The sequence below is a fragment of the Malaclemys terrapin genome, chromosome 2 (assembly GCF_027887155.1).
Source record: "Malaclemys terrapin pileata isolate rMalTer1 chromosome 2, rMalTer1.hap1, whole genome shotgun sequence".
Lineage (NCBI taxonomy): Eukaryota > Metazoa > Chordata > Testudines > Emydidae > Malaclemys > Malaclemys terrapin.
Window position 1 is genome coordinate 26,900,115 of NC_071506.1, and position 72,089 is coordinate 26,972,203.

Below are 72,089 nucleotides of genomic sequence, written 5' to 3' on the forward strand. Positions count from 1 at the left end.
TCAGACAAAATGCTACCCCTCGCCCGTTGCTTATCTAATTAAAAAAATTACTAAGAGTATTTATGGGAAAAGATTTATTTGTGTCAAATTTGTAGGACACAGTAACTGCTACAGAGAGTGACAAAGCGGGGGCGGGGGAATCTTTGTAGAAAAAAAGAAAGAAAGAAAATAGGCCTTCTTCCAGGACAACATTCTATCAGTTTTTTCAACAGAAAAATTGTACTGTCTCACAAAATGTGTGAGGTTTTACCCATGACAAAAACCTCCATTCTTTTGGGTACATGTGGGGAAATTTTTCCTTGAACCAAATTCTTAGTTTCTCTTAAATTTTTGTGAAGTTATCTGTTTTCCTAAGCAATAATTCATAAAGGGCAAAATAGTAATTTCATACCTTCTAAGAGCCCAGATACCATGGTGATGGGTGCAGTATATGCTTCTAGATAGGATGGAATATCGGAATTGAGTATGCTCTCAGAACAACAAGAGTCAGAAAAAGTAAACCAAGTTTTCTAGTTAAGTGTTTGCTGGTCAGATCTTTGTAAATTAGAGGGAGGAAAACATAAGGATGCTATCTGATATTCTGACAGCTGTCCAGTGGGTTATCAGGTTCTGATGGGGCAGTAATGAATGGTCCACAGCAAAGTTAAACTAACCTACCTTTGTACAGGCAGACAAGGAAGATCCTTTGCCCTCTTTCTCATTCTCCCAATCTTTTGCCCTCTCTGCAAAACAGCATTAAATACAAATAGGAAAGTAAAAAAAAAAAAAAAGATGTGAAGGTTGCCAAGAGAGTTACCATGGTTTTAAAAGGATTTGAACCAAACAAAGCCCAAAAGAAATCAAAGGAAGAGAAAACATTAAGCAGACTAGGGAATGATCAGTAATATGGTATGTCACTCTGGCTGAGTTCCAGTCTGTTGAAAACCACAGACCCCAGTGCTTCTCCCGTTCAAGTCCGTGGAAAAGTCCCACTGAGTTCAATAGCCCAGGATTGGGCCCTCTGATTGGAAGTGGATTACTATGATTGTTTTAGTTGGCCTGGGTTTTTGTTTTTATGTTTCCAGTGGCTAGATATAAAATGGCTTTCTAACAATAAATGCAGTATACTACTATAGCAGCAGCAACATTCCTCTTTATTGCAGGTGGCGTCAAATATTCACAATCCAAAGATAATTACCCTTTTCTACCTGCAATTACAGTATTTAATTTTGTGATGTAATGCAGCATGTTCAGGTTATGTCACATTCCACAATGTCATGCAGGGTGTCTATGGAAGGAGATATAAGCTAATCGGCCATGTGCATTAAAGTAGTGTCTGTGTCATTTGTAAATCCAGAGTACTGGGTACTTCTTTATTAAGAAATAAGCAGTTTAATCACAGAAAGATGTTATAGATAGAAAAGAGCTGGGCATTTAAACCAGGTCCATGATTGCGGCTTGTAAGTGCTACTGGAACATAAATAATAACAAAAATATAATAAATGGACTCAGGCAAGCAGGTCTCAACCATAGAAATTATTATTCATCATACAACAAGCACAAACATATAACAGAGAGTGTTCCAACCTCCAAATGCCTCTTCCTACCTGTTTTTTAATGTAGCCTTGTGATCTATGTGGCACCTGTGGAAAAACTAATTTGGATATAGCTATTCATTCCACAAAAAACTTGCAATTGTGGCCAGCCCTCAAGAAATGGTCAGCCAATGCAAGTTTGTTCTAATGATGCAATGTTTGCAACATAATATCTGATAGGTATAGCTGTTTAGACTCAGATTTCAATATGACATCAAATATTGACAACACTGGCAGTTAAAGGGTCAGTTGAATTTATTGGAATTAATCGCTTATTCTTAGTAAAGGTCACTGTTTTTTATGTGACTCACGTCTGGACTCTAACGGCCCAGTTCCTGATTCTGTTGTTGCAGCTTTGCACTGGCATCTCAGCTCAAAGCTGCCCTAAAGATTGTTTAACTAATGAGTGATGGATTCACTCTTTGCTGGAGAACCCTCTACTAGAACCACCATATTGACTCCTGCACGATCTTGAGCAACTACTGACACAGGAGCCATGAGTTAAGTCAAAGGAGCATGGCAATCCCAGGATGTTAGGCACTGTTGGCAGCTGGTGTAATTCAAAGCAGCCTTTAGGCTTCTCTAATTTGTGCCAGGAACTGGACTGGTGCAGAACCATCCTTGATTAGTGGTGGAGAGAGACAAAGGGCTCCTCTGCACCCCCAGTTAGGCTGCACCCCATGGTCTTTGGATGCATCTGAGATTACAGCCCTAAACACACTAGATGGTTTGTTGTCATTTTTTTTATTTTACTACTTGTCTTCCTATGGCCAAAATGTAATTTGTCTTTTTGAAAAAGTACACATTGCTTTGAATAAAATATTACCACTGTTTTATTTGCTTTAGCCATAAATGTGGTTTGACTCGAGAAAGTTACAATTATATTGATGGAAAAGATTAATGGAAATTTTAATAAAAAATTATCCTTATAAATATATAAAATTACTCTCTGTGAAGTACACTGTCGATGCTCCAGCCACTGGGCTAAGCGTTAGAATAATTTGAAGTTAGAATAATTTTGGCCACTGGACAGTTCCAGTGTTTTTCAACTAATGCAATAAAAATGTATTACAAGGCACAAGGAAAATCTTAATAAAATTGTCAGAATTGTGGTTCTGGAGTTCATGCAAAGTCTGCCCTCTAGTTTATCCATTTATATTACACCGGGCACTGTAGTTCATACCCAAAGTTACCTGAAAACAGCATTTTATGGAAACATACTGAAACACTGTATATTATACTTTGCTTCCTGTTGTTTTTGTTTAATGTGTATTAAGATGATCATGATAATTGGAGTGTTGAAAATTTAATATTATATTTGATGCTGAGAGAAAAGATGGTCATTAAGACATCTCATAAAAATATGATCACACAATGGTATTTAAACTCTATCTTTGCTATAAGGCAAACATTTTAGGCAAAAAAGCCACTGAAATTTACAGGTGTTAGATTAGTAGGAGAAAGGTTCCCCGATTGCATTAAGGGAAAAGTAGAAACATAGGAGCCACTGCTAAATGGTGCTGAGCACTTTCCATGGAAGCCAGGAACTTTGCTTTTGTTTTTTTACATCTGGTCAATTTGTGACATCCTGGTTAAAAGAAGAGAGAATATATCGGTGTAGCCATTGAAGATTAGTTTTCCACCTGGCACTGTTGAGAATTGAAGATTCTGTTTCATGTGAGCAAAGATTTTCAAATCATAAATCATTCCATTATCCTTTTAACAAGTCACAATTGAGAGCAGGCTTACTTGTCTGCACCTCTGATTTTGATAAGAATGTCTTATGCGAAGATTAAACAAATGTTCTATCAGACATCCCTGATGATATAATTGTAAGATGAGTTTTCAGTGGCTCGATTCCTGGAAACTTGAATGTACTGAACTTCTTTTTATTAAATATCTCTCATTGCAGTGCAGATGATCTCTGTACTGAAAACTTAAATGAAATTCAAGATGCGCATGCAAGACTGAACAGCCTGGAGTGAATTCAGTTGTGCAAGAAAGGGTTATGAGGAGGGAGGACGAGAATGAATTAACAGTGAATTTATATTATATCATTCTCAGTAGGAAGATAATATTTTTAATTGACTTCTATGAGACAAAGTAAGGATAACAGTCTTATTTATTGAAAATAAATGGTGTATAATATCTTTGTGTGCTTATAACATGTATTTATACATTATATGCAAGCACTTATGGTTACAATAATCTCTGTTTCTGCATCTTTGGCATAACAGAACCAGCCAGCTTTTTACAACATGCTGGGTGGTACTGTGATAATCATCAGGGTGTGCTTTCTCACTCCTGCAAACATTAAAGGCATGAGACCGTGCTGACTTTTCCACCCTGTGCAATCCACTGATTCCCCTGGGGTGTGAGTCTGCAAAGAATTTGACTATTGGGAATCAGTTCTGTCTGCATTTTAAACAAGCAAGTCCAAAAGGGTGTATGTATATCTTTGTATGTTCTAATAACAGCACAATTTATACATTCTTTTAGTAGATGTGATTGTGAGCAAGGTCTCTGATATTTGTGCTCCTCACAACTGGAAAATATTTAACCCATATTTTTGGCCATATATTTGTTTCATAGGTATTTCTTTTCTGTTCTATGCATGCATCTAATTTGCCCATCCAGAATGACTTTCCTAGAAGTTTCTTTAACAGACATACCATAAACTACCCTAGTACCAGTAATTAGCATGGCCCTAGCATAATTTTTCCAATGTCTACTTATTCATCCCTGTCTCTTTTTAGGTGATCCCCCATCTGCTTCGCCAGGGACGTTGGTCTTGACATGTTGTTTGTCTACTTCTTCCACAGGTATTGCCATGCATTCCTCCATGTAATACCTGTGACGTTGCATTCTATATGATTTTATGAAAATATGCTATTGAGTCGGAATATAATGTAACTGGAATATGCTTCTTGCAAAAGGTCTCTTGTAAGGTATGATTACAAAGTTTATAATCTACTGAGTGTGGTCATCCAATTTGTATAAATGTATCATTCTTGTATCTGAAGCTAGAAATATGAAATATAACTCTGAGATCCTATTGTAATTATGTAATTAAGTGTGGGCCATTAATGGTGGCTTGGAATCTTGATGGCTCCCATTAACAAAGACAATTAGTTGTAAATGGCTCTGTTTACTTGTAAGTCTTCCTGTATACCTGTGTGCTGGCAAGTGGGTAATGAAGTCTTACAGTGGCATGTGATCATGTCACCTGAACTGGAATCCGTCTTTAACCTGGTGCTTTTCCATTTAGAAGGAGGGGTGGGAACCCAGAGAGGGACAAAGGATTCCCGCCTTGTGCCAAAGATATATAAGGGGGTGGAACAGAACAAAGGAGGTGGGAGTCATGAGAAATCCCCTAGCTAACACCTGAGCTGGAACAAAGGACAGTAACTATAGGGGAGTGAGTGATTGCTGGACCCAGACTAGGAGGCAGTCTAGTCTGTAAAAGAGGCTTGGGACATCTCTGAGGGTGAGATTTACCTGCATTTAGTTTCTTACTGTATTAGGCTTAGACTTGAGTTTTTTGTTTTATTTTGCTTGGTAATTCACTTTGTTCTGTCTGTTATTACTTGGAACCACTCAAATCCTACTTTTTATATGTAATAAAATCACCTTTTACTTATTAATTACCCCAGAGTAAGGATTCATTCCTGGGGGAGCAAACAGCTGTGCATATCTCTCTATCAGTGTTATAGAGAGTGAACAATTTATGAGTTTACCCTGTATAAGCTTTATACAGAGTAAAATGGATTTATCTGGGGTTTGGATCCCATTGGGAACTGGGTATCTGGGTGTTGGAGACAGGAACACTTCTTAAGCTGTTTTTAGTTAAGCCTGCAGCTCTTGGGGGAAATAGTTCAGACCTGGTTCTGTGTTTGTAGCAGGCTAGCGTGTCTGGCACAACCAGGCAGGGTACTGAAGTCCCAAGCTGCCAGGGAAAATGGGCTCAGAGGTAGTCTCAGCACATCAGGTGGCAGTTCATAAGGGGGTTTCAGGGTCACAACACCTATGCACACAATGTCCTTCCTGAGATGGTCCATAGGGGTCTCTCCTCATTCAAACTCTTCCTAAAGACCCTCATCTGCCATGATACTTACAGCTGGCTGACAATGCCAATGCTGTAGGGCCTTGGGGAATAGTCTCTTTAAAAGTTGATTTATTATTACAATTATAGACTAAAGAAGTGAGGCCCAGATCCTCAAAGGTATTTAAGCAATTAACTCCCATTAAAATCAATGGGCGTTAAGTGCTTAAATATGTTTGAGGATCTGGGCCTGAGAGGCTAAGGAAGCTCAATTTATTTAGATTAAAAGGTGACTTGATCATGTCCTATAATTACTTACATGGAGAAGATATTTCTGATACTAGAGGGCTCTTTATTCTAGCACACAAAATTATTATAAGGTCCAATGGCTGGAAGTTGAAGCTAGGCAAATTCAGACAAGAAAAAAGGTACGATTTTGTTTATGGTAAGAGTAATTAACCATGGGAACAACTTACCGAAGCATGGTCCATTCTCTATCACTTGAAGTCTTTAAACAAAGATTGCATGCTTTTCTAAAGGAGATGCTCTAGTTCAAACAGAAGTTATGGGTTTGATGCAAGAATCACTTGGTGCAATTCTGTGGTCTGTGTTAATCAGGAGGTTAGACTAGAGAGTTGTAGTGGTCCCTTTTGGCTTTATAATCTATGAATCAGATACATTTCTATCATCAGAAGTAGCTAGTCACCACCTGCTCACTTTACTTTTTTCACTCTAAGCTTTTCACTTGCTCTTCATTTCTCTACAGGACATTGTGGGTGTTACCAGCAACAAATAATAATAATAATGATATATGATTCAGCTGACATAGTCACCTCCAAACAGCACAATATGAGCAGGTAATTCAATACAATTTATATTCTATATGCCCTGATTTCTCATATCCTTTTCTTCACTGATGCAATAACCACATTACAGATAGCCTAGCAAAGTTATAGAGTGATGTTTTGCAGTTAGCCTCAGTGCTGCAAAATATATATCATATTTTTTTTCAAGCTGTGGCTTGCCTCCATTGAAAAAATCAGAGTGTAAGATATTTTTAGTTCAATTGAGAGGCATGTAATACATCACACATGTTACAACTCCTCTACCATAAGTAGTTTACATTCAGTTATTTCTCTCATGGAAGCACATAATATGAATAATATTATATCTACCCAAGGTAAAAAGTCTACTATTGTGGATTATATGTTCATAGATTTTAAAACCTATGAAGGGGCAATTAGATCAGCTAATCTGGCCCCCTGTATAAAACAAACCATAGAATTTCATCCAGTTTTTCCTTTATTAAACCCAGTAACTTGTGTCTGAATAAAGAATATCTTTCACAAAGACATCCAGTTTTGATTTGAAGACTTCAAGTGATGGAGAATCCACCTCTTCCCTTGATAGTGATAGTGTATTCCAACAGCTAATCAGCATCACTGTTAAAAATGTGAATCTTATTTCTGAAATAGAACCCCTATTTTACAAACTAATTAGGGATTGAGGAGTTCATAAAATTGAACATCTCAAAATTACAGTAGGCACAGTGCCTCAATTGCAGGATGGTGCACTGCATCATTCTCTTCTTGTCCAAACCACTGCAAAGTGATTCCCAATGGATGGAAGGCATTGGAGTGAGAAGGGAGAGCCACTTGTTCTTCATTGACATCATTTTCATTATGCAATTTTTTTTGTCCATTGGAAAAAATTATTTGAAAAACTCATTCATAAAATTGGTGTTTGTAACATCAAGTGTCTACTGTAATTTGAAATGGTCTAGCTTTAACTTCCAGCCATTGATTCTTGTTATATCTTCCTCTGCTAGGTCAAAGAGCCCTTTAGTACCTGGTATTAATGTAAGCCATGCGTTGTTTTATGGGTCCAAAGTAACCCCAGAGTCAACCACAAAGTACCTAAAAGCTGGATTTTGCATTTGGATCTTGTATTAGTCGACTGATATGTAAAGCACATGTAGACAGCCATCTCCTTATTGGCTATGAATCTAAGGCGCTGCATATTCTTCATTTATTCCAGAAAGCATAAGGAATATAGTCTATTCAAGATAGGAGTGTGTTCCTGGTTAGACTGGGGGGAAATTTTGAACAAAAACATTTTATGGAGAAAAATGCAGATTCAGTGACACCAAAATATTTTGTGAATTTATGTTGATTTCACTGAATTGTTTTGATGAAAAATAACCCTTAAAATCCCAAATAATTAAATGTTTCATTCTGACATTTTCAAAATGAAACATCTTGATTTTCCAATTCAGAGTGACTTTTCATTTCAAAATTTCCTTCAGTTAAATGCTCAAATGGTCTCATTTTCTGCTGAACAAAGAACTTTTTCAACTCTGCAATTTGCTGAAAATTAAAAAAAAAAAATTAGGTTTCCCCCAATTTTTTTTTTTGCATTTTTCAGAATTGCCAGCAAACCAAAACATCCATTATTCACACAGCTGTTCTCCCGAGTCACTAGTTTCAAACTGGAGTGTGCAAACAACCAACGCTTGCAGCTTATGGTCAAGTTGTGCCCTGTTTTGTTGTTTTTAAGCACAGGTTAATTAAATATGTGTGTCTGACATAATGGGTTTAGCTAATCTCTCACCTAACACCACTGATGGCATGGTGGAATAAATGAATTTGCCCCATGGTGGCTCCAAAGGTGATTCTGGCCCATTGTGATTATGTTCAGTTTTTTTGTGTGAAAGACAGCAGTATGTTGTTGGAGCCACCGCTTTGTTTAGAGTTAGCTCCACAAGGCATAGATCACTGAGACTAAGTAGTTGCTGTACAGTTGCACAAGGACAGGAGGCTACAAGGAGCCTTCCCATTTATTTGTCCCCCCTACACAGCAACTTAGATTGATAGTTCTTGCACCTATCTGGATGCAAGGATTGTGTGAAGCTAGCATTGCTAACCATCTCCTGAAGGGACAGGAAGAATGCAGAGGATGGGTCCCTGCCTCCCCTTTTGTAGCAGCCAGTGCAGCTGACCAGTTGCAGAGAGGAGTTCATACTGCCACATTTCCACTTTGCAGTGGCTACATTTCCACAGTTTACTGGGATGTTGTAGGAGATATTATGGACTGGTGCCTTAAAAGTATGGTAGAGCCTTTAATTGTTATCAAGACCAAAGGAGCATCTAATCTAAATTGACCTTTAACATTGTACAATGGAACAATACGTTGAAAGTGAAAACAGTATCATTTTTATGGTGCTGTATGATATATTCTCATTCAGATCAACCTTTCTTTAATACAGCTAAGAGAAGATATATATTTGGTGTTCTCTTCTGGTGTCCCTTGATCATTTCTACAGCTACTTTGATGTTAAATCTACCACCCACACTTGTATATTTCCTCTTTCTTTCTTCCCCCATCCTGTCCCTTGCCAATCTCATTGTTTCCCTTTGCTTTTGATATTTCCATGAATAAATTCCATGACAGAGAAACTCACTGAACATGATGAAAATATTAATAATGGAATGCAGATGAATGAATATTGCATCAGTTTTGTACATTTGCATGGTGCCCTGAGGATACCTTTATTTGTACTAGATGGTGTCTCATGAATAGTTCTAGTTCTTGATTATACAGTAGGACTGTGATGTAGAGATGAGTGACTGTATCCAAGGATAACTGCAAATGAGACCATGTAAAACACATAAAAATGTGCCCTCAGGGTGCCATAACCTTTTAGAACTAAATTCTGGTGCCAGATAGTCATGGATAACTCCCAATGATGTCAAAGGAAGTTTCGTGCATATATCTCAAGACCGATGTAGCTGAGGCCCTTATTACAGAAGAGGAAAATATGAATCGATAAAGTTTCAGCAAAACCACAAACTGGAGCCATTCATCAGTGGAACAATCTAAGAACTGCATCAAGGCACCTTCCTGCACAACTGCCTAGTCAGCAATATCCAGTCACTCAGCCATCAGATGGGCTGATTGTTCTTGATTACTGTATAGTAAGTCTTTGTTGTACCCACAGATTTATTCCATAGATCAGAGGGGATAAGAATTGGGCTTGAAATATCCTACACTCCTTGAATTCCCAATGGCCAACTTAGACCTTCATCATTCTAAGGATATATACATCTAGGCCCAAACAGTTTACAGTGAGAGGTCCTCTTCAGCTGAGACTTCATAAGTCAAAATCCTGTCTGCTCTGCATGGGCAATAATGATCCTATGAGATTTCTTCTCCTGTGCCTTTCCCCCTGCTATTGCACAATGTACTCTCCATTGTTTGTCTGCTTGTTGCTCTTCACCCCAGAAGTGATGCATGTTAAAGATGCGTATGTATAGACAGGAGTTTGTGAAGCATTTGGGGATCATTCAAGAGGAACTATGCTATATATTGATAATGTAAATATACTGTGATAGACCCAGACCAGTTGGGAACAGCAGAATAGCAAAAGGGAGATATACTGGCCACTGGATAAGTAGTTTTCTGTTCCATGAGTGACCAGAGCAGGGGCTGCTCCAGGCTAATAGACCACCTGACTCCAATTAACCTGCTAAGAGTCAGGTGAGGCAGTTAAGCACCTGACTCTAATTAAGGCCCCTCTGATGCTATAAAAGGACTCACTCCAGTCAAGCCAGGGGGAGCTAGAGGACAGGAAGCGTGTGAGAGGAATTGGGAGCAAGAGATATGCAAGAAGCTGAGAGTGAGTAGGTGTACTGCTGGAGGACTGAGGAGTACAAGCGTTATCAGACATCAGGAGGAAGGTCCGGTGGTGAGGACAAAGAAGGTGTTGGGAGGAGGCCATGGGGAAGTAGCCCAGGGAGTTGTAGGTGTCGTGCAACTGTACCAGGAGGCACTCTAAACAGCTGCAGTCTACAGGGCCCTGGGCTGGAACCTGGAGTAGAGGGTGGGCCTGGGTTCCCCCCATACCCCCCAACTCCTGATCAAACACAGGAGGAATTGACCTGGACTATAGCTTCTACCAGAGGGGAAGGTCTCTGGACTGTTTCCTGACCCACAGGAATCTGTGAAGCGAGCAAATCCGCCAATAAGCGCAGGACCCACCAAGGTAGAGGAGGAACTTTGTCACAATCCATTATATAAACTAGTATGGGTTAAACATCGCTAACATCGCAGGGGGAACAGATAGTTCCTCTGCTTTGGGAATCTATCCAGACAGGCAGTATTATATCACCTGGACGTGGGAAGAAAGTGCTAGTAAACTGCAGGGCTGAGTGTACTCCTTCCCCAGCCTATCATGTGCTTGCTCCTGCACATGGCCGCACACTAGCTGAGCCCCCTCTTTCAGTCTGTTTGAGCATGAGAGAGAGATCCTGTCTTACTAGTAGGATGGGGGTAACGGGCTTCCTATATCTTGCCCAACCTCACTCCCTTATGCCCCTGCATGGCAGAAGGAAAGATCTGGTTCCACAAGTTTCTGGACCAATTGCAGAAACTATACCAGAATCTGTGGGTAGGGTTGCCAATTTTGGTTGGAAATATTCCTGAAGGTTTCATCACATGACATAATCTTTAATTAAAGATTAATCTTTAATTCCTGGAGACTCCAGGACAACCCTGGAGAGTTGGCAACCCTATCTGTGGGTGAGCAAACTGCTTTAGTACTGGCAACAATTCCCTGCTGAGCAGCAAGTGCAGTCAACGCATTTTACGAATCAACTGTTTATTTCCACATTCTTTGGATGTTGAGACTTTGTCATGAGACAGGATGGATGGCGGTGACATCAGCAGCTGGAATTAAGAGAGAAGTCAATACTGCAGCATTATGGGTTGGATTTCCCCTCCCACCCCCCTTCTTTTAGCTGTGCTGGTGGTCACTGCAGTTAGTGATACTGAACTGTAGCCTGAATGCTGGCTTTCTTAAAGGAACCCATGATTTTTAGAAACATTGTACCTTGGAATCAATATCATTTGTTAATTTTCTTACTTTTGAGATTCTTTTATTATTGTACATAAAAAGAGAGGGGGTTAAGATACCTATCCATACAAAAATGTTTAATGGCAGTCAGCAATGAAATTCTATAAACACAAACCCCAGATGGCATGTAGAACAGAACAGGAGACTGTTTCCTGAAACAGTTTTCTACATTTTTCATCTCTCTTTTTGTTTAATTCATATTTACCAGGAGTCTGTTTTAAGCAATGAAAGACATTGCCGTAGATGTAACAAACTTTTGAGTATTCCTGTTTCAAGACAATTTCTAAAACATGCTTCGGTTTTGAAGTCATGGGAAAAAATATTTCTGATGAAAAGAAATAGATGCATTTATCAATCTAGTGCAACTTCGTAGGGCTGGCTGATATCGCTGAGAAAAAGCCAGTGTGAACAATGGAGTCACTCAATCACTGAGGATATGATTCAGAATACAAATTCCCTTTTGAGTTCTGAAGTCTATAACTAAGAATCTGATGCGACACTTGCACATTTAAAGCACCTAGGCAGTTTATATTAATATGCAAATTGTTTATTCAACTGAATATACTACATATATACCTTGTTCTGTTTATACAGGCCATCATTTTATTTAAGCAGAGAAGAACCAGTTGAAACTTGCATGTTAATAGGTTAGTCTTTTTTAGTTCTTCCTTAAATAGGTGTTCATCCAATGTATATAGATATCTTATAGCAGCAAAAATATTTAACTTGGGTTTCTTTTGCAAGTCACCTGATAGCTACGGTACCGTTGGATACTAGAAATAGGATTTTACTTTCCTCCAGTATAACCGGCTTAGTCTGACATGCTGTTTCAGTACAACATATGCTTCTTGTTGCTGACAACCTTTTTTTCTTTATCAGTTAGGCTGCTCATCCATGATGTGAAAACTCCCATCATGCTCAAGTCCATTATACAAATGAGATGTGGGGGCACGGGGAAATTCTTTGTCCCTCTTTTTGTATGTGCAGTTAGTAGGCAGTAATGCAGACATGATGAACTTATTGGAGTTGGGAGTAATGGGGTGAGATTGCTCACACCATTGCTTTAGAGGGAAATTGAGTTGTTGCTGTCTGCACTGAATTCTTCAGACTCTCTTGTCTGTTTGACTCCTGGATAATGATAGTGAATATGTAACTTTGCAAGGAAGACCTCTCCAGCTAGGGGTTATGCCAAAGCACCAGTTACATAGGACTAGGATTGTGTCTTTGAGGAGCCTATATACTTACTGTATATTTTCAGTGTACTAATTATGAGCTGCCCCTGGAGCATTAACATTTTTAAACTGGCACTTGGCGGCAGAAGCTGTTTCCATGCACTACAAATTAAGAACCTGATCTGGTTTCCATTTAAGTCATCATGAGTTTTTTCAGTTACTTAAGTGGGAGCAGGTTTGGGCCATCAAGTTTTAGCTCATTAGTAAAAGCTCTAAATTAGGTACAAGTGTCCTGCCATGAAGTTTGGAAGCTACAGCTAACCTGCGTTCTGTGATCTGACTGCTTTTGCTTAAATAAAGAGATCGTCTCCTAGACCTTGCACAGGTGAGCATCTTTAAAAAGTCATGTTTTAAGTAACGCCGCGATTCATGTCAGCATGCTGTCATCAGTCTTCCCACTTGTTCCTATAGAAATAACATTTTGCCAGTTAACATGAAACCTGCCACATTAGTAAAATACAAATAAAGGGAAATTTGCATGATATCAAAATTGCAGTTACTCTGCATAGCCAAATGATTGCTACTTCAGTCCTTTTGGCGTTAGTGAATTAACTGCAACAGTTCTGATTGTTGACAATAGGACTCTTTCCACTGGTGTAATTTCTTATTATTGTTACTATTTGTATTGCGGTAATGTCTATGAATCCTAGTTGTGCAAAGGCCCCATTCTGCTAGGTGCTGTGCAAAGACAGAACAAAAAATGGCCCAAAAGAGCTTACAATCTTATCACATGATCCCTGTAAATGCCAGTGATGAAAGGATGCATCTACCATATAATAATTTGCCTGTGTACACATTAAATATATAACACTTTACCTCCAACAACACTTCTAAAGAATCAGCCTGGATTTTATATCTTGATATGACAATAATTGTAGAGGTTTTAAGTCCTTTAATTTGTACCAAATATAATTTAAAAAATCTGAATAGGAATAATGATCAGATCCAACTCTCAATGAAATCAGTGGGAATCTGAGACAGTTGTCATTTGTAAGTGTTAATTGACAGTCTCTCCTCGGTCCCTAACCAGTTAAGTGAATGAAATGGAAAAGGCCATGATGAGGGCACAGACAGTGCATATGAGCTGTATTTGAGAAGCTGCAACACAGAAATGTCTGGCATAAATGGTAGGAATGCTCCCATTTAGAAATACACTGGCATTTGAAGCATAAATACTTTTAGGAACTCATCAAAACAAAGGTAACTCTCTCTTTCTGTCATTGCCAAAACAGAGTTAAGAACATGTCAACTGGGTCAGAAAAGTCCGAACTAGCTTTGCTTCATCCTCCTTGTCTTGATGAATGTAGGTCACATAGGTGTGGCTTGGTGTATCATATATCAAAGTCATTGAAAAATGGGATGACCCTTTCATTAAAAAGCCATCCCATTTTTTCATTGAAATACAGAAATTTCATGAACATTTAAAATATTGCTGTTTCTGCTATACTTTTTTCAGAATTTTGCATTTCAGTGGGGAAAAAACAGGACCAAATGTTTATGATCATTTTTGTGAACATTTCGACTTTTTTTTCATTGAAATTGGTCAAAAATATTATTAGAAAAATTTCCACCCATCTTTAATCAAATATATTTATTACATATTTACTTTTCTAAACACGCTCCAGTTGGCTGAGACAATACTGAAGAGTTAGATGGTGGGGTTAAAATAGAACCACTTGTGATATATCAATGTTAGAATAACTGTAGAACTGGGAGGGTGTGGGGAGTACTGCAAGGGAGGAGGCAGGGCATATTGTAGGGGGTTACTGAAGGGAGAGAGGTAAAAACACAAGTAAAAATACATATTCAAATCCATAGATATGTATTATGGTTCCAAATGCTACACAATGCAGGTGCCCAGCTTCTTAGCAACACAGGTCACTGTATGCTCTGATCTGAATACTCACTGCATAGACAGAGACCGCGAATTGGACTCTCCTTCTATTTGAAGCCCTCCATGGGACTGGCCCTCTGTGGGACTGAAATATCACAATAGTACCAATCCCAAGCATTTGGAAATCAAGTACCAGTCCCCAGAACATCATGAGATTGGCTTAAAAATCATGAGATTTTAAAAATAATAATATGGAGTTCTTTTTATTTGCAATCTGATTTTTAAACCTTTAAGGTTCACTTTTTCAAGTTTATCTCTGCAACCATGAGGGCTATAAACTTACTGTTTTTGTTTATTTTTTAATCAGAGCACAGATTCTGGTATATTCACTGGCCTTCAAGATCTGGGGCTTTAAGAAAACAACAAAGATGATGAGATTCAGGATAGACTGGGCAATACCGTATCATCGATCCTTCTGCCACCATGACCTCCCACTACATTCTACCAATTATTTCTATTTTGAAATACTTGGGTGATGCTCAGGTACTATGGGGGATGGAGGCATACAAGTACCTACATTGATAAGGACAAAATTCTTGCTCTATTAAATCCTATGGAAGTTTTGCCATTGATGCCAATTGGGCCAGGATTTTACCCTCAATATTTAGAGTTGTCAACTTTAAATGGGAAGGCAACTCTGACAACTTGTGTAATGCCATGGATAGCATTTGAAGAATTTGTTTTTAAGAGGATAAATTTGTTATACATAATGATAAGGTGTAAGTTCAAGTGGTTGCTCATTATAAAAGTTGTGAGTAAAAGTGTGTCAAGGAATGGAAATCTTGAAATCTTAATATGCCTTATCCTGCTATCATTTCCTTGCCATCCATTTTGAAGATGTATTGGTTTAGCAGATTGGAATACAATTGATTTGGGGGAGATGATGTGTAAAAACAATCTTTATCTTGCTTTGTAGAAGATACTATAAGTTTAGGCATGCTGAATAGTCAGTGCTTTTCTATCAAGATGGTTAAACTTAAAAATACTTTCCTTTTGTTTGCCTGTTTGATATAGCTTGTGAATGTAGATTTTGATTAATTGAAAAAAGAATCATATAGGTGTAATGCAATTTCACTGCAGGACTTTGACACAAGAGTTGAGTGGATGCTACCTATTTGATTCAAGGCAAAAAGTCCATAACTGTTACCAGTAGCTGAGCAACCTAAATATGTGGGCACCAGTTTCTGAAGTTTCCAGTTTTCCTCCTGTTGATCCTTGAAAGTTGCCCCTCTGTGCTTGTACCAAGTGCTGATTCTAACTAGCTTTCCTGAGCCCTGCTGGCACTGATGTCAGAGGAGAAAGACAAAGGCTTGTCAAGAGCGAGAGAGGAAGAGGATGAAAAAAATCAGAAAAGAAAGATGACATTTCCTGCAGTGTTGGATTAAAAAAGAGGCCTTTCATTGTCTGCAGCTTGGTGTTTGAGTTGCAAGCAAGTAGAGGTTAATGGTTACAGTGTAGTGTTCTGAGTTTAAAGCCATTGATGAGGCTAAATTGGGTAGTAGGAGACCACAGATGTGGTGGCGAGAAGGTGTGTTGGTTGCCTGAGGAATAATGTAAATGCTGAGCTGTATTACTCAGAATATGGATGTACAGAATTTTATACATCTGTGCTTCAGCCTTTGTTACAGGCAGGCTGAAGTCAGGAGAATGCTGCACTTTAACAGCTGAAATTCCTGCGTTACCAACAGATGTAAGTACAGCTGCTCACAGAACATTGCTCACAGCTGCTCACAGAACACCTGTGTTAAAATCAGTGCTAATGTAGGAGCTGCTATGTGGGTGGGGCAGTTCCTGGACAAAGTGAGTGTGGAAATCAAATTAGGGTTGGGAGAAGACCACTTTCAGTTCCCAGAAGGACAGATCATATGGTTAACAGGTTCAATTTGCTCAGATCCTGATATAGTAGTACAGCCACACGACTTTGTGGTACAGAAGCAGCCCCACAAATTACAACCACATTCCTGCAACCCATAACTCCATATTTCTGTACTATGTAAGGTTTCAAGTTCATACCATCCCCTTAATCTATGGAGGCAGCTCCCTTTGGCATCAGTGAGAATTGTATGTGACCTGAATCTCAGAGGAGAAAGACAAACTCTCCTTCTTAAAATAAAGTAATGGCTTTATTGGGATCAGTGCCTTTTGGGCAGTCCAGCAATAGGAATTAGAACAGCTCCCTTGTATGGGCTTCCTACGAGATTGATCACTAATGCTGCTTTGTTATAATAGAAAGGAGGAAGAAGAGGTTCTTTCTTACATCTTATTAACACGGGTTCATATTTTTAAGAGACTGATCCTCATAGAGGGAACAAAGGTTTGTCAGCTGGACCTCCACAAGGACCATTAGCCTGTCAGTACTCTTTCCTCTTAGTTCTCCCCTATACCCCAAGCATGTTCACCACTGCTTCCGTCTATTCTTCCTCCCCCTTTCTGCCTGAGAACTTGCCTAAAGCCTCTCTTCTCTCTTCCAATCTCTCTTCTCCACTGTATCTTTAGTCTTGCAGTGAGGAAGCTCCTCCAGAGGTTATTCTTTGCCTCCCTGGCTACTACAATGGTGAATCAGACTGCAGAGCTAGAGGAGCCATACTCAGCACCAACCCTTGCTGTTGTCTTCCCCGTCCTCTGCAGCAGACTTGTACAGCTCTACAGCTAGCAACGGGGACTCACTGACCAAATGGAACAGCACCACAATTTTGAGCACGGGTTCATGCAGGTTCTTAGTCCTCAGATAACTTACCTGTGGTCTTCACATAGACTAGTGGAACAGTTGTCTGGAACTAACTCATCAAGTTACAGATACAAATGCCTTATGGGAGAAGGAAACTAGCAAAGAAGATGGTGCAACATCCACTCATTCAGGATGTCATATAATAATAATAACAAATAGTGTTTTGCACTTATACATCAAAGGAGCCATCATTCAAGGATTTCAAAATGCTTTACAAACATCTTTAATTACCCAACAGAACACCTCTCTGAAGCAAGAATTCTTGATTCTCACTTTGCAGATGGCACTAAGAGGTTAAAGCAAACATTTTCAAGCTTGGAAGCCTGAAGTTAAGTACCTAAATCCATATTTAGGCATCTAAATAAGTGGCCTAATTCGCAGAGGATCAGAGTACCCAGAGCTTCCATTATCTACACATTTACATGCCTGAATATGGATTTAGGTACCTAATTTCAAGCTTCCAAGCGTGAAAATGTTTGCCTGAATGATTTGTCCAAAGTCACACAAAAATTAAGTAGCAGAGCTGGGAACAAAACCCAAGTCTCCTGATTCCCAGTCTCATCAACTAACTGCTGGCTTATGTTACTTCCCATATGACTCAATTTTTTTAAAACTATGTTTAATGTACATATTATATCAAAATTAGCAAAAAATCTACCTCTTCTCAATAAAATCATCTCTGAGCTTTAAACTTTGGGGAAATGACTATTTATTTACAATGCAAATTTTTTCCTTAAAACAATGTAAAGTGTAATCAAGAATGTTTCTTATGAAAGACTGTAAATACGCTAAAAAATGACAATTAGGGAGGTAAAATTTGGTTTGAATTTCAGAAGAGGATAATATTGGACCAAAATCTACTGTTACATTAGTGCAAAATCCAGAGTAACTGCATTGCAGTAGTTATAATTGTGAGCAGAATTTGGCCTGATAATGTGATATTTTTGGTACAGCTGTGGCTATATTTCCCCTTTGTTATGGTTTGGGGAAAAAAGTTGAAAAATGGAAGGAAAGAAAGAAAGAATGTCATCTGCAAAACCATAGTTCAACCTGGTATTTTGGGCAGGAAGTGTTTTTTGTTAATATTCTAATTGAAATTAAACCAAAATAACATTGGTAGAGAAAAATATCATATATTCAATTCAACCCACTGATTTTTTTTTTACAGTAGTCAAAATTATAGGGTGATCATAACACCATGGGAAGAGTCATTCACATAACAGCAGGAAGTACAAAAGAAGAACTCAAGCAAGTGGAACTGAATTTTTCAGATGAAAAAAATATTCATTGAATTGTGCCCTTTTTTTCAAACATGGAACTTAATGGGAAAACACTTGGATATTTTAAATGTTTTCCTTTTATTTTATTTTATTTTTTAAATTTGTGGCAGAAACTTTAAATAGACAAAGTTGTTTGGCTGTCCTGGAAAAATCTGCCTGCTTGTTTCCTCTCTCGTTTTTTAATGCTATTGTTATTGTATTGCTGCTGTGAAGCTTTTGATTGGTTAGATTATTTTCAAAATAAGAACATGTCAAATTTGGAATTGTTTTATTTCAAAAATGCAAAGTTCTCTTTTGGAAATTTTCCAGTTTCAAAATCAAAAACTTGGATTTTGAAAAATTCCACAGACAATTCAGAAAATGAAAAGTTGGACTGTTGCTAGACACAAAGGCATGGAAAACGCTTCACAATTTGCTGAACTTTCTGCTGAAATTTCTCCTATTTTTCAACCAGTTCTACTAAAACCTTGTTTTGCCAAGCCAGCTGGGTCTGAGTCAAAGAATAAAATAGAAAGATAGTAACAAAATATGTCCACAAATTGACATTTTCAAGCAGTTTTGGAAGGAGTGATCATTTCATGTTTATCCCTGACTTATTATTCCGGACCATAAGCATTGGCTAAGGTCCCAATCTTGCACCTGGCTACCCAAGGGCAGACATCTGAGTTGGTGAGGAGCCATACTGAAGGCAAAGGGGCACTACATAGGTTCAGGTGTCCAACTGCATGGAGTAAATTGCTGGATCAGGGCTTAGATTAGAACTGATTGAGAGTACTCATGCATAAAGATATTCGTGTGTGTAAATGTTTGCAGGATCATGACCACTTAGAACCTGGCCTTCCAATTGACTCCTCACCGAGTCCTACTGATTTCAGTCAATAAGCCAAACTCAGTAGGTTTAGCTATGTATAAAGTTACTGACTTGTGTAAGTAATTGCAAAATCTCAGCCAACGCGTGCAAGTGAAAGGAGGCAGGGAATAAATTGAGTCATATAGAACTATTACAGGAATGAGTCAGAGGTTTTAAATATTTGGTCCTGCTTTGAGCAGGGAGTTGGACAAGATGACCTCCTAAGGTCCCTTCCAACCCAGATATTCTATGATTACCATTATTTTTTAGCCAGAAGTTAGAGAAAGTTCTGTATGAACCCAAGGATGTGTTAAGTAGAAAAGGTGAAATCTGTGATGAAAGGAAACAGTGCCAATATGCAGTGGTGATTTGAAAAAAAGTCAAAGTATTATGTTGGATAGGACACAAGGTGTTCTGATAAGTAAATGAAAAGACAATTAACAATCTTCTCGTATACGACAGGGAAAGGGGAAAGTTTGGGAGTCCCCATGTGACTTTCTAGTGTATATCTCTTTTTCCATTCTTAAATAGCTGTTTCTCACTTGTTGCATGAGTATGGCCCCAACTCAGCACTTAAGCAAGTGCTTACCTTTAAAGCCAACTGGACTGAAGTTAAGCTTGTGCTTGTGTTACGCTGAATCAAGGCCTCAGTGAACTTGTTGTTGTTGAGCTGGCGATGCTTTATTTTCACAAGCCTGTCAGTATTGGAAATTTTGTATCCCAGTGTGATGTTAAAAACAAAGGGTAGATGAAAATTAATAAATATCAAAAACACAGTGTTTGACTCTCTGCTGTTTTGCCTCTTGTAAATTCATTTGCACGTGTGCATTTAAAGCAGAAATCTCCACTCACTCACACAAGTAGTAGCATTTCACACACCCCTTTTGCATTCACTTTGCTCAGGCTTAACAGCGCAAGACAGTGCAGAATCTGGCCTAATGACTTTACCAGGATACAGAATTTTGCAGGTGAATCACTGTGATTCTTGTGTAAATTGTGTCTTCAGATACATGGGTGAAAATTAGGGTGACCATGGGAAAACAGGACACCCCTGAGACATCCCAATCCGCTCACCCCTCCACCCAGGGCTGGCCCAAGCCCTTCCTACCTCCCATCCACATGAGGCCTAGCTGAGGTCCCCCTCTCCCTGGGGTCAGCCCCAGCCCCACGCTGGCCTCTACCCGTGCACAGGGCCAACCTGAAGTCTCCCTCACAACTGGCGCCCAGGACCGGCCCAAGCCCTCCCACCTGTGCCCAGAGCTGTTGGTTCAAGCCACACATGAGACTGCCAAAGGCCCCCCTTTTCTCAAGAGCAAATGGGACAAATGCCCAGTTTTGTCAAAAAAGTCAGGACAGCTGGGACAGGGCCTAAAAAAAGGGACAGTCCTGGCTAAAATGGGACTTATGGTCACCCTAGTCAAAATGCACTTCCAATGTTACTCCATAAGCATATGCTGATGTTCGGTCTTTGCACTTTAAAGGTGTGCCACCTTCTGCAGCGGCAAAGGGGTTAACAATTTAGTCCTGACATTTCCCCTTCCAAATAGAGAGACTAGAATTTTACAGAAAGATTCATACTTCTTCTCATTCATCCTTATGCTGTCCATTATCATCCCCAGATAATGCAGATTCTAATAGGCATAAAAGAGTTTCTACGGTGTAAAAATTAGTCAAGTGGTGGTCTCCAAATTTAAATTTTGTTGAATCCCATTTTTACCTTAAAAAGGTATTTGTTTCAGCTGGTATCAATCAATTTCTTATTCTCAAAGCCTTAAGTTTTAGTTGAGGATGTTTGCATCCTACCATATGATGTTAGCACATAGTGAGCTGTAAGAGGTCTACAAGGCTGGATCCTAAGATGACTTCAGTGCAACTTTGCTGAGTTACATCAGCTGAGGAGCTGGCACACAGGTTTTAGTTTCTAAACATCTTGGGAAAGCCTGTATGTCACTAATCACTTGCAACATGCTCTATGTGAAAGTATAATCTTTCTTATCAGAGGCAATAAAACTATATGGATAGTATAATTGTTCTATTTAAGATGAGGAAAAGATACATTTGAAATTAGATGATTAGCAGGCGGCCACTACTACACTGCTCTTTTCAGTACACAAACTCTTACATATCAGTTAGAATCAGAATTACATGGGGGACGGTATAATGTGACTGCAGATTTTTCAGCCCTTCCAAAGAAGTTTGAGTGTTGGAAACTGAAAATAATTTATTTACTACAGACATAAGCAAGGATCTGAAAGTTTGTTACTCTCACTTCAAGCAAAGGATCTGCTGAGCTCTTAGGAAATCCCAACAGAGTGCTCTATAAAGCACCTGCTCAGTGCTCAGGGAATTAACCTTACAACATGTAATTCTAACACAAGAAGGTTTCCTGTCTAGCAGCTGGCAGCCAGACACTAGAGTGGACTTGTCCAATTAGCAGAGTCCCCTTACTTGCTATGTGTTGGATACACCACTCTAACCCAGCTGAGACTCAACCTGGGATCTGTGTTCGTCTCAGCCAATAGCTAATACAAGGTGAGCCAAAAGGAAACCTCTCCCATGACCAAGCCAGCAGACGCTGGGCTAAGATTATCTGAGTTATGTTGAGGATCTAGGGCTGTAAATATGCTGAGCACCTCTAGCAGGGTGCTAAATACCCTCAACTCCTGATGATACAACATTATTCTCAATCAGCTGCAATTATAAGGATTTTTACCGCAACAAAAACCTGTCAATTCATAAAAATTATAGTGTATCCACTTAACAATATCCCTTACAAATATTTAGATACTGAAATCAAGAGAAAAATAGTACATTTTAAAAAATCCATGAGTGTATCCAATCCAGGCATTAGAATTAAGGTTGTTTTGGTGTGAAGGAACATGAGTTTCTTAACCTTTTCCTGAAAATGAAAGCTAAACCTATACAAATATTTGTGGCTAGAAAATGGGATGTCCAAGGTAAAGGACATACTGCAACTGAAGGTAGGAGACTATGCACCTTTTAATATAGTCATAAATGCTAGATAACAAGGCTACATAGCTCTCTCCTTCAGCAATTCCACTTACAGTTACAGACAGGAGGCAGCTGGCCTTGCATCACCACCAAGAGGACTTCATTAACAAATGTGGTAACAAGGTCAGCTATGTGGTATATTGTTACAATTGGCTCGGTTTTTTCCAGTGTCTTATTAATGCATTAGCTGAAGAGGAAAATAGAGGAAAGAAGTGCTCCTGTTTCAGCAGAAACATGGGAAACATCTGGCAGAAAATGAAGGACACCTACAGCTCCTTCCCTTTAAGATCCCCAATTAAAATGTTACACAAATATCGTAGGGTTGAGAGCATTTACACAAGGTTGGTCTTGTAAAGAATAAATGCTGACAGGCAACAACAACAAAAAGTCAAACCCTCTCATATTATGAATATCTGTAAAAAACACTGCCTAATTAATGGAATGGCATCTTTGGTTGGGTGTCAACACCTGGGTCACTAAATATGCTGGTACTCCCTATCAACATCAAGAAATGAGTGGCAGCCTCAATTCTGGTAGGCAAAAGGGTCATTTTGAGATAATGGAATTAAGATGGTCTTAAAGACCTCTCTATCATGGGACTTATGGAGAAATTATTAACTTTATCCAACAGGAACAACCGGAAAAGATACAGCCATATCTGCTTGCCTCTACCCACATGCCCCAGCAGTTTGATTATGGTTCTGTAATCCTCCCATCAAATTCGTATTTCATATTATAAACTCCTCTCTTGTTTTTAAACAAACTCTCTTGTTTTCAATACTACTGAGTACTGGTATGTATGTATAACCATTGCTATATCTATCAAGGTCTCTGTACTTATTTTGGATGTGTATATAGAGGTATAGATATACATTTATGTGCATATATAGATATAGCAAGACACACACTGCAGCTCGATGAGTAAAGATATAGTTGTATATACAATGGTTGTATACTTTTTGACACTTACAAAACTGTTAAACATTATATTATAACCTAAAAATAGCCAAATAGGGTTTCTTTAGTTTTATTACTGTGTGGTTATAAACCCAGAGAAATAGAAATGCTGACAGAACCTAAATTATGGGGTTGCTAAGCAGCTACAAAAAATAATCAGCATTTAATTACCTTCGTTTGTGAATATTAATCTATCTCAGTAAATATTATGCAATTATTATGAAGCTATTGTTATCCTTCCTACAGTTAAAGGACACACAATGCTTGGCTAGTTTAATGAACTATCTTATACATAAATGGCTTTTAAAAATGCACAGTCAGTATCTCCTTATAAGACACCACTGACCTCCTTAAGTACAAGGTTTATTATTGTAGCTCAGTGCTGGACAAATAGCCTAACACTGTCCTTAGCCAATTAAACTTTGCTTATAATAGGTTTCCCCTGAAGGGTCTTTGAAAAAGCTGAGATACTGTAAGTGGCCATTTTAACAAGACATTTGAGCTGTTTCCAATGTCTCTCTCTCATCTGATTTTTTTAAAAAAGATATGTGCTCTGTGTCTCTTTCACTGTCACATGCACACAAAGAATCTTGGGACCGCTCAATATTCTGCTCTCATCTTTTATGCTGTTTTTATTAATACTAACAAGATTTTAGAATTGAAATTTGTAAAGGAAAGTACCAGAAGCTTTTTTAGTATTTCAGAATCAGACAATCTAGTGTCAAAAAGCAACTCTACCATTTTCCTTTCAAGTCCTGTCCGTACATTTTAGCACGAGATAAAATCAAATGCTTTGGAATGAAATCAAAGCTAACTAGTGCCTAAAACAGGATCAGTGAAGAAAGAGCAAACAACCAACCAAACAAAAAAGAAAACCGCCAATGATATTTTCTATTAATGTGCATCATTATTTCTGTAGGCAGGGCATATGCAGCAGGGAGCATTTGATCATATATACAGGGCCACATTTACAACTCAAAAGGTCTTCAGTCTGAGTCTTTATATTTCAAAGGAAACTTTAATTTTCAGATGATGGGTGTTGAGGGTGCCCCTCTCAACAATGATACATGGTGGTGATACCAGTTGTCTAACTTTCTCATAGAAGAACACTTGAACATCAGTCCAATTCATTACCCTAGCGGAAGGGTCTGCAATAGCTTCAAGCTCCATGTGCAAAAAGGATTCTCCTCCATATCAGAAATAATGTATTTCATTAAATGTATATTAGTTTCTTATTCATATTCAATAGTTTACCACTTTCACCAAACACCACTTTTTTATTGGCAAGTTTTTACTTTGACCCTCCTGCAATCCTCATCACTGTTAAACTGCTTTTGTCCAGCTTCAAATCACATCACTATTTCTTGCTATTGTTCACTTGTCATGCACTCCTTGAAAAGGACCACATTGTCACATACTACCACATTTGTAGTTTGGTTTATTTAGCTACTTTGTTGTTCGTGGGGTTGAATAATTTTTCTACCAGATATTAAATTTGACCACATATTCTCTTTGGCTTTTATGATGATTTGTCCAGGCATATCACAAAGGATCTCAGAATGATTCGGACAGAAGATCAGGATGATTCTAAAATAACATTCTTTTATTATGTCTGGTTCTTTTATAGGAAATTCTGCCTTTGGGGGTGTGACACAATGTACCTCAAAATGCAACAGAGAGTCCTGTGGCACCTTTAAGACTAACAGATGTATTGGAGCATAAGCTTTCGTGGGGACATGCGTCTGACGAAGTGGGTATTCACCCATGAAAGCTTATGCTCCAATACATCTGTTAGTCTTAAAGGTGCCACAGGACTCTCTGTTGCTTTTTACAGATCCAGACTAACACGGATACCCCTCTGATACTTTGTACCTCAAAATGGCACCGTATAACCTCCATATTTTTCATTCATATGTGGTTGTCATATTTCACTCAAAGCATGCCAGGTAAGACATCATATGAAAGGTAATGATCTGCTGAAACCCATTGTTCTGTCCAAATTTGTATATCATTAGTGTGTATGAAGTTATGAAATTTTGCTGTATGGCTGTTACTGAAATATGCTGTAAGTTTGCTAGTGACATACAAAGGACCCCCACACACACACTCAGGAGGGTGTTCAGCGACCATTAATCAGCAGGGGAGTTGTAATCAAGGGATTTACAATTCACTGACAGTTGCGCAAGCACCACACAATGGGGACTACTCGACCCTATGACTCAGCACAAGATCATGCCAGGGGATTGCTCAACTCAGTGACTCGCCAAGCCCACTAGGACATGTCTGGACATGTCTAGGCACATGGACTAAGGATATAAAATAGGGTACAGTAACAGCAGGCCTTTGGCTTTCTCCTCCCCACCTTTGCTGGAGGCATCAGGAACGTTGAGAAGACAAAGGTCATCTGAGGAGACTGGTCCAGGTTTAAGGAAAAGCCTGTGCATTAAGAACTGTAACATCCAGTGGGGTGAGAAAATTGCTGATCTAAGCACTGCCTAGTATAAGAAGGTTTAAGATTTAGATTGTGTGTTTTTCTTTTATTTTCTTTGGTAACTTTCTCTCATTTTTTATGCCTACCACTTATAATCACTTAAAAGCTATCTTTCTGTAGTTAATAAATCTGTTTTATACTTTACCTAAAACAGTGTGTTTTGGATGAAGTGCTTGGGAAATCTCAGCCCAGTTACAAAGGCTTGTGCATGTCCTCTCCACATTGAGGAAGGAGCAGACTGGGTAATAAACTTACCCTGGCCAGGCTTCTGACCAGGGCAAGACGGTACAGCTCTGGGGTGTAAAGCTCATCACTGATGATGCGGGGGCACAGGAGGGAATTGGCTGGAGCCCCTCTATTGTTAGTTCATGAGTGGCTGGGAGAAGCATTCATGTAATTCAGTTGGGTGTGTCCCTGTCTGTGGATGTCTGTTGAAGTGCAGTACCTGCTAGAGGTTAGCGGCTTGTCATAGCATCACAGTGTAAGAGGGAGCCCAGCTTGACGGGACAATGGGCTCAGAAGTATTCCAGTTCCAGGTTGCACCACAGGGATCCTGTCTTTGGGGGGATTAGCTAGACAACACTAATCTTGCTATTCTGATATTGGTGTTCACTTAGATTGGTCAGCTCAGACACTAGACCAAGACTCTAGATGAATCCAGCACCATTAGTTGTTCCCTTTATGGAAAAGTCCTATAGGAATTTTCAATAAAAAAAAAACAAAGCTAAACAAATTACAATGGGCAAGACATTTAAATTAATACAGCAATTATTATTACTTATATCAGGACAAAGGGATAAAAATGTACACATCTATTGCTTTATGCATTGAGCTTCTGTTACTTTTTCTTTTTTCTTTATTATATTTTGACTCAGGAAAGGCTAATGAATGGTCCTAAGATCACTGTAGTAACTATAACATAATTTTAAAAAATTGTTTTAGTAATGACATCACTATATTACATCAGAACTGTATTACTGCAGCCGTGCAGCGTACCCTCCTCCCCCCATTCTGTCAGCAGAATAAAGTTATTTTCTCCATGAAATCTATTGGAAGAGTTTCTTAAGAAGTTTAATAATAAAAAGAGCACTTTGCAGGCAATATGTATACAAGTGGTTTAATTCCTTACTGTACCCACTAATAGTGGTAGGTAAAAGTAGGAATCTAAATTACATATCTCATTGTCAGAAAAAATTTGGGAAGAAATGTGACAGAATATTAGAAATACAATCCGTTAATTATATCTGTGATTTTCCAGAATTAAAATCTGAAACCATTTTTATTGGGAACCAGAGCCTCTACATAAAGCAGGTTTAGCTAAACCATAGTGAATGCTGCAAATGTTGCCAATCATCACCTAACCTGTCTAGACTAACACGGCTACCCCTCTGATACTTGACACTATGCAAGGTACTGCATTTAGCCGTATGGAGTGGAAATCCATCAACCTCATGAAGAAACTTGCACAAGTACAGACAGATATCATCTTCCTTTCTGAATGCAAACAGATGGACATCATACCAAATGGACTGAAGGTGAAAAATCCATTGCTATCTACATACTGCACAGACCACAGTGAGAGATTATGCCATACACCATCAAAGAAACTGAGGAACCACCTGATCAGCTTCCTATACAGCAAACACGAAAACATCAAAAAAGAGCTCTACAACCTGGAGACTTTCATAAATAACCAACCTTCCACATAAACGGACTTTACTAAAATAAGACAGGAGATCTACATTACACACCTCTCTACAAAGGGAAAAGGACCGTAAGCTGTCTAAAATCCTACCTGCCGCTTGGGGCCACAATAGTGGTACCCCTAACTCACGCAGTAATATCATCAATTTATCCAGCTACACACTCAACCCGGCAGGAGAGTCGGTTCTATCTCGGGGACTCTCTTTTTGCCCCACCATCCCCATGATACAGTTCTGTGATGATCTGAAAGCCTACTTTCGCCATCTCCGACTCAAAGAATACTTTCAAGATCAGGGATTTTGAGCAATCAAATTTTTCAATTGTTCCGCTCCAGCTCCGGGCACAAACCTACTGCTCCGCGCTCCAGCTCCGGGCTCTGCTCCAAAGCCCTGTTCAAGATAACACTGAACAGCGCACTGATACACAGATACCATCCCACCAACAGCACAAGAAGAACTCCACATGGACTCCTCCTGAGGGTCGAAATGACAGTCTGGACCTATACATAGAATGCTTCCGCCGACGTGCACAGGCAGAAATTGTGGAAAAACAATATCGCTTGCCTCATAACCTCAGTCATGCAGAACGCAATGCCATCCACAGCCTCAGAAACAACCCTGACATTATAATCAAAGAGGCTGATAAAGGAGGTGCTTTTGTCATCATGAACAGGTCTGACTACCAAAAGGATGCTGCCAGACAACTCTCCAAAACCAAATTCTACAGGCCACTTTCCTCAGATCCCACTGAGGAATATACTAAAAAACTGCACCATCTAGTCAGGACACTCCCTACACTAACACAGGAACAAATCAACATACCCTTAGAGCCCCGACCGGGGTCATTCTATCTACTACCCAAAATCCACAAACCTGGAAATACTGGATGCCCCATCATCTCTGGAATTGGCACTCTCACTGAAGCACTGTCCGCATATGTGGATTCTCTACTCAGACTCTACGCCACCAGCACTCCCAGCTATCTCCGTGATTTCCTGAGAAAACTACAATGCATTGGTGATCTTCCAGAAAACACCATCCTAGCCACCATGGATGTGGAGGCTCTCTACACAAACATCCCACACACAGATGGAATACAAGCTGTCAGGAACAGTATCCCTGATGATGCCACAGCACAACTGGTTGCTGAGCTCTGTGACTTTATCCTCACTCACAATTATTTCAAATTTGGTGACAATATATACCTCCAGACCAGTGGCACCGCTATGGGCACCTGCCTGGCCCACAATATGCCAACATTTTTATGGCTGACCTGGAACAACACTTCCTCAGCTCTCGTCCACTCACGCCCCTTCTCTACCTACGCTACATTGATGACATCTTCATCATCTGGACCCAGGGGAAGGAGACTCTAGAAGAATTCCACCACGATTTCAACAGCTTCCACCCCACCATTCACCTCAGCCTGGACCAATCTACATGGGAGGTCCACTTCCTAGACACCACAGTACAAATAAGTGATGGTCACGTCAACACCACCTTATACCAAAAACCCACCAACTGCTATGCCTACCTTCATGCCTCCAGCTTCCATCCCGGACACACCACACGATCCATCATCTACAGCCAGCGCTGAGGTACAACTGCATTTGTTCCAACCCCTCAGACAGAGACCAACACCTACAAGATCTTCACCAAGCAGTCTCAAAACTATGATACCCACACGAGGAAATAAGGAAACAAATCAACAAAGCCAGATGTACCCAGAAGCCTCCTGATGCAAGACAAGCCCAAGAAAGAAACCAACAGAACTCCACTGCCATCACCTACAGTCCTCAGCTAACACCTCTCCAACACATCATCAGTGATCTACAATCCATCCTGGACAACGATTCCTCGCTTTCACAGGCCTTCGGAGGCAGGCCAGTCCTCGCCCACAGACAACCCACCAACCATAAGCATATTCTCACCAGCAACCACACACTGCACCATAACAACTCTAACTCAGGAACCAGTCCATGCAACAAACCTCGATGCCAACTTTGCCCACATATCTACACCAGCGACACCATCACAGGACCTAACCAGATCAGCCACAACATTACCAGTTCATTCACCTGCACATCCATCAATGTAATATACGCCATCATGTGCCAGCAATGCCCCTCTGCTATGTACATCGGCCAAACTGGACAGTCACTACGTAAAAGGATAAATGAACACAAGTCAGATATTAGGAATGGCAATATACAAAAACCTGTAGGAGAACATTTCAGTCTCCCTGGACACACAATAGCAGATTTAAAGGTAGCCATCCTGCAGCAAAAAAACTTCAGGACTAAACTCCAAAGAGAAACTGCTGAGCTTCAGTTCATTTGCAAATTTGACACCATCAGCTCAGGATTAAACAAAGACTGTGAATGGCTAGCCAACTACAAAAGCAGTTCCTCCCTTGGTGTTCACATCTCAACTGCTAGAAGAGGGCCTCATCCTCCCTGATTGAACTAACCTCGTTATCTCTAGACTGATTCTTGCCTACATATTTATACCTGCCTCTGGAAATTTCCACTACATGCATCCAACGAAGTGGGTATTCACCCACGAAAGCTTATGCTCCAATACGTCTGTTAGTCTATAATGTGCAACAGGACTCTTTGTCGCTTTTTACAGATCCAGACTAACACGGCTACCCCTCTGATACTTGGTAACCTGTCCCACGTAACTTTTGTTTCTTTCCATTAATTAGAAAAATACTGGAGCAATATATACTAGGGTCTTTCCTTAGTTCTGAACACAAAGACTTGTCCCTCAATAGTTTGTATCCTGGTATTAGTGGTTGAATTAAATCTTCCAATGAACACCAATAAATGGATCTATAAGTAGCAAAACATGTAATACTCAGAAAACGAAAATCAAATTCAACCACAGATCTCAACACAATGTTTTCATTCTTTTTTTAATTTCATAGGCCTTTCAAAATGGATGTTCCCACTATTTAGTTGTGTAGGCAACATATGTCTGAAGTTAGGAGAAAGCTTAGTACTGTTTTGCACTGCATCTGTCTTCCTTCTTCGGTATGTATTATTAGCCCTCCTGAGTCCTATGAGCATAAACTCTATAGTGTTGCTTTCTATTTCTTCTGTTTTTAGGTGTGTTGGCATCCTATGCCTCTTCAGAATTTTTTAAATTCATTTTGCTGAATTGATTTCTTGTTTACTTTCTAAAATTTCTCATCTCATTTTTGGAAGTGGCTTACATTTCACTCTAGTGTTATACCTGACTCAGGAGGTTGTGTTGTACTAATTTGTTTTGTCCTCTCACTGCATGTGTCTTTTAAAACCTATGTAAAAAGGTCACATTTGACTTAGCTATTACATCTGCATGGACAGCAGAGGACTATGAGAACAACTTTTTCAAATCATTTAATATTTTCCTTTCTCACTTACATTTGTTAATGTAGTGGAGTGAATTTACCACTGTTCTGTGTATACTCCTAAATACTGGGAACCCGGAAGACAGAAGTGGGATTTCAGGAGCAATTAGAATGAGATGAAGGTGGAAGCATGATCAATCAATTTTGGAGGAAGGGTTTCAAGCATAAAGGTGAATGGACAAAGAAGCAGATGTTTGTGGGTGGACCTGGAAAGGATATTAAGGCTGGTATAATTGGCAGAGCAGCGATTTGGATTGGGGTATGTGTGCATGCATATGAAAGGGACTAGGTCAGAGGAGATTGTGTGGTTTAAGACCTTGAAAACAAGGACAAGAGTCTGAACTTGATGTGCAGCAAACTAGGGACTAAAAAAGAAGCCGACTAACAATGTGTGTGGTGGGATGAAGGGTGGGAGGTGACATAGTGAAAGTGATAGGTGGGAAAAATGCTTTAGGGAGCAGCAGTTTGGAATAACTGAAGGGGTGAAGTTAGAATGAAATAAATTCCAGAAGGCCTCAGTGAGACTGTTCACTTAACTTAGTTACAAGGTTCTTCTTGCAATGGTCCCTATGTTGACTTTCCTACAAGCATGAGGTGCATTATCATATCTATACAAAGAACACACAATGTATCTGTTTGCTCCTGCTATCTCCATTGAGCCAGTAGCCAAACAATTTGTAAATCAGGAGTCTGCAATGTGGTAAGAAAAGCCTACCAGACCAGTAGGCTACAACAGGAAAGAGAGTGTGAGAGGTTTGGAGTTGCCTGTAATAGTTTATGAATGCTGTATCTTGACTGGGTTATTGTTTTGTGTACAGTATGCATATATTCACTATCATGTTTGTCAGGAAATACACTCAGGAAGGAGCTTGATTCCTCATAGTCCCACCTCCTGGTATACACTTGGGGTACAATGAAGAGACAGTCACTTTGATCCCCTGGCTTGGCCACCAACTTAGCCTACCAGACACATTTTTCCAAGGAGGGCTCAATTTCCTTGAGGTAGGAATATCCAAAGCCTCAATGGTGTTAAAAGACACAGATGCTCTCTCAAGGAGCTCACATGGTTAAGGGGAGACTGAGGCAGAGAATGTTGGGGAGGAGATTGAGCCTCAGGCTTCAGAGGATGGGTAAAATAGGTCTACCTAAGTCTTTAGTTAACATAATTATGAGTATAGATTGTTCAACCCTTTTCTTGTATGCTGTGCTGAATTCCTATTGTTAAGGTTAAACAATACTTTGTTTTTAAGAATACTAGCTGGGGTCACTATATTCACCAGTGCTCAGAGCTCCCAAAGAGAAGAACTGCATATAGCCAAGCTCAGTCGGACCTGAGCAATCACAGTTGGTTCACAGATGCTGTAGCCCCGGGACCCAAACTAAGAATTTCAGGGGTGTAATCAGGAAGGCCAAAGCACAATTGGAGTTGCAGCTAGCAAGGGATATGAAGGATAATAAGAAGGGTTTCTACAGGTATGTTAGCAGCAAGAAGAAGGTCAGGGAAAGTGTAGGACCCTTAGGGTACATCTACACTACAGGGGGGAGTCGATTTAAGATACGCAAATTCAGCTACGTGAATAGCGTAGCTGAATTCGACGTATCGCAGCCGACTTACCCCGCTGTGAGGACGGCGGCAAAATCGACTTCTGCGGCTTTCTGTCGACGGCGCTTACTCCCACCTCCGCTGGTGGAGTAAGAGCGCCGATTCGGGGATCGATTGTCGCGTCCCGTTGGGACGCGATAAATCGATCCCCGAGAGGTTTATTTCTACCCGCCGATTCAGGCGGGTAGTGTAGACCTAGCCTTACTGAATGGGGGAGACAACCTAGTGACAGATGATGTGGAAAAAGCTGAAGTACACAATGCTTTTTTTGCCTCAGTCTTCACAGACAAGGTCATCTCCCAGACTGCTGCACTGGGCAGCACAGTATGTGGAGGAGGTGAGCAGCCCTCAGTGATGAAAGAACAGGTTAAGGACTATTTAGAAAAGCGGGACATGCACAAGTCCGTGGGGCCAGATGCAATGAATCCAAGGGTGCTGAGGGAGTTGGCTGATGTGATTGCAGAGTCATTGGCCATTATCTTTGAAAACTCGTGGTGATTGGGGGAAGTCCCAGACGGTTGGAAAAGGGCAAATATAGTGCCCAACTTTTGAAAAGGGAAGAAGGAGAATCTGGGGAAGTACAGACCGGTTAGCTTCACCTCAGACCCTGGAAAAATTGTGGAGCAGGTCCTCAAGGAGTCCATTTTGAAGCACTTGGAGGAGAGGAAGGTGATCAGGAACAGTCAACATAGATTCACCAAGGGCAAGTCATGCCTGACCAACCTGATTGCCTTCTGTGATGAGATAACTGGCTCTGTGGATATGGGGAAAGCAGTGGACATGATATTTCTGGACGTTAGCAAAGCTTTTGATATGGTCTCCCACAGTATTTTTGCCAGCAAGTTAAAAAAGTATGGATTGGATTAGGTGGATAGAAAGCTGGCTAGATTGTCGGGCTCAATGGGTAGTGATCAATGGCTCGATGTCTAGTTGGCAGCCAGTATCAAGCGGCGTGCCCCAGGGGTCTGTCCTGGAGCCAGTTTTGTTCAACATCTTCATTATGATCTGGATGATAGGATGGATTGCACCCTCAGCAAGTTCGCAGATGACACTAAGCTGGGAGGAGATGTAGATACACTGGAGGGTAGGGATAGGGTCCAGAGTGACCTAGACAAATTGGAGGATTGGGCCAAAAAAAATCTGATGAGGTTCAACAAGGAGAAGTGCAGGGTCCTGCACTTAGGACGGAAGAATCCCATGCACTGCTACAGGCTGGGGACCGACTGGCTAAGCAGCAGTTCTGCAGGAAAGGACCTGGGGATTACAGTAGACGAGAAGCTGGATATGAGTCAACAATGTGCCCTTGTTGCCAAGAAGGCTAATGGCATATTGGGCTGCATTAGTAGGAGCATTGCCAGCAGATCAAGGGAACAGGGCCGGTGCTACCATTAAGGCAAACTAGGCGGTTGCCTAGGACGCCAAGATTTGGGGGCACCAAAAAGCGGTGCCCCCAATTTTTTTTTACAGCGTTCCTGGGCTGGGCTGCCAGTGGCATGCTGACACATGCAGCTCAGACTCCCTCTCCCAGCGCAGCGGCCGCTCCATGCAATTATTGTCATTGCTGGCAGGGGTGGTGTGCTCAGGGAGGGGGTGTAGCAGAAGTGAGCTGGGATGGGGAGCCCTGCGGCAGCTGCCTCCCCCCGCCCTGAGACACCCCCCCCCCATGGCAGCTCCCCACCCCCCCAACCCAGGGAGCCGTGCGGCAGCTTCCCACCCCAGCTCATCTCTGCTCCGCCCCCTCCCCAAGCACGCAGCCCCCGCTCTAATTCTCCCGCTTCCCAGGCTTGCAGCGCCAATCAGCTGTTTGGCGCCGCAAGCCTGGGAGGGGAGGAGAATTAGAGCAGGGGCGGCGTGCTCGGGGAGGAGGCAGAGCAGAGGTGAGCTGGGGTGGGGAGCTGCATGGCTCCCTGCGGGGGTGGGGAAGCTGCCACGGGGGGGCACCTCAGGGCAGAGGCGGGGGGAGCTGCTGTGGGGGGGGGAATGCCTCAGGGCGGAGGAGGGGGCGGGGAGCTGCTGCAGGGCTGGGGGGGGCGCGCAAGGTGGAAGTTTCGCCTAGAGCGCAAAACTTCCTTGTACCAGCCCGGCAAGGGAAGTGATTATTCCCCTCTATTCCACACTGGAGATGCCACGTCTGGAGTATTGTGTTCAGTTTTGGGCCCCCCATTACAGCAAGGATGTGGACAAATTGGAGAGAGTCCAGCAGAGAGCAAAAAAAAAATGATTAGGGGGTTGGGACACATGACTTATGAGGAGAAGCTGAGGGAACTGGGCTTATTTAGTCTGCAGAAGAGAAGAGTGGGGGGTGGGGGAGGGGGTTGAGGGCAGCCTTTAACTACCTGAATGGGGGTTCCAAAGAGGATGGAGCTCAGCTGTTCAAAGTGGTGGCAGATGACAGAACAAAGAGAAATGGTCTCAAGTTGCAGTGGGGGAGGTCTAGGTTGGATATTAGGAAAAACTATTTCACTAGGAGAGGGGTGAAACACTGGAATGGGTTACCTAGGGAAGGGGTGGAATCTCCATTCTTAGAGGTTTTTACAGCCTGCCTGGACAAAGCCGTGGCTGGGATGATTTAGTTGATGTTGGTCCTGCTTTGAGCAAGGGATTGGACTAAATGACCTCTTGAGGTCTCTTCCAACGCTAATCTTCTGATTCTATGAATTCTACCAGAGAGAAAAGGCTTACGGCCTGAGGCCTGTACTCAATAAGAAACCAGTAGAGGACACAAGGTGCAACTAGGCCTGAACCTGTGACATGTATGTAATTTACACCTTTGTCCTTATTCTTATAGTAGTTGTACTAATCTCTAACCACTCCTTTTATACAAGGCACCTCCTGTTCTATCTAATCAAGCAGTTGATCTATGTTGCAAACTTTTGCATAGTCATCACTCTTCTACCTTTCAAACACACTTTATTGAAATTGATATCTAATCATCTGAAATAAACTACATTTAACAATGACCCAGAGCAGAACTCTTTTATCTTTACTCTGTGTGTGTTCGTGTATTGTGGGAACAGGCTGTGGCAGAGAGAAATGCTTTAGGTAAGAAATCTGATGAACCATCTAATTATATAGTAAATTATTCTATTTTATTTGACAGAAATACCCTCTCTGTTCTTAAATATTCTCATTTTACTTTAACTGTTTGTTTCATCTGCAAATTAACATATCAGTTTCTTTCTTTTTTCTTTTTCTTTTCTTTTCTTTTCTTTTTTTTTGTTTTGTTTTTGTTTTCACAACAAATAAAGTAAAATGAAACAGGGAGATGATTGAAGCTGAAACCAAAACAAACTCAAATCAGTAACAGATTAATTGTGTGTCCAATGTTCAGAGCAACACAGAGCAGAAAGTTGAAATCTATGGAAATTGCAAGGTTCATCACCTGTGCAAATCAGGCTGCTTGGTTAGCTATACAGCTGACTACATTAGGAACTTATGGGGTCTCCATTACTGAAGTGTCTGAGAATCTTTAATGTAGTTAGGTGCCTTCACATCAATTTAATTGTCTTCCTTTAGGCACTCAAGTTTGCAAATTTTGGCCTACATGTTTTTTTTTTATCCTGAAGAATCCCAAAGTGATTAACAAACTATATGTGGTCCAGATTTACAAAGGAATTTAGTAGAGATGCTTGGGAATTTTTTGATTAAATGGTTTTTTTTAATTAGAAAATGCCAATTTTTAACAAACCTAAACTTTTCACGGAAACATAATGATTTTGACTAAACTTTCATGGGGAAGGTTACTCATGTTCAGGATAGAACTAAAAGACAGCACTGTCCTATAGTATCCAATAGCCCGGTGGTTAGGGCATTCAAGATGGAGATAAAAGAGCCTGGTCTGAAAGTTAAAGGGAGTTGTGTACTTAAATCACTTAAGTTTCTTTGTAAATCCTAATAAGTGCTTATATGCATCTCAGTACCTTTCATACTTCTGGCCCAACATGCTTAGCACCCTGCAGGAATGAACCGTATGACCCCATATCTAGCTTCCAACCTCTGCTAGTCTTCAAATTTTCTATTGCTTTTAGGAGGCTCCTCTTTGTTACTTCCATTTTCTCCTTGTTTAATTTTTTCCCCTTTCCTTTGACCTTTCCTCCCTCCCCCATGTTACAATATTTGATGTCGCTTTACAGGCACAGATTTTTGAACAGCTGTTATGGAAAGCTGGATTTTCCTTTTTCTTCACACATAATACATATTAGAGATACAATAATTGATCCTCTTCAAGAAAGAAAAAGGTTTGTCTAAAAGTCTGCAAACATGCATAACTATTTTGATGAAACTAAGGATGCCTTATGGTTTTGGGTCAATATAATAGCCTCGTGATTTTAGAAGTTTTGAATGCAAAGTTAGGTGAAATTAGACAGTTATGGCTCAGAACTGCTTTGATATTCAGAAGTTCTTCTCTCCTAAAAATTGAAGTGAAAGTTAAGAGGTGCAAATTCACATAGTGCTGAACAGAATAAATTGCCTGCAACCATGTAAAATGAGGCCTTCAGACCAAATGCGTTATAGGCTATGTCTTTGCTAGGAAAAAAAAGGTGTGTTCTTCACTCTTGTTAGCTAACGCATGGTAACTAACATGAGGTAAAATCCTGGTGAAGATAAGAAGGCACTTGGCAGAACCCACTCAGGTTAAAGTTGCAAGTGAGTTACAATTATAATCCCTCTTTCCACACGTACATTATTTTTGAAACACTCAGTGAGGGTGGAATAAAACCATTATACACACTCTGTTCTAGATAGAGCTACAGTGAAAATAACCGAGGCTGCAGTCTTGGCATGGGCATAGTCCTCAGTAATGGTAACTCATTGTTTGGAGGGGGAAAAGGGGGGGGGGGAGTTGATTTAACAAAGATGGGTCCGTTTAAAAAAAAACATAAACGAGCAAGCATGGCAGAAAATATCCTTAAGTCTATTGGCGTCCACTTAAACATCAGTGCGCTGAATTTGAGTGCACAGCTGTTATGGGCCTGAATCAGTAGCTTTTATAGGTGTTGCCTCATTAACGTCTAATGGAGCCAGCAGAGTTTGTAACCTGCAATATCTGATCATCTTTAGATTTTCATGTTCTTTCTCCTGTTAATTTGGGGAATTTTTAAAGATAAAACCTAATAAAAACATGCATTAAGTGCAATCTCCCACAATACACATCAGTCATATTTTTTATTTTTTCTTCATTCAGTGTAAATCTTAATTTGCAGTTGGCATCATTAACAAACTGACGCATACTGTACCAAAGTAATTACCTTTACCACTCTGTTTGGAGTATTCCTTATACTTAGAATGGTAAATACCTCAAATACACCAGTAAATTTTACTACTGCAGGTGGGGAACATCCACGTTAATGGCCCCACTGTATTACTCTTTGTTATTAATGTATGCCATAAAATACACAGGATATGCATGGTGACTGAGTTAACGCTACTGGAATTTCCTGATTTTTTTGAATGCTTGATCTTACATCCTTACAGTTATAGATGGGGAGTGATGAGGGGAGTTAGGGAATGGCTTAGCTCCATTTCTGACTCAAGAGGAAGCCAGGGGAGGGAAGAGGAGCTGGGGAACTAATTGGGATAGAAAAAGTAACCTCAATTGACAGGTGAAGGGGCACTAAAATAGCACCATTAATTTCAAAATCAATAAAAATGATATTTTAAAAATGTTCCTAGATATGTGCCATAACTGAAAAATATGGTATTTGGGAATATGACAGAAGATCTAAGGTCTGTCAATAATGTATGTTTTATGGCAGGGGTGGCCAAACTGCAGCTCATGATCCAAATGTAGCTCTTTTACAGTTAAAGGGCAGTTCGTGGAGACACCCCCCCAGTATCTCCACCTACCAGACTGGGGCTGGGGGAGTTCAGGACTTCTGCCCTGCAGCAGGGTGGTGGGGCTAGGGGCTTCTGTTCTGCAGAGATAGAGGTCTCAGGGCTTCAGCCCCATGGGAGGTGCCTGCCAGGACTTGGGGCTTCAGCGGGTGCAGTGCTGAAGACCCGAGTCCCAGCAGACGCGCCTAGCTCTCAAACTTAGGAAGATTATTGTATGCATCTTGGAGGGTCAGTAAGTTTGGATTATCGTATGCATCTTGGAGGGTCAGCATGAGCTGATTCCTATACAAAGGAACAACTGTACAAATCAACAGCTAATCACTATACTTAAAGAAATGAAAATCATCGGGACTTGTGACATACCAGTCCTGGAGACAGGAAGGGTGAACAAAACCCCCAGAGATAATTAGGAGGCAATATTCCTGGGACCTTGCTCTCCAATGGGTCTGCTGATCACAGACTCATCTGTGTAAATGTTAATGAAATATCACTGTGATAGGTTAATGGCCTCTAACCCTTGGGAGATGCACGGATGGCCAAGAGAAAAATATCCAGACAAGTAGACAGAGTCTGAAGAGGAGACTTGAAAAACAAATCCCCGGGTCACACAACTGAGGAATAGATTTCTAGAGAAAAGGTGATGGTGACAGTTTGGTCAGAGAGGATTACTTTCAAGGTATTTCACTTTTTTTTCTCTGTAACTAAACTGAAAATGCCTTATCTATTTTAAGAGAAGGGCTAATCTAGATATGACAAGCAAACTGTTTCTTTTGTTTTAATTTGATTTTCTGTCTGCTTTTAATAAATCTTGGGGTTTTTTTTAAGATTACTGTTGTCTGCATACTGTCCCACACGTGTCCCCCCCACCCCCACAGGCAATAAAACCTCATAATCTCACAGAGAAGGTGTGGAGAGAGAAAGTTTCTGGAACCTACACTTACCATTCACTCTCAGTCGAGAGCACAGCTCTGCTCTTTCTCATCTCACTGAGTTGTGTTGCCATCAGGCTGAAGCAGGTGAACCCAAGAGAAGAAGCTGAAAGACCAATGAGGAGACTAGAGAAGGCCTTGGTACTGGCCACAAGAAGGAAGTTTAATTAGAAGCTAAGTCCCCACATAAGAACTTGGAAGATTTGGGTTCTGTTCTTGGCTCTGCTGCAGCTTTAGGCAAATCACTTAATCTATCTTGGGCCTCATTTCTTCATCTATTAAATAGGGATAATACCACTCTACCCTCAAATACTCTGTTGATAATGGTCATATAAATACATGGATAGACATATGGGGATTGGGGTATGTTCTTGGCACCAGTTTGTGATGACCTGCCTAGCTCATTCTTGACTTCATCATTTTTCTGTAAAGTAACCATCTCAAACCATATCCCAATAAAGCCTTATGTCAGCTATGCTGTGTTATACTATATCTGCTTATCTGTCTATAGACATGAAGAAAGTTATACAGATAGACTTCCTGATTATGGAAAGCCTGTTTTTGCCTAACATATTGGATACAATGTTCCAGGCCAGGATCAGAGCCTCCTCTGATTATTTGCCATGCAAAGGATGGTGAGCTTAAGTTAAAACTACCGATGGGCTGGCTGGCCTTTCTAAAAACTGCCTTTTTAATTTCATGAATCAGTACACTTTGTTCATGTCTGTACCTTCCCTTTTACCACACTCTCTGCTCCTTTTCTGTATGTGCATGCAAAGGATAGCAAGATATTTCCCACTGCTCTTTCACTAAATGTTTTTGGCATTTTATTAATTTCCCTGGCATTTGATTATGTTTTGTTGGCATTTCATTGTGACAATTTAAAATGGGTACATGTGAAAAAACAAAATATCAGTCTGGAGTTAATACATTAGGAGCTGAATTAATTTTCTCTCAGTCCCCTGCCAGTGTTGCGAACTCTCATGATTTTCTCACGAATCTCATGATTATTATTGTTTTCCTTAAAGCCCCAGCTCCTGGAGTCGAGTGGATATGTGATGATTTCTGTCTTCATTCTTAAAGAAAAAATATGTTTCTAGCCCTTGTGGCTGTGGGGAAACCTTCAAAATGTGACCCCAGTGCACCATGAAGGCTCAAAAAATAGAAGGCAGATAAAAGGCACACTAAATCTATTATTTTTACATTATCTTGTGATTTTAAAGCCAATCTCGTGACTTTTGGTGAGCCTGCAGGGGTGAAAGTGAGCTGGTACAGGCCGGTACGGTGTGCCGGTAAGAAGCCTGTACTGGCCCGTATGCAGCCTGTGTTAAAGCACTGCCGAGGCAACACATTAACGTCCCTGCCCCTTTTGCCTCCCCCCGTCAGCGGCCCTGTCAGTAGGGTCCGTACCAGCAGGGCCGCCGATGGGGTTGGGAAGGGGCAGCAACGTTAAAGCACTGTCCTTTGAGTGTCCTTAAAGCGCTGTCGCAGTGCTTGAACGTCATTGCCCCTTTTGCCCCTCCAGGCCACCGATGCAGGGGGAGGGGCAAAAGGGAACTGTGCCAGGGCCAGTGATTTAAAAGGGCCCGGGGCTCCCGGCCACTGCTGCTGCTACTGCAGCAGCGGCCAGAGCCCTGGGCCCTTTTAAATTGCCGCTGGAGCCCCAGAGGGCAGTGGCCAGGCAGCGTGGATGGGCTGGCTGGGGGAGACTGACCCCCCCATCCCTGCCCCTTCCAACTGAGGCCATGCCCCTTCTGCCGGAGGCCCCGACTCTTCCACCCGAGGCCCACCCCTTCCGGGGGCCAGAGCCAGCCCCTGTACTGGTAAGAATTTATTATTACTTTCATCTCTGTGAGCCTGATTCATGATTTTTGAACATTTGGGGTTGGCAATACTGCCTTTCTATGGCGGAGGACCCATCTATGCAGAGTAGAGCCTCATAGCTGTTGTCTCTTCCTCCTCTGCTCTCTCTCCCCTATTCCCACTTTTTGTGTCCCTGCACTGGGGTCAGCCATATGACTAGGAATTAAAGGACCTGCTTACTTCTAGGACAGTAAGTTGCTATCTCTCCAAGGCCACGAGCTGGGCAGGAGGAATTCTGGCTGAGTGAGAACTCCTTCCCGGGATGTCAGAAGGAGGAGAACCCCCTTTCTACCTTCTCCAGAATGTCTGAAGACTCTAAGAGTTGTGTCTGATGGATGAGCACACTGGTGTCAAGATAAACCCATTACTACGAACAGGAGCAATCAGAGGCTCCAGAACCGGGGGAGAGGGGACAGGGAGGCCATGGTCTCCCCACTTTTAAAAGTGGGAGGGCCTTGCCTGCCCACTTTTTAACATGGGCGTAGTTTGGGGGTAGGAGGCCATGTTATCCCTCCCCCGCCCCCAAACCACAAGCCTTGAGCAGATACAGAGGGGCACAGGCAGGGGCTGTGTTTCACAGCAGGGGAGCTACCCTGTTGTGAAATGTAGCCCCTGTTCCCAGTGCAAGCCCCTCTCAGTGGTCCCACCCCTACTCCTCCTCTTCCCCCAAGGCCCCGCCCCCTGGCCAGGCTGGAAGCCAGAGCTAGGCCATCGTAAGAGCTGCCCAGGGACTTTACACCACTGTGGGGAGCCCCGGACCCTCCACCTGCCCTGGGCAGGAGGCTGGGGTGCCCAAGAGCAGCCCCTGGCCCATGTCCCCACCTCCTTGGGCAGGCCACCAAGGGCATGTGGACGGTCTGGGGCAAGGGTGGTGGAGCTTTCCCAAAATTGGGGGGACCAGAGGCCCAAGCCACTCCATGGCCCTGCCCTGCCTCTTCCCCCTGAGGCCCCGCCCCTGGCCAAGCCAGAAGCTGGAATGGGCTGAGAGCCATGGACCCTCCACCTGCCCAGGATGGGGGGCCGAAAGCAGTCCCTGGCCCATGTCCCTGTCCTGTGGGCCCCCCGCCCAGAGTAGGAGGGTCCATAGATCCCCACAGCTGCCCACGCGGCTCTTTCCCCAACCTGGCTCCAGCTGGGGGGCTGCAGCCTTGCCATGGTAAGAGCCACGTGGGCAGTGTGGGGAGCCACAGACCCTCCATCTGCCCTGGGCAGTGGGCCCGTGGTGAAGGACATGGGCTGGGGGCTGCTCTGAGCCCCCCACCCCAGGCAGGTGGAGGGTCCGTGGCATGGTGCCCTACTGCTACCTGGGCTCCCCAGGTGGGCTTCAGCTGTTGGCCTGGCTGAGGGGTCGGGGCCTCAGGGGAATAGGTGGGGTGGGGATGGGGCCTATGGTGAAAAGTGGATGGGCCACTTTGCAAAAAGTGGGAGAGCCATGGCTGTTGTGTATTTGGTTGTCGTGGTTTTTGTTCCTATGGCAACTGATTTAGATTATTAGGGGATAGCCAGCCAGTTCCAACTGTCTGGCCAGCTCAGTGAGTGTCTGTAAATAAATGGTTGCTTCGTAAGCTGGCTGCTCTCTGGTCTCAAGTGATTTCTTCCTAAACCTGCTGCCCCCAAGGATATGACAATGGCCCCCTGGCCCCACTATTCCGGCTCCCCTGATCTGGTGCCGTCTATAGTGGCCCAGGCTCTTACCATAGCCTGGCTCCGGCTTCTGGTCGGACAGGGGACGGGACCTCAGGGGAAAAGGAGGACCAGGGGATGGGGGCATGGATGGGGCAGGGCCTCGGGGGAAGAGGAGGAGCAGGAGCAGGGCCACAGAGGGGATGGGGCCTCGTGGCCCCACCCAACCCCATTTCTACCAAGGTTCTGGTGATCCTGGGAACTATTTACAGCAATGAGGTAACAAAACTTCCTACTATTGTCTGGCTACAGCCTGAGACTGCCCTGTCCTGGGTACTGTGTTCTGCCCCCAACATGAAATGTGTCATAGGAAACCAAAGATTGTATCTAAAGTGTACAAGAACTGTGGCATCTCTACACTTCCTGAAGGACTTCCGCTATAGCACACCAAAAGCACAGAGCAACCCATTATCTACTCATTGCCAACTGTTGTGGCAAACACACTGTGGCCATAGCATTGGGCATTCAAAATCGACTAAGTGGACTCAGCATTTCCTCAGAGTGCATAGGAGCTAATACATGGGAAGCAATAGGAGTTGTAGAAATGTGTCACCAAGAAAGCTCTAAACCAATGACAAACTGTGGTCTTCACATCTTTTCCTGAGGCTGATTCCCCACATGGGATAATTTTGTAATGTTATTTTAGAACTTTAGGATGCAGGTTTGACAGAATTGCCCAAATACCATACTTTATCATCAGAATGATACAACACTGAAATAAAGTAGCACAGAATTTCATGATATTATACATCAAGTGGGTACTGTTAAGCATTTGAGATTGGAGAGATGCTGAAGTGTGCCAACCTATTGAATTCAGTAATGACAATAGCAACAGTACATCTATGTATAGGACCTTGACAAAGAACCCCTAAAAGAGAACAACGTTTCTTGTGGCTTAAAAAAAAGTCCTGCTACACAAAAGGACAATGGTTCAAATAAAAATATATTGGATGAAAAAATAGGCTGTATATTGGATGTGATATTCTGAAATGTCAATCTGCTCTGAAATTGCTAAATCCATTCATCACCTTAAAAGAGGTCAGATTGTCAAACTTTAGAACATTTTATATTTATTTTTAGCTTAGAGCAAATAATGATTTAGGACTTTACTGTTTATTCCCTATCTTGACACCCAGTCAGCTATACAAGGGATGGGTTTTATGTCCAAGTTTTTATATAGAAAATAATAGCAAATGTCAAAGGACCGGATAATTCAGAGATTTCCCACTCCCCTCCTACCCCCTTTTAAATGATTTCTTTTTTCAATTTTAGCTGTCGTGAAGAAAGCGTCTGTGATAGTATTCAGGGCAGAGTTGAGAAAAACTTCCTGAGAGAAAAGTTTAAAACCCAAACTGCAGTATATATTGGAACCTACTTGTGGCCTCTGATTTTTTCCTATTGACTTCAATTCATTTTAATTTTTAAGCTTTTTTATTATGTTATTAAAATCAGAGCATGTATAGAATAAAGTTTGCTGTCTGCTCTCGTTCAGAAAAAAATGAAAGCACAGCTTGTACTGAATGATAGAGCTGTGCTTTAATGTCCAGCCATGTGGTTTCTTCATGGAAAACTAATGAGTTAAAGATGAAATTCCTCTTCTAGTTTGCATATATCTCCTTGCAAGGATTCTGCTCAGCAGAAGTATAATTGAAGGGTCTTTACAACTGAATCTTGTTCTTTTTAATCCTAACATCATAAGCTACAAATATTTTCCATCCCTCAAAAAATGTATATATTCAGATCTAGACCTGCTCAGTCACGGATATGGTAGAAATAAAATAAACACTTTCCAAACACCAATACCATGAGCCTGAAATTTCTTTGATACCATGTGGAAATAAAACAGGCTACAATTTTTGAGGGTTCCTTTAAGAAAAAAATACTAATATCATATGGTCTGCAGAATTATTCCATTCCTTGTATATTAGGGACTTGATCCTGCTTCTGATAGAAAAACTATCAGTGACATAAATGGTGCTGGATCAAGCCCTAGATGGGGAGTAGAATACTCATCCTGCTCTGAACAGAATTCTCAGCCACTGTCTCTCATTCGAATCTCAATTTCACTTGTTTTACACCATTCTTCCATTTCAACTGTGACCTTATTCACAGATGCTGAAGGAGATATTTTGTGAGTGGAATTTTCTTTTTTGCTTAAGTACCTAAGTGTAAGCAAATTTTTATTATCTATACATTCCTCTGCATTCTAATACCACGATTAATGCCTGTTTAGCCTAGGGAGCAGGGTGCGGACACCTTTGTAAAACTATCTATCTCATTCCCCAATATGAGAGGCTTTATTTTGTTATGTTTTAACAAAGGGATCACTGGCTATCATCACTTTAAAAATGTGTGGTTTTTGTATGGAGAAAGCAGTTAATGTAGATTTGAAGCAGAAGTTGGTAATGGTAGGGTGATGATTTGGAGAATCTGTCTATGTACAACTTACGAATTCTGTTTGAGATTATGAACTATTCATGTGTATCAGTGTCACACCACGAACTCCATTATGAAGGTGGGGCTTGCTGCCCTTTCTGTTGTCTTTTTACCTCCATGTTGGACTGAAATTCCAAGGGCTGTTGGCATAGGACTAACAACAGAAGGTCATTAAACTTTAATGGTCCTCTATTTGCATGGGAGCCACCTTGGACAAAGAGTTGACTACATCCCATAAGAACCATTCTGCCCAGGTGGTCAGCAATGGATCACCTGATGAGGGATTTTGATCACCTAATGAGGCTGAATAGGTCACCTGACAAAGGGGATGGGAAGTCATAGAAGAGCGGGTCTCTCACCAGCCATTTTGAAAAGAAAGGAGAAGCAGAAGAAGTTGAATCTAGGACAGGAGAATGAAAGGTCACTGACTGCAGAGGCCAGAGTGAGGGAGAGTCTCCATGATGCTGAAGAGAAGCAATGTACAGGAGGGAGAGTTGGGATTCCACTCTTCCACAAGCCAAAGAACTCTCCAGAATAGTCAGGAAATAGAGGCAAGGAAATGTGTTTAGATGTGTTTATTATTTTGTCTAGATCTGTGTAGTTCTTGTGCTAAGTTAAGAGTAATTTGCTTTAGAATACTATGCAATTCTATCTGTGTGTCTGTTGGCTTTTGCTGTCATGTGCCCCTGAAGAGTTAAACTGTAAACCCAGAATATCTGGATGGTTAGCGCTCTGAGATAGTGCGTGCTTAAGCTACAGGGGACTTTGAGGGGACAACAATAGTGCCAGGGGCTGGGCAGTCTCCGTGACTCTCCAAAGAGGTGCTAAACAGAGGATCCGCACCTGAAACTGTGCCTAGAGACCCCAGCCATGGGCAGTGATTGGACTCTGTTTAGACTCATGGAACTTAAAATACACGGGCCCAGTTACGTGGACCCCAAACACAATAGCCTGGTGAGTGTCCTGCCTGGAGGGCAGGGGGAGGCTCTACCAGTGTGTGTGTGACAAGCAGTATTAATTATTGTTAATATTATTTGTATTACAGTAATATCTACAGATTTAGTTAGGTTGTAAGCTCTTAGGGAGAGGGACCATCTCCTTGTTCTGTTTATAGAGCTTCTCACACAGAGGGGTCCTAGACCATGACAGGAGATCCTAGGCACTTCTGCAATACAAATAATAAACTGAGATTGGGATGCCATCATAGTTATACAAATGCATAGTAACAGATAGTCCTTGCTCAGAAGAGCTTAACATCTAACTGGAATAAAGAATAAAAAAAATAACTGGAATGAAAATCTTGTTTCAATAGTATTATTCTGAATGACTTGGTAAAAGTAATCCATTGATACATTTCTTCTGCAGAAAAATAACAGTCATATGTAACCAGTGACATTTTGATCCCATAATCAGTAGTTTATAACAGATTATGCTTTCAGAGTAATTTTAACAATCCTGTAAAGATGTCACCTTGGTAAACTGTAACACACAGACAGTGCCTCTTGTTCCCATTAGGCTCCTTCATTCAGTTCTTGCCAACAGCTGATGTTCACAAGCTATCCTTCCTCCTTTGTAGCTTGTATAAATTCACCATTAGCCTCAAAGGGATAAGGCTTCTCTACAGGGGGAATTTTACTAACATAATTATATTAGTGTAATTATATTGCTATAGTTATACTGTATAACTCCCCATAATGGACAGTCTTATTCTGGAATAAGAGTGCATATATATTCCTGGTTTAGCTTATACAGCGCTCTTATTCCAAATCAAGTGTCCATCTAGGGAGTTATCTCTGACTGCAAGTCTATCCTCATGTCAAATTTCAAGTTGCTACTCCAAACTGTTGAGGAACCAAAGCTATTTTTTAAACAACTCTTTTTTTAGTAACCCCATTCTTGCAAATGAGGCAGAGATCACGCACAGAAAGTTTCAGACTGGGTGACTAAATCCATGAGAAGATTGGACAAATGACCAGGGAGGAGTATAAAAATATTGCTCAGGCATGCAGGAGTAAAATCAGGAAGGCCAAATCACACTTGGAGTTGCAGCTAGCAAGAGATGTTAAGAGTAACAAGAAGGGTTTCTTCAGGTATGTTAGCAACAAGAAGAAGGTCAAGGTAAGTGTGGGCCCCTTACTGAATGAGGGAGGCAAGTGACAGAGGATGTGGAAAAAGCTAATGTACTCAATGCTTTTATTGTCTCTTTCTTCACGAAAAAGGTCAGCTCCCGGACTACTGCACTGGGCAGTACAGCATGGGGAGGAGGTGACCAGCCCACTGTGGAGAAAGAAGTGGTTCAGGACTATTTAGAAAAGCTGGACAAGCACAAGTCCATGGGGCCAGATGTGCTGCATCCGAGGGTCCTAAAGGAGTGTGGTTGTGATTGCAGAGCCATTGGCCATTATCTTTGAAAACTCATGGCGATCGGGGGAGGTCCCGGATGACTGGAAAAAGACTAATGTAGTGCCCACCTTTAAAAAAGGGAAGAAGGAGGATCTGGGGAACTACAGGCCAGTTAGTCTCACCTCAGTCCTGGAAAAATCATGGAGCAGGTCCTCAAGGAATCAATTCTGATCACTTAGAGGAGAGGAAAATTATCAGGAACAGTCAGCATAGATTCACCAAGGGCACGTCATGCCTGACTAACCTAATTGCCTTCTATGAGGAGATAACTGGCTCTGTGGATGAGGGGAAAGCAGTGGACGTGTTATTCCTTGACTTTAGCAAAGCTTTTGATACAGTATTCTTGCCGGCAAGTTAAAGAAGTCTGGGCTGGATGAATGGACTATAAGGTGGATAGAAAGCTGGCTAGATCGTCGGGCTCAATGGGTAGTGATCAATGGCTCCATGTCTAGTTGGCAGCTGGTATCAAGTGGAGTGCCCCAAGGGTCAATCCTGTGACCAGTTTTGTTCAATATCTTCATTAATGATCTGGAGGATGGCGTGGACTGCACCCTCAGCAAGTTTGCAGATGACACTAAACTGGGAGGAGCGGAAGATACACTGGAGGGTAGGGCTAGGATAGAGAGGGACCTAGACAAATTAGAGGATTGGGCCAAAAAAAACCTGATGAGGTTCAACAAGGACAAGTGCAGAGTCCTGCACTTAGGACGGAAGAATCCTATGCACTGCTACAGACTAGGGACCGAGTGGCTAGGCAGCAGTTCTGCAGAAAAGGACCTAGGGGTTACAGTGGACGAGAAGCTGGATATGAGTCAACAGTGTGCCCTTGTTGCCAAGAAGGCTAATGGCATTTTGGGCTATATAAGTAGGGCATTGCTAGCATATCGAGAGACGTGATCATTCCCCTCTATTTGGCATTGGTGAGGCCTCATCTGGAGTACTGTGTCCAGTTTTGGGCCTCACACTACAAGAAGGATGTGGAAAAATTGGAAAGAGTCCAGCGGAGGGCAACAAAAATGATTAGGGGGCTGGAACACATGACTTATGAAGAGAGGCTGAGGGAACTGGGATTGTTTAATCTGCAGAAGAGAAGAATGAGGGGGGATTTGATAGTTCTTTCAACTACCTGAAAGGGGGTTCCAAAGAGGATGGATCCTAGACTGTTCTCAGTGGTACCAGATGAGAGAACAAGGAGTAATGGTCTCAAGTTGCAGTGGGGGAGGTTTAGGTTGGATATTAGGAAAAACTTTTTCACTGGGCGGGTGGTGAAGCACTGGATTGGGTTACCTAGGAAGGTGGTGGAATCTCCTTCCTTCGAGGTTTTTAAGATCAGGCTTGATGAAGCCCTGGCTGGGATGATTTAGTTGGGGATTGGTCCTGCGTTGAGCAGGGGGTTGGACTAGATGATCTCCTCAGGTCCCTTCCAACCCTGATATTCTATGATTCTATGAAAGGATGGCCTAGTGACTAGGGATATAGCCTAGACTTGGGGAGATCTGGGTTCAGATCTATCAGAGGGTTCCTGTGTGACCTTAGGCCCAGATTGTCAAAGATACTTAGATGCCTAACTGAAATTTGGTGCCTAAGTACATTAGTCTTTCTATGCCCCATCTGTAAAAATGGTATTAATAGATTTTTTTCCTCCTACCTCACAGGGGTTTTATAAGGGTAGATATACTAAAAATTGTAGGTGCAGAGATATGACAGTGATGGGGTCATATAAGTACATTAGTACTACTAAAGTTGTGAAAATAGAGGATTATAATGGAAAATGTTAGGCAACATTTAAAAATAGTGTGGCTACCTCCACCTATATGTTTAAATACCATCACTTATGACTCTGTGTGTGTGTGCACATACGCATTAAAAGTATAAGTTTCTAGTGTCCACACTTTTTTAGTCTTACACACTTCTAGAATGTGAGTCCCAATACTACAAATACTTATTACAACTCACTGACATGAGTAGTCCCGATGACTATTATAAAAGCATTAGCATCAGTGGATTACTCCTGGTAATAAGTGCTATACACAGTAGGAAGTTTTCAGGATCTGGCCCTTTCCTATTAATATTTAATGCATGCCCTCGCTCTCCATATATATATATGTTCCCATTTTCCTCCAGCTTAGCTCTTCCTGCCACTAACAAATAACCTTATTTCTCTATGCTGCTGCTAATGAATGAAAATATCCAGTGTGGGAAACATGTTATCAGATAATCAGTTTTCTTCCCCTAGGTTTTAGCTGAAGAAGAACAACAAATGGTTCCAGCCCGTCTTGTCCTGTTGTGACAAACAGAGTGCAATGCTTTTTTTTTCCAGTTTGCATTTAAAAATTCAGAGATGCCCTTTTCCAAAGCTGAAATGCAACCCTGGGGCCAGTTCAGACACGGTGTGATGCAGGCCAGTTGAATTTGGCTGATGGTTCTACTGTGGATGAGTTAAAGAAGGAATCACCCCAAGCAATTGTAGCTCTCAGAAGGGGGCCTCCCCTTCAACAGTTTAAAGCCTTTGAAGAAAGTTTTGCTTTGAGCAATGTGAAGTCTTTGTGGTGATGGGAAACATACATTTGTAATTACACAAGAACACATTGTACAGTAGGAATAAAAGCACGCGATGTACAGTGCCTAAAAAGATGCATTGATGTAGAGGGCCCCACTGACCTAGTTCGTTGCTGGAAGGCCTAGAAACATAGGGACAGCTAAGAAACCTAGGCTATGAACAACATCCCCTTCTCTTTGTGCCCCCACCCCCAGCATTAAATGAGTATTCTGTTATAAAACTGACTGGAAAGTAATACTATCCGAATACAAAATAACCATACTTAAATAACGTGAATAAAACTTGCTGTGCTCCCCCACAGGGGAATATGTGCTAAAAGAGAGCCATAATGGATCCGCATACAGATCAGGGGAAAGATCTAGGGGTTATGTAAAAATCATAGAAACCTTCAGCTCAGGATACAGCTACACTTTAATAAATAAATAAGCCAATAAGATACTAGGTTATATTAACAGAGGGACAGAATCTAAAACAAAAAAAGTGATACCGTTTCTATATAAGGTAGCAGATATTATGTCAGGGCCCATATGGAATATTGTGTACAGCACGGCTCACCATAACACAGGAAAAGTGCATTATTTCCTCAGAGAGCATGTAGCACAAGAAAAATATGATGCTGACTAGGCTACAAGGGCCAGCTGTTCTCCTCCATTGTTTGGAGGGGAGTAAAGGACTTGAAAAAGAGGACGGTGGAAAGCAATGGCTGCAGTGCTGTGTCATGCTCCTAAGCCCCGAAGGAAGCACTTCCCTGTGAACAAGGAAGCGTCAGGGCTTCATAGGAAATCAGGTGACCATACGTCCCATTTTGGCCAGGACAGTCCCTTTTTTAAGCTGACTAAGGCTTGTGGGAGTTAGGCTGTGGGGCTATCAAATTGCAGTGCAGACATTCTGGCTTGGGCTGGAGCCCGGGCTCCAAGATCCTCCCCCTTCATGGGATCTCAGACATATCCTTTGTTAAAGAAAAACAAACCAAAGCCTTCAATGGTGGGGTATGGCGTGAGCTTGATGCATAGTGCAGTCAGCGTGGATATGCCGCAGCAGGAAAAAATGAGGCAATTTCCCTGAAGGTTTCATGATAGGGCTGCCTTGTTTTTTCCCCCACAGTAGGAAATGGTGAAGTGCCATGCGGCAATTACGTCACCAGGAGCCATTGTGGCACACAGGCTAGCAGCATACATACCCAATCTGCAGCCACACACATGTAGGAGCTGCACCCTTTCAGCCTTGGTTACCCTCAGGAGTGAGATATCAGTTACAATCACCCTCACCTGTGGAAAACGGTAACAGTATTCTGAAGAGTAGCCCTCTGCATTTGTACTGATACCCTAGTGCTCCCCCCACCACTTTGTCCCAAATTGCCCTTCCCACCTGGTCCAAACTCACCATGGCTGGTGCTTCCACCATGCTGTATGGCTGCCCAGGGAAAGTGAGAAAGGTGTGCTTGTTACTTGTTTGGATCAAGGGTGTAAGTGCAATAACAATAGGGCCTCTGTCACTGTTTCTTTAGCAGAAGCAGATGTGCCCTTGAGGGTCTCCTCCCACATACCAGTGGAGCGGTTCCATCAGATAAGGAGAAGAAACAAGAGAAGTAAGGAAGACATGGTCCTTTGGTGCTTCAGATTGTGAGCAGAAAGCATGGAGAGAAACAATCAATTCTAAATTGTGGATGGATAGCCAGGATAGGAAACGGGGAGGAACGAATGATAACTCAGGGAATGTTGCAGTCCCTGATTGAACTTCGTGCTCACCTGCCCATACAGAACTGCCTTCCAGAACCTCCCCACTCTTTCCCGCTCTCCCCCCTTCCCCCCGCCCACATTCCTCTTATCTTCCAGGGTTGCCGTAGTATTCCAGGCTATCCACCCCGAGGGAGATTTTGCACAATGACAGCTGGACATACACCTAGCTGTGAGAGTGTCATTGGCATATGTGCTTGTGATTTTCCTCTTCCTTTCCCTTTAAAGATACTTTTCCCTGTATGTATGAAGTTAACGTTACCATGACTTAGAGATGTTTGCATGGGTGTGGAATAAAAATATACTTTATGGACAGTGAATTTATCTTTATTAATCTCCAACATATGGATACTGCTGCTAAAATTAAGTAGCCATACAAATAGGTGCATTTGCATTGATATATTAGCATATCATACTAACATATGACACATTACAAGGTTTGTACCACAGTGCAAAAAAGCTATGCCTGGATCACACTTTACAGCAACACACATTACTGTGGATCATTGCTAAAATGCTCCTTCAAAGCCTCCCTGATCCAAATAGCTCCCCGTTGAGACCCTCTTACAGCCCTGGCATCTGACTGCTCAAAACAGCAGACAGCCAGTCCACCTCACTGCTCCACCCCGGGGAAGCTTCTCCCCCTGGGTTTCACAGATATGAAGCTCACAGCAGGCATCTATGACCATGGGGATATTTTCCTTGACGAGGTGTAACCTGCCAAAGAGACTGCACCAAATCCCTTTAAATGGCCAAAGGCACATTCAACAGTCATTCTGCACCTGTTGAATCTGTTAAAGCACTCCTTGCAGATGTCAAGGAGGCTGGTTTAAGGTTTCATGCACCACAGGAGCAAGGGGTAGGCTGGGTCTCCCAATATCACTATTTGCATTTCCACATCCCCAGTGATGATCCTCTGGTCTGGAAAGAAAGGCCCTGCTTGCAGCTTTTTGTACAGGCCAGTGTTCCTAAAAGTTGTGTGAGTCGTGCACCTTCCCTGATCAGCCCGTGTGGATATGGGTGAAATGACCCTGGTGATCTACCAGCGCTTGCAATACCATAGAAAAGTAGCCCTTTCTGTTGATGTACTCCATCACAAGGTGGCCTGGGGCCAAAATAGGGATATCCATGCCATCTATCACTCTACTGCAGTTAGGAAATCCCATTGCTGCAAAACCGTCCACTAGTCCACACACATTGTCCGCCATCCCAGTCTTTCATAACAGGAAGTGATTAATAGCCATGCACACTTGCATCACAGCAACCCCCACGGTGGATTTCCCGACTCAAAATTGATTCAAGTCTGATCAATAGCAGTCTGGCATTGACAGCTTCCACACAGCGATTGCCACTCGCTTCTCCACCATGAGGGCAGGTCTCATTTTGGTGTCCCTGTGCCAGACGGCTGAGGCCAGCTCCACACACAGTTCCAGGTGGTGGCTTTGTGCATCCGAAAGTTCTGCAGCCACTGTTCATCATCCCAAACCTGCATCATGATGCAATCCCACCACTCAGTGCTTGTTTCTTGTGGCCAGAACCAATGGTTCACCGCGTGCAACTGCTCAGTGAATGTCAAGAGCAATCTTGAATTGTTTCTGTCTATGGCACACAGCAGGGCAGACACCGCGGCATTAGCATTAGAATCACAGCTCATGAAATACTGCAGAATCAGATGCTTTGAGTTCATAATGCTCATCACAATATGGTAGAGCAGTGCAAGATCCATGATTTTAGACAGAGATGGCGGGCGCACACAGGGCCGCCAAGAGCGGGTTCGGGCCCCAGTGAAAAAAAATGTTTGGGCCCCCCAGCAAGGGTGGACCGACTAAACAGGGCCGACGAGAGTGCGGGGGAAGCTGGGGAAGCCGGGCCCAGAATTTTTTGGGCCCCCCAGCAAGGGCGGACCGGCTAAACAGGACCAATGGGGGAGGGGGGGAGCCGGGCCCCGGGCCTCCTTCCGGACCGCCGGGCCCCGGTAATTTGTACCGGCTTCCCCTCGCTCTCGTCAGCCCTGGACACACAGGTTGCAGGGGCTGTTCAAAAGTGGCGCAATACAAACTAGAAAGCTCATGAAATGATGGGACAGAGAAAAATACATCTTGGTATGCTGAGCCTGCCCACAGGAGGCATTGCAAACCCTTCCCAGAACATCCTGTGGAAGATGGCAAGTTGCACAGTGGGATAGCTCCCAGGGTGCACTGCTCTCTGTGTCGATGCATGAGCTGCTACAGTGGGTGTACTCGGCCAACACAAGGAGCATGGTGTTGACATGCAACTGCAGTGTAATTGCAGCGGTGGTTGTATGTTGACGGAACGTAAGGTGACTTAACTGTGTAGTGTAGACATGCCTTAAGTAATTCTTAATGTGTTCTTTTCCTACTTTAGCCTCTCTCCTACCCCATTTATAAGGCTCTCTATGTTAGTCATATGATCACTGCTAACTTTTTTTGGTGACAACTAAAACAAAGAAGGCATTTAGCACTTAGACCATTGCTGCATCTTCTGTTATTGTCATTCCCACCTCGTTTAGTAATGGGTCCTACTCGTCACTTCCCATCTATTTGTAAAATGCATTCTTGTTACCATTTATAGCCCTAGCTAATTTAAACTAGTTTTGTGCCTTGGCCTTTCTAACTTTGTCCCCACATGCTTGTGTTGTTTTGTTAATTTTTATTTTTATCCTTTGTATCCACTTCTTGTATGACTCTTTTTTGAGTTGCAGGTCACTGAAAATCTCCTGATTAAACCAAGTGGCCTCTTACCATACTTCCTAGCTTTCCTACGCACTGGTATAGTTTGTTCTTGTGCCCTTAATAAAGTCTCATTAAAAACTACCAACTCTCCTGACCTCTTTTTTCCTTTAGACTTGCTTCCCATGGGATCTTATCTACTGGATCTGTGCCCTTCAGTTTCTATCCGCTCTCTTGAGACCAGAGTACTTACCAGGGGTAGTTAGTACCCATCCCTTTCTTTATAGAGTTCTGATTTTAAATATATAACATCTTAAGAAGCTCTGTTTTCCCCCATGAGAGTACAAAACCATGTTACACAAATGAAAGACATGACATGCTGTGTGCTCAGGTAGTAGAAATTTGGATGTTCATGGATTACACTGGGGAAGGTCTGAAGAGCACAATAAGACTATGTAAGAGAGAGTCTAGCCACTGTAATAAAAGCTTATCAACACACAGTGCAAAGGAGCAATTCCAGGACAATGCCCATTTTGCTAGCCAGTGAGTCTATGGGGAAACAGCATATCTGTTCTACAACCTCTTCTATTTTGGATTAAATATGAAGAGGGAGGCTGCTGTACTGTGGTACTTCGCTTTCATCATCCATCAGAGCCTCTCAAAGGACTTGATCCTGAACAAAATTAGAGAATTAAGCCGCACCATGCCCTATGAGGCAAGTATGACTTTTCTCATTGTATAGGTGGCAAGCCAAGGCAGACACCTTCATGTGGCGTTAGCCAATCATTCCTCTTCACATTTCTTTGCCGCATTTTTTTCCCTCATAGCTCTGGCTCCTCCCCTTTTTCAACATTTGTTGTGTTTTACATGTCTTTTTTCTTGCTTTCATTTTTATCATTAAAAGTAAATGTTTGCCTCAGCCTTCTCTTGCCAGAAGAAGCCAGGGGCCACCAAATAGCAATAATTAGCAATAACCTGGCACTCTGCAAGTTAATTGTAATTTTTCTAGTGGTAACCTAACACCAATTGAAAGGTGGCAGGAAAGACTGACAGGTGAAGGGTTAATTTCCTCGTGAGGAAGGGTAGTTTCCCCACACCTCCTTAGTTGGGAAAGGAGCAGAGTGTGATAATTAGCCTTGATAGAAGTTCCAGGGATTTGTAAGTGGAACAGGTGAAAATGTAACTGGCAACAATTAAAGGTTAATTATCTTCAGCTATCAACTGGTCACCAGCTGTTCTGCATCACATAAAAAGGGAGACTAAGAGGCAAGTATGTATTGTAGGGGATAGTGTTAGTAGTAGCAGCAGTTCATCTGGTGGGGTGGATTGAGGAGTCTATTGTTTATAGGCCTGATCCTGGAAATTGACTCATATGAGTAGTTGCATTAAAGTCAACAGGCCTGATTTTCCTCACAGTTATACCAGTTTTAAAGTTAAGCTAATATAATTTGATTGGCTTCTATGGATGATTCCTGCTTTATATCACAGTGAGTGTCTCATTGACTTCAGTGGAATTACTCACCCAATTAAGCTTACAGAATCAGGCCTCTGTGATACATTTGCACTTAATTGAGGAGTCTGACCTGGCACACAGGACCCTGCAATACAGCCTGGTTATTAATTGTTTTGAGGATGGGGTAGGGGAGTTCCTTTGTTTTCATTCTGTTGCCTTTGTGAACAAACTGGGTTCATCAGCACCTTTTAAGATCACTTCTTTTGTCTATATCTCATATGGGGGCATTAGTTAGTATAACCAGGGGTTCTCAAACTAGGGGTTGTGATTCCCTGGTTATTACATATGGGTCACAAGTACATGCATGAAACAGAGCAATTGCTATAAAATATATAATTTAAAGCTAGCATTTTAGAAAATTACACACACCTTTCTGTTGTAATGTAATGTATTTACTTCAAAAAGAATTGTAAACATATAATGAAGCCATCATTGTGCCTAAGCAAAATATATATTTATATTCTCACCATTTTAAAGAAATTGGACTCTGGGGATTATAATATTGTGTGTGCAGGTTTGTTGTCTTGAGGCTAAAATGATGGGGCTGAGGGCTTGCTTGTTCAGCAGCTTAAGAGCTGCATTTAAACCACAGACCAATCAGAACACTGAGATCAGCAAAGAAAAAGTAATTTATAATTTAACTGTCAGACCCATAGGAAGGGGCAGCGCTATGGGGGCTTGTGGGGGTTATAGTTGCCCCAGCCACCCTTCTCAGTGCAAAGATCAAATGTTACACAGAAGTAAGGGTGGCATGGTATGGCATTGCCACCTCTGCTTCTGCAGTTCTGCGCTGCTGGCAGTGGCCCTGCCTTAGAGCTGGGTGCCCAGCCCGTAGCTGCTGCTCTCCAGCTGCCCAGCTCTGAAGGCAATGTTGCACGGCCAGCAGCAGCACAGAAGGGTGGCAATGGGGCACTAAGTCTATTGTGAAAAGTGATACTGACAAAGTTTCTTCATATCTCTTCCCTCCCCCCCCCCCCAGTATTAAACAGTAACTATTAAAAAAAGAAACCAAACAACCTTTTCTGCTTAACCATAATTCAATAAACGTCTTTTAGTCTTAATTTAAAAGTGGTGAGAAAAGATAAATTCATTTTAAACAATAGTGTTATACATTTAGCGTTTAAAATGTTAAATAAAAACATGTGGTTTTGATTTATAAGGGAGGTCGCACTCAGAGGCTTGTTGTCTGAAAGGGGTCGCCAAGACAAAAAGTTTGAGGACCCCTGAAACCTGTTAAAGTTCCATCGTCCGGTAGAGACTAACAAATGATATTAGACTTGAGCATTCCATTTCTAAAATCTAGAAAAAATTCCATGAGATAAATGAAAGGGGGATGAGTCTATCTTTTCACAGTTAGCAGGCTATTTCTTTCATCGTTCTCTGAATATGTGATGTAGGTGATTTTTGTCTTCCCTCTACCATCTTTCTAAAATCACATCACAAATTGATGAGTGACTGGGTAATGTACAAACTAACACTTGCGTGCCTAATATTTATAGTTATATATTCTATAGTATTCCCAGTCCACGTGCAAAACATGCACCAGAGTCCTCCTGAGAGAGAGAATGATTGATTGCCAGCCCTAACCAGTAGGCCAAATTCATCCTTAGTGTGAGTGAATGCATCTAGTTCATCTTTAATGGAGTTATGCCTGTTGACAGTAGGGCTGAGGCTGAGATCATGTCCTATTAAAACTATGACTTGAGGACAGGAAAAATTCAGAAACCCTGAAATGGAGCAATTGTCAGAAGAAGGGCTCTGATTATAATTTTCATGATCATTTCTTTTCTCTTGAGTCCACAGAAGCTCCCTCAATGAATTTAGGACATTGTGGATATGGGTTACAGGTGGAGACATGAGGTATTATCCTCCTCCTTTTCCTCTTTTCATTTTCCACATGGAGAAAAGCTGAAAAAACTGTAGGAAGGGTCTTGTCAAAAAATGAAAAGTTTTCACAGAAAATATAAGAAAAACTGAATATTTTTTTTGGTAAAAACTTTCATGTAAAAACAATGACTATCTGTGATGGGGTGTATTAGGTTCTCTGGGGACCCCTGCTAGAGGCTTTGAGGAAAAGGAGCAGTGAAGATGGGCCCCCCAGACCTGACTAGAGAGGCTGCAGGGAAGCAGCCAATCAGAGTGCAGCAGGCCCAGCTAAAAAGGAGCTGCAGGGCCTGAGCAGATCAGTGCTGGCTGGGACCAGAAGGGTGAGGAAGGGGAGGAGGTGAGATCTTCAGCCCTGAGGTAAAGGTGAAGAGAAAGGGGCTATAGTGGTTATGGTTCAGGGAATAGTAGTAGCAACTATTGAAGGAAGCAGCACGTGGCTGTTATTTATAGGGTCACTGGGCCAGGAGTTGGAGTAGTGGGTGGCCCTGGATTCCTCTTCTGTTCTCTCTAAATATAAGCTTATTTTGAGTTCTTGTTCATCACAACTTTTCCATCCACTTGACTAGAATGCATTGAGCAGGATATATTTATCTCCCTATATACTCTTTTAAAATGTCACTTATGTAGCTATAAAATACTGTTTTACTAAGACTGCAGCATATTTGACACATAACTGACAGATGATGTCTAAGCATCATGTGTGCTGTTAAGAATGGAGTAGAATGCACATCTGTGCCAAGGCAGGAGAAAGGGGTAGTAAAACGTGCAAGACCTTCTTTAAATCATATTGGATCAGATTCACCCATGGAGTTTTTAGTGGGGGGGAGAAATGTAGTTAGAAAAGGGCTCACACAAGTGCTCTGAAAACATCTGTACGAGAGCGCTTTGAAGTTGCGGTTCAGGCTGGAACTCAAGTTCTGAAGCCTAGGGATAGGGGTGGGCTTCAGTCATGTAATCAATGGGAATTAGGCACCTAGGTGCTTTTGGAAATCTGGCCCTTAGTGTGTCTATGCCTCAGTTTCCCACCTGTAAAGTGGACATAATACTACTTCCCTACCTCACATGAATGTTGTGAGATTCAATACATTAAAAATTTTGAGGAATGAGTCATACGTATATTAGATACAAATATAGGGCTCCAACTCTGCCTACGTTTGTACACATGAGTACACTTTACATGTGTTAGTAGTCCTATTGCACAAGACCATGGGACTATGGAGTAAGTGTAAAGATACTGAGGGCTGTATATTTCAGCAGTTCCAGGACTACAGTCGTTTTCTGCATGAGGGCCTACAGTGTTCCTATATGACCACTGTAACTGATTGCTTGGTAAGCTGAGTGACTGTGAAGGTTGCTTGTTCTTTTGTGGTTCCTCTTCCTGTCACAAGTGCTGACTGCTGTGTCAGTGAGCTACTTTCTTACTGGCCTCTAAGTCCAGTGGTGGAACATTCCCAGCCTGTCACTCACATTCTAGTCCAGAGAGGCACCACTTTTCCTGGGAATTACATCGCTGTATTTTGTTGTTGTTGTCCTTGTGTGACTAGGGTTCTAGTGGGAGCCAGCTGTGGTCATTCAATTAGGATGAACTGCAAAGAATGGGGCAGACAATTGCTGTAAAGCTGGTGGATATTCCAATACCTAGATTTACCAAGCCAGTATAAAACAGCTTCTTTATTACCTCACTGGTTACTCAGAAGTCCAAACACAGTTCCCTTAAAGTGATCCAGCCTCAGGCCTCCATCCAAGTACCCATATCAAATAAGATTTACAGAAATTTTCATCAGATCTCATCATATAAAAGAAAAGGTTCTACCAATCTCAAAGGATTGGACACATTACCTCCCAGGCTAATGAATGTTTCAGATCTTACCCAAATACACACTACAGCCAATTCTTAACTAAACTAAAATTTTTTTTAAAAAACAAGAGCATGGTTAAAAGATCAATACATACAGACATGAGTTCAATTCATTGAGGTCCTGAGTCCAATGTCCAAATCTCATATTCAGAGTGTACCAGCATAACTGGGACCTCAGTCTTGTGACTCAAACTTCCCCTGATGAAGTCTAAGCAGATCTGAGATGACAGTATCAGGACCCAAAGATCTTTTATACAATTTCATGTCTTTTGACAAGTTGGAATTCCTCAGGGAACAAAAGGTAATTAGGATGACTTTGAAGGAGGTCCACCAATGGTACTTAGCTATATGAATTAACATAAGGCCATTTGCTTGTTCACAGTACATTTCAAAGAGAGATGAATACTGAGGTATCCCATGTTTACAATTCATTTAAATGATAAGATGTTCTTTTGACTTCTGAATTATCAGAATACAGTCTAGACAGGGACTGTTGATTTACACTGCCCACCCTACTCATACATAATGTTTGTGTTTTTGTGTATTTACATATCTCCCCACATGTTGTCTTTGGGTTATTCATTTTGCAGGATGTTTAACCCTTTCTAGCTATGTGTCACAGCTTGCAATTCTGAATTTGGCCTTTTTCAACCACTTCTCAGAGAACCAAGAGGCAATATATTGCAAAATTAAGAACTATGGTATGGCTGAGTAAATATTACTCTGAAATCCATAGCAAATAAATAACCTATAAATATGCTTAATTAGTATTCACTTTTCTTTGTTTTTTTTAACATTAGTGTAACTACTATCATATTTCATTTTATCTTGCTATTGTCATCTCCTATCCATTATTTTGCATAGACTCCGCTTCATCTTGCTATTAGCACTTTTTCCCCATAGTTTCTGGTTTGGTTTTCTCATGTTTTCCTAATGCCCAGAGATCTTTGTTGCAAAGCCAAGACGAAATGAAACACTGAATTCCTAGACTTCCACTTACTATTTTGATCTTGAAATTGTATTGTCATTTCTAGAAATGTATGTTACCTGGCAATATTTCATTTAGCTTCACTTGTAATTGGAGCTTCATGGATTTACTTTGACAATACCTTACTATGACACCACTGGGTCATATTCCTCCTTCCCTATAATTCCATAGTGCAAAGCGATTAATTAATTGGAAATGTTGGGGGGAGGGAGGGAAATCTCATTGATTTCTTTTCAAATATCAACATTTGAAATTAAAGCTTTCAACCAGCTGCAGTTGAAACATGTTCATGAGCAGACAGCAATATTGCACAACATCTTAGGATGGGAAATGAAGAACACTGCATCCAGATGAAACTGCAGGGGAATTTAGGCAGAATATAATTATTGCATGTAATTATATTATATTGGGGCAGAACATAATTATGTGAAGTTGGAATTTTGTCAGGACACTGTGGTGAACTCCCATGCTTTGTGAAAAGCTTATGGGAATTTTTAATTCGCATAAGTGGTCAGAACATGAGTTTGATGTCTCAGCCAAAAGATGAATTGATATTGAACTACCCCACAGTATGTGCATGGGTAGTACCAAAAATAACAGAACCATTAGGTAGCCTGACTCACCTTGTACCCAAGAAAGCACTTGAGGAGTGTGCTGTACCTGAAATCTATATTAATTATAAAATGTACCTCACATATTGTGTGTACAGTATAAGTAGAAGAAAAGGATTTCTGTATTCAAGGTATTTTCATTACAAGGAAAAGATGTGCATCTTTTAAATAGGCAGATCTTTGTTTTCTACTCAGTTATCCTTAAAATACCATAGAGTAACTTTCAGGGGGTAATCATGCAATAAGATGAGCTTGATATATACTCATCATGAGTTGTTAGATCCTCACTGAGTCAGCAAAGTGCTCTCGCAATCCATTTATTTCAAAGAGCTGTCTATGGGTATTAGACAAGGGAAGAGTAGATTGGATAGGTGTTTCTTAATATTTCAGTCCCAATCTGTCCCATCTATCTTGGTCCTTATGCCACACCCTTCCCCAGGGTATGTGAAAGTCTTTTCAAGTCCCTCTCTAACATCAATATTTTTTCATTATTTTTGATAATGTGTAATATAAGCTGTAGGCTGCCCTATCATTATTTGTGTTGCTACCACAGTGACATTGCCTTGAGATGTTAATTCATAATGTTGCAGAGTCCCTTCAAAAAAACAGAACTCAGAGTCGATACAAAAAGTAGGAAAATAACTTTATGCAATGCTCATTAGTATTTCTCTTAACTTTTTTGAGCAGCCGTTTTTGTGTCACGCCACCCACATGCTCTCTTTAAAATGCCATATTTTGATTTCAGAACTAAATTTTTCTTCAGCTTTTAAATGCTGAGGAAGGCTGGACTTGTGACTAAGATGGTAAACTGCAAGCCAGGAGATCTGAGTTAAATTGTTAACTTTTTGAGCAGTCTTGGGAAAGTCATGATCTCTCTCTGAGTTTGTTTTCCATCTGTGAAAAGGGATACTACTTCTGTACCTCACAGGCATGTTATACTCCATCTATTAATGTTTGTGAGGTGCTCTGATAATATAGTGATGGGATCATAAATAACTAGTTCCTTTTCAAAAATTGTAGGAAGGGGAGGAGGCAGGTAATTCAAACTGGAGGCAAGTTACTATTTTTTCTCTAACAACTTATACAGATTCAAACCACATGTAATAAAATACATTTGTACACAACATTTCATTGTGATGTAACCTGACTGCCAGAAACTAAACCTATGCAAAATGTGATTCATATCCAAAACGTCAACTCAACCTTAGCAGAGCTGCTACTGGCTTCACTGTAATTAAGTGCTAATCGCAGGGGTGTACTATTTTGCAAGGCAGTAAACTGAGTGGATAAACTTGGAAGTTGAAGGCCAAGGAGTTTGTTTTGTCAAGGGAACTGGATCATTTCAGAGAAAAGCAGCACACCTGTCTTGTGATTATGATACAAATGTGAATAAGGCCAATAAAAGAAACTTGAAAATTTATTGACATAATTGAAAATAGTAACTGACTGTACACAGAGTAAATGTCTAACTGGATTCTGCTGGATCTCATGAGATGATACTTATTTGAGCAACTGAACCAAGAAAATGGAAGTTAGTGTTAGGCCTAAGTTAGTGAACAGTGCTGTTTGATTTTGCAGTGTGATCTTGGAAGTGTCACTCGATTTTTTTTGTGACTTACCTTCATTTTATAGCTAGGGAAATATTACCTAATTCACACACAGTTTAAATACTTGGCCTTAGTAAAGTGCTTATATCCTTGGATAGAAGGAACAATCGACAGTAAATACAAAATATTTTTTTTCATGTATTTCAATAATATATTTGATTATTTTTCTTATACTCACGAGAATTTAAAGAATAAACATAGTTTGAAACAAGAAAGCGAAGAGTTTTATAGGTGGGCGGGAGAAGGCTTAAGAAGCGTAAGTAAAAATGTGGGTGTTTTGGTTTTTTTTTTCCCCACTTGTAGAAGGAAGTGCTGTGATTATCACCAGAGCAGCACATTTATCAACAAATAATTGGATTTCTAGTGAGCATTGGTAGGGAGCATCCCTTCTGGCATAAAATATAGGAACTCGACACAGCGAGAAATATGTATGTATTGCTTCCGTATTGTGCAAGCCAAGTTTTTGACAATTGTTTCTTTGGCCTCAGACAGGCTTATACAGTATGGAAACCAGATAACTTTTGCTTTAAACAGGCTTCTATATTCTGTACATGCAAAAAATAGTCATCTTCTCTGCAAAATTAGGGACTGAGCTGGCAGAGTTTACTTAGGCAAAACTCTCACTTTTATTTAAAACAGATATAAGAAATTTTGCAAAATGAGTAATTAGTCTTTGGAACTCACCTCCATAAGAATTATTAAAGCCAAGAACTTGGAAGGTTTTAAAAAGGTTTAAATGTTTGTTTTGTAGATGTGGAGATTACCATAATAATGAGGTTAAAAATAAGAATACTTCAGGGCCTAGCCAACACTAACTGATGGGGTGGGAGTGGTTATGAAGACACTTCCATCTATGGATAAGTTATTCCATTATTGCCCATTACATGATTGCTTGCCCCCTGCTCTAAAGCAGTTGATACTGGTGGAGTTTATATGTCACTCCAAAACATGGATGAAAGGTCTGACCCCTCATGGCAATTGTTTTGTTATCCCTGAGGCAGGACTCTGTGTTGGACCTTTTAGACTTGACTACATGTGTCATTATGCTGATGAGACACTCACTCCATCCATACATTCACTGGTAGAAATTCACTGGTAGAAATAACTCTACTACTTTTGAAGAAACACATTTCTGCTAAGTATGATTATTATTGTTTGAGTAATACACCTGCATCTTCATTTGTTACTGCTTTTTATTGTTGAAGAAAATAAGCTTTATGACTTAAGTATAGCTTACAGGTTGCAGTACAGAGTATTAATGGAAGATGGTAGAATTTTTTTTTTGTCTGAATTGTTTTCGGTTTTCTAGAGTGCAGAATTAATTTATACACATGGGTCTGATTCTTCACTCACACAGGTGGAACAATAATACTAGTTCTTATAGCACTTTTCATCCCCAGATCTCTATGGACTTCAATGCAGTTATTCCTGATTTACACCATTGTGAGTGAGAGGTAAGAATCAAGTTTATGGGTTAATTGATTGCTCTCTGGCCTTAAAAAAAAAATCTATCACCATGATGATCATATAGTCTGACCTGCTGCACAAAATGGACCATAGAGTTTCACCAAGTGAGCCCTGTGTCAAGCCCTTAATTTCTGGATGAGTTGGAGCATACAGTTTAGAAAGATAACCAGCTTTAAAGACAAGTGAAAGGCAATCCACCAGGCCCCTAGGTAAATTATTCCAATGGTTCTCTCTTTTAAAAGTTTGCTCCTTCTTTCTTGTCTGAATTTGTCTAGTTTCAATTTCCAGCCATGGGACATCGGTCTGCCTTTGTCCGCTAAACTAAAGAGCCCTCTCACTATGTCAGGTTTTCCAGACACCGGTTCATTCTTGTAGCTCTTTTCTTAAGCCTTTCCGATATGTCAATATCCTTCCTGAAGTGTAGATATGAGAACTTAACATAGCATTTGGATAATGGTCTCCCTAATGCTGTATACGGGGATAGCAACATCTCCCTGATCCTACCTGTTGTTCTCCTGTTCTTATACAGATACTCAAGAGTGTTGGTTTCAGAATGAATTACCAGATTGGCACATGGGTTTATTCCCACCCACACAGAATGTCAACTGCACCAGCACAATCTCTTCCCACCCATTTACCAGACAAAAGGAACTGCGTGGACTGGTGGCAGGGCTGGAGGACATAGAATAAACTCTGCAGAAGCACTTCAGTGACTTAAGCTGTAGTGTAGACTTAGCCCATGTCAGCAAAACTTATGTCGCTCAGGGGTGTTTGAACATTTTCCTCACACACACACACACACGACCCAAGTGACATAAGTTACACTGACATAAGCATTCATGTGCACAGCACTATGTTGGTGGTAGAGCTTCTCCCACTGAGATAGCTTCTGCCTCTCACAGAGGTGTGGGTTTTTTATGCCAAGGGGAAAGCTCTCTCCCCCTGCTTGGCATAGAGCATCTACACCAGATGTGCTGCAGGGGAGCAGCTGCGTCGGTACATGCCGCACTGCACGCATAGACATACCATGAGACGCCTGTCTCACTTTGAAAAGGGATTTAAGCACTTAAAAGCTCCATTGACTTACAAGGAAACTTAGGAACTAAGAGCTAGATCCACAAAGGTGACTTAGGCTCAGCATTGCAACACTTACCTTTTAGATGCCCTGGTCAGTGGCAGATTTACCATAAAACAAACCGTGCAGTGGTACGGGGCCCAAAATACAGGACAAATCTGACAAATGACTGAATTTAATAAGCGTTGCAAGTGGCAACATGGTCTAGGCTTTCTGCATTCTGAGAATGTATTCTGTGAACTGTGCTCTAAACGTGGCTTTTGGAAATAGTCAAGCAAAGAATTTTGCTTTGCCATTTTTTTCACTGTCTCAGCAATAGCATAACAGCAACTAAGGGAAGTCATCATTTGCCAATCAATCAATCTGCTTGACAAATTCAACAAAAGCACACTCCCCTGTACTTTAAAACAATACCTGTGATTTGTCACTAGTATGTAATGGTTCAAAATCCTGTTTTTACAGAGCCTGATAACACAGTTAATCTTGTGTTTTTAAACACAATTGGGTTGTCCACGGTCCACCCGTGGCTACGCCTCTGCTCTTTCAGACCTTTTTAATCTGCCTTAAAATCAAGGTCAGTTTTTTAGCAATAATAAAGTGACACTGAGTCTGGCAGTCAAAAATGCCAAAAAATGAAGGCGAGGCAAGAAGACTAAGCTAAGCACGAAGACAGTTTGTCATCTTATTTTAAAAAGCTTGAAGTATTGAATAGTGGACAATCATCAAAGTATGGGTGAGGAAACATCTGAATTATCTGATCACTTGCCGAGTTGTGGGGATACCACAATGACTACAAAAATTGAACAAGTGGATTCTGAAGTGACAATGGAACTACAAAATATTGGTAATTTTGTCAAAGTAAGGGAAGAAACCTACCCTGAAGGCATTGCATTATGGCCAAAATCTGTTTAATTGGATATGATAGCAAACAAACTGAAAAACATAGGTAATATGGAAAATTTGAGAAAAGAGTATGAGGTTGCCGGACCTAAGCAATTTAGAGGTCTTCATGAGTCCCATTTTCTGAGGATGAAGAAAAATAGGTTGACAGAAATGAAAATTTTGTTTTTTTTTTTTTCAGAAACCACTAAGGCAGTCTACTGTTACATTTACAAATTATTCCCTGACCATAATAAAGGAAAGCAAACATTCATCAACAGGCACTCTAATTGGAGAAATGTTGCAAGACATATTGCTGATCATGAAACTTCCAAAGCTCGTATTAATGCTACTTGTGAGTTTGTTCAAAGGTGTAAATTATCTGGAAGAACTGATTCTGTGTTACTGGCTCAGTTTGAAAAGGAGTGTTCTTATTGGAGGAAAGTGCTGAGACGTGTTGTTGCCACGGTCAAACTGCTGTCTCTTTGGGACTACCTCTAAGAGGACATGATGAGGAGTCATTGTCAAATCGAAAAGCTCACTTTTTTTTTTAATCTGCCTTGAATATCTTAGTGAATTAGTTTTTTCAAATGTTCTTTGAGGAAAATCAATCAGCATTATGGCTCACGGAAGACCAACTTTTTAACGCACCAAACCTACGATGAATTCATCGCTATAATGGCAGAGCATCAGTGAATTGGTTTCTGAGCGGAAGTAAAGGATGCCAAGTACTATTCCGTAATAGTCGATTCAACACCTTATGTGAGTCATGTAGGCCAATTAACATTAATGTTAAGATATGTGCCCGGCAATGGTGACGTTGTAGAGCAATTTCTTTGTTTTGTTCTGTTAAAATCTCACACTTCTAAATGTCTAGAGAACTGTTTTGGAAATCATTGCAAAATTTAGGTTTAGACATCAAAAATTGTTGTGGGCAGAGCTTTGATAATGCTGCAAATATGGCAGGAAAATATTCAGGTTTACAGGCAAGACTGAACAATGCAAGCCCCTCTGCTTTATTCATACCAGGTTCCAGCCATTCCTTAAATTTAATCTGCAATGCTGCAGCCAAATCTTGTGAGGGAGCTACACATTTTTTTACTTCGTTCAAAACGTGTATGCCTTTTTTTGGTTTCCACGCATTGGTGGAGTATGCTACAATCACACTGGGAGCAGGCAAATAAAAAACTTTTGAGTCAGAAGAATTTGACACCAGGTGGTCTGCTCATGCAGATGCTGTTTTGACTTTGAAAATGAGCTATGATCTAAAGAAAACCTTATTAAACATAGCCACATCAAATTCTGAAAAAATGTGTGCGAAAACTGAAGCAAAATCCTTAGGAGGAAAGTTTGAAAAGTACAATATTGCTTTTTTTTTTAACTCTTTTGTGGAACCATTTACTTTAAAGAATTCATGACATCAGCAAAAGGTTGATACAGATTTTTTGAATGCTGCACAATTGTTAGCCCCAGTTAAAAGTTTTGTCATGGAAATTCAAAATGACTAGAGCTCGGTGGAAGCAGAGACAGTAACATTAACAGAAAATATAGATTCCTTTGATATATCTGATGAGAAGCATAAAAAAAGCAGGAAGTTATTTTTTAAGTGGAACTAGAGACAATGAAATCAATTTAAAAGGGACAGAAGATCATTGTTGAGACCGTCAATGTTATTTGTGACACAATAATAGTGCAATTGTGCAGTAGAGGTGAATCTCTAAAGAAAACTGATTTATTTTGCGTATTTTTTAACAGAAGTATGGACGAAAATGCTAAAAGGCACTACAGTAAGAAATTAAGTGAATTTTACTGCGAGGACATAGACATAAATCTTTTTTTAGGATGAAGTGAAACATTTCATTCATTTTATCAAAAATGATCAGGTCTGTGCTTTGAGATCACGGGTTAATTTGTATAGACTTGTATGTGATGATTTGCAGGCAACCTTTCCAAATGTAGAAACCATTCTGAAAATATTTTTAACAATACCTGTCACAAATGTTTCTGGTGAATGTTCTTTTTCTGTAATGAAACAAGTTAAAAATTATTTATGATTTAGGATGAGTCAGGAACATTTGACAAGTTCGGCAATATTGATAATTGAAAGTGCTTCTTTGTAAAACATTATTTACGATGACGTAATGATTTTTGTGAAGAAAAAAGCTGTCTGAATAAGTTTCTTCAGAGAAACTTAACTTTTATTTTCCCATTCATGAATCATCTATACTTTTCATTTTTCACATTAGTGTAATGCAAATACAAGTTTTCCTCTAGACCAGAAATTCTCAAACTGTGGTCTGAGAACTCCATTTAGGTGGACCGAGGAAAGGTGTTGTTTATTTGTTTTGTTTGTTTTGTTTTTAATGAAGTGCTCTTATCCAAAGCTCTTTACAATAGTTAGCTAACAGTACAAACAACATTTGGAAAGATCATTAAGTGGGCGGCCGAGACCCTCAGCAACTTTCAAGTGGTCTGTGGGGGGAGAGTTGTTTTTGTAGTCTATCATGGTACCTCACCTTATTTTCATGTACTTCCTATTACTTATAATCTAGGAGGAGGATGAAGAAAAAAAGAATGTTCTTTTTCTTGGCTGGGTCACAGGGGGGCAAAAATGAAGCTGCACACAGGAGCCAACTAACTCTAAATCCACCACTAGCCCTGATACCTAATGGAATCCTCAGCCCTGATTTAGGTGCCCAGGTGCCCTATACAATGAATGGGGAGAGTTAAGTGCCTAAGAAAGGGATCCACAAAAACCAGCATGCTGATCAGTTGAGATGGCTGCCTGACAGGAAAAGCTGATGGGAGGGGAGAGACCTAAACCCCACCCTCAAAGGGACTTAATTGCCCACATCCTCATTGAAGGCAGGTGCCTATCTCTGCTCAGGATTCACAGCCATCAACTTTCTCCTGGAGTTAGGCAGCTTTCTTGTTTAAAAAAAAACCTCAGATGGTGGTGCTTATAACCTTTACTCCAGGGGTTAGTTTACTTAGCCAGGCTATGGGAGACCCAAGTTCAAATATCCCCTCTGTCTGGTTTGGAGACGGGATTTGCCTTAATCACTGTGATGTTCTGGGGTTGGCTTCTCTTAATCTCTCCTGTTGAAACTCTTCTACTTTGTATAAATTAAATATGCATTGGGTTAGCAAAAGAGGTGAGTGACACTGTAGCCCAGTGGTTAGAGCATTTGGCTGGAAGAATCAGGTTCAGTCTCTGTTTCAATGACTATCCATACAAAATGGAACAGCTTCAGTATTTGAGATCAAGAGACCTACCCCAGAATATTTAATGGTTAAAGCACTCTCCTGAGAGGTGTATTCAAATCCCTGTTCCAAATCCGACCTGGGGAGGAGGAGGGGCGGGGGGGATTGAAACCAAGGTCTCCTACACTGGGCTAGAGGTCATAAATTCACCATTGTTACTAGCATTGTTTTGTGCAGGACCCATCTGTTAAGTGGCCTTTGAGGGTACAGCTGCATGGGAGTAAAAGATCTGTGGCATGGCTGCAGCTGGCCCAGGTCAAAACTTGCTGTATAGAAGTTTGGACTGGAGCCTAGGTGATGGGACCCTTTGACAGGGCCAGCTCCAGGGTTTTGGCCGCCCCAAGCAGCCAAAAAAAAAAAAAGCCGCGATCGCGATCTGTGGCAGCAATTCGGCAGGAGGTCCTTCGCTCCGAGGCGGAGTCCACCGAATTGCCGCCGAATACCTGGACGTGTCGCCCCTCTCCGGAGCAGCCGCCCCAAGCTCCTGCTTGACAAGCTGGTGCCTGGAGCCGGCCCTGCCCTTTGACATGCGTCTGACATGCGTCTGACGAAGTGGGTATTCACCCATGAAAACTTATGCTCCAATACATCTGTTAGTCTTAAAGGTGCCACAGGACTCTCTGTTGCTTTTTACAGATCCAGACTAACATGGCTACCCCTCTGTCTAGCATTTGTGTGGCCCAACTCTTTCCCAGTTGATTGTCATTCAGTAGTTCAAAGGGAATCAACAATCTGGGTGTATGTAGCTGACAGCATTAATCCAGTGCTGAGGTGGGAAGGAAACTCTCCTTGAGATAAACATCTCCTTAAATACATCCCATCAGGGATGCACAGTCCACCGCAGCAAAAGAAGTCTCCAACACAATTAATGGAAACCAGAATTTATCTGTATGTGTCTATTGGATTACATGTGAATTGAATGAAAGCAGAATTTGGCCTTTATAGTCTGAGGCGAGAACTTGGCCCAAAGACATTGAGGGTACATCTACACTACAGGGGGGAGTCGATTTAAGATACGCAAATTCAGCTACGTGAATAGTGTAGCTGAATTCGACGTATCGCAGCCGACTTACCCCGCTGTGAGGACGGCGGCAAAATCAACTTCTGCGGCTTTCTGTCGACGGCGCTTACTCCCACCTCCGCTGGTGGAGTAAGAGCGTCAATTCGGGGATCGATTGTCGCGTCCCGACAGGACGCGATAAATTGATCCCCAAGAGGTCAATTTCTACCCGCCGATTCAGGCTAGTAGTGTAGACCTAGCCTGAGAGATTCTGACAAGTGATATAAAAGCGCACACAAACCTTAGATGGATTTTATTCTCACTGACCTTCTGAACAGAAACACTAACAAATGAAAATCAACGCAGAAGCCACCTTTCTAACAAGGAAAAACAATAATGGATTTTATTACTTTTTTTTTTATATGAACCAGCAAAGAAAATTAAATAGGCATGAAGAGGCTCTTAAATAGAGCAGGTAATGAAATAAAGGCAAAGTGGTCATTCTTCTAAGATCTATTGCTTAGCTTAACACAAAATGAGTATAGATGTCTGCTCACTTGGTTAATTTCATTTCTGCGGTCTATTTTTATCAACCCAAGCATGTTTTCAGGTTTTTGCTCAGATCTTAAAACTGTCTCTCAACCTGAGCCATGCTGTGTGCCTCTTATTCCCTTCAGAGCTAAAAGGGGATTAGAGGATCATATGCTGCCTGATCCAAATCCCACTGAAGTCAGAAGAAAGTCAGCTAGATGAAGGCAACAGTGAAATCAGATGGCTATAAAATAAGCACCAAATACTTCAGCCCTTACTCAGCCAAAAGTCCCACTGAAGTTGGTTGCAGTTTTACTAGAGCAAGGGCAAACAAGTTAAGGGCTTTAGTTTTTTAAGCATCTGTTTGCTTGCTTCTTAGTGCTATATATTTTATGGATAGGTGACATATACATACATGTTATGGAAATGGCCTTCACCAATAATGGCATGTGTTTGGACCTACTGCCAGCTTTGGAAGCAAGTGATGTCAGGATCCATCTTTCTTTGAAACAGGGATGTCTGGTTTAAGAACAGAGTATTAAATTGGGGTAGGAAGGAATTACCTCTTCATTATTATTTGTATGGCTGTAGCACCCACAAGGA